The sequence below is a fragment of the Vicia villosa genome, linkage group LG6, assembly GCF_029867415.1.
Source record: "Vicia villosa cultivar HV-30 ecotype Madison, WI linkage group LG6, Vvil1.0, whole genome shotgun sequence".
Lineage (NCBI taxonomy): Eukaryota > Viridiplantae > Streptophyta > Magnoliopsida > Fabales > Fabaceae > Vicia > Vicia villosa.
Genome location: NC_081185.1, coordinates 147,729,487 through 147,801,575, shown reverse-complemented (window position 1 = coordinate 147,801,575; position 72,089 = coordinate 147,729,487). Strand labels below are relative to the sequence as shown.

The window sequence follows — 72,089 nt, the reverse complement described above, 5'->3', positions numbered from 1 at the left end:
AAGTAAAATCAATTCTGGAGACAAAATTAATTCTAATTTTGTTTAATCAAATATCTTAAAATCACTCCGAATCAATTCTACTCTTTTAAAATTGTTTTTAACCATTTCAAAAGGTAAATCAAACATGCACTAGGTTTTTATTTTAAAATATTATTTAATATAATTAATAAATACTACTATCACATGTCAATAAATAATTGGACAATGAATATTAATGAAATAAATTAAATAATATTTAAAATATTTTGTAAACGGTACAAATCAAACTCATGTTGTTGGTGAATATAAGGAAGCCTTTTACCATCTGAGCTACAACATAATTGTGATATTTTGTACATTTAATTTATATATAATCTAAAACTGAAATTAGATCTAAAGGGTTATATTAAGAACAACATAAACAAAAAAAAAAAAAGAACACTATGAATACGTGATAGATGAAGGGTATACCTGTGGCTAATTAAAAAATGCAATGAGGCCTTAAGCTTCTTTATATCAAAGCAATTTCTTTATGCACTTATATAAGGTGAAAAACACCCTTAATATTTCTAAAATACTCTTACGATATGCATATTTGAAGGCACCCTCATTAGATTTTCAGTGATTTCGGATATGCATATCCGAAATAATTCATATCAACTATTTCAGAGATGCATATCCGAAAACACCATTTTTCTATTTAAACGTTGAATTTAAAATGTCACGTGTTTTTTCGAATATGCATATGCGAAAAAATTCTTTATATACTTTTTTCCCTCCTTCACTATTTTATTCAGTTTCTTCCAAACAAAACAGTAACCCACTCCAAAACCTCATCCATTTTCAATCAATTTTTCGTCTCCAAACCAAGTTTCATGTGGTTCATCATATTAAGTAGAGCATAAAAAGCTACAATTTGAGGTAAAGTTTTCTCATTCCATCTCTCATTTTACTGCATTGGTACTGATTTGTGGAAGAAGAAACTGCGTCAGTTCGAAAATGCACTTCCGAAATCCACCAAACTTAGATGCTAAGTGTAAAGAGCCGATTAACGATGTTAAAATGATTGTCGTTGCGGTGGATGTTTGACCACAATTTACAAATGAAATGACTTTTACTTGTCATGAACATTTACTAGAGTGGGTCCGAAATGAAGCTAGTAAACTTGAATTTGGCGTTGTGATAGCAAAGTCCGACAATGGCACTAGTAGAAGGAAAGGACATATGTCCTAAAGACAATCGAAGTCTACTTTTAAGAAGCATCCGGGTACCCCTAGTCGGATAGGGTATAGTGGTCGGGTATCGTATGCGCCCGTCGGGTACCGTCTTTAGACAACATCCGGGTACCTTAGTCGGTTGATAGGTAGTAGCCGGATTGGCATAAGTAGGACGCGTACTAGGGCATATGAGGGGTCACTAACTCAGCCCGAGTATAACGCCTAACTGTTACATGCTGCTCGGCCATAATTGATTATTGAATAGATTATTCATGGTTCTACATTAAAGACGTGGTAAAACGTCAGTAACGTTGGAAGTCCAAAAGACACCTCTTTAATGAGCTTCTAAAGGCTAAATCAATGCTATAAAAGGGGCTCCCTCAAGAAGGTTAAGCAAGACACTTCTCTTGGAACAAAGTGCATTGCTCACTACTTTCAAATCCCCTAAGCCATTCATAATATTATCGTGTTCCACGACTTCCCTTACCTCTAAGGGCAAGCTCAACCTTAACTAAGTTTTAACACAAGAACAACATCTAATATGGTGTTATAGACATTGGCCTTGCCCTTAGGAATAGGTCTATAGTGAATTCTGTTGAGATTGTAATCCCTTGTGTCGAAGCAGCATGTTGCTCTACAATAACAAGGGTGTGTCAAAATAGTCTAATGTGTGTTGAGTTGTATTAGATGTCAAATGTTGAAGCAGGTTGCTTGACACAGAATTTCGACTTAGACCAAAATAGATATTTTGGGCTTTTGTAGTTTTGGACTTTAGCTTAGGGAGAAAGCAACATAAAAACTATAATTAGATGAAGTAACCCCTATTATTGTAACAGTTGAGAATTTGCAGTTGCAAAGTGAATAAAATTGCAGTTTGGAAGCAGAGCAAATATTCTTCTGCTTTTGTTCAAACCCTAAATTCTCTATCTTCAAATTTAATATTTTCTTTCTTCATTCTTTCCTTGTTATTTTGCAGCGATAATCATCTTGCAGCCAAGGTTGTTTGAATCAATCAAGTGAAGAGTGAAGAACAATGGATTTCGACCGGGTTTATTGAATCTTGTTCATCAAGATTGATTCGGAATTACTCAAAGTCTTGAGTTTAATTCCAATAAATTCCACCTCTCTCTAGGGACAAGGATGTAACATTCTCTAGAAAAATATTTTTGAATTATCAGTTCACGAAAATATAGCTTATACTTATCTTAGCGTTAGAGTCTATCGAGAGTATAAGAATGAAAATATTATTTTTTGTCAAAAAAGACACTTAGTGCGTGTTTGATTTAGTTTTGTAAAACTTATTTTTAGTTTTTAAAATATAAAGGTGGTAGGTGAATGGGTTCTTCCATCTATAAATACTCCAGTCTCTACATTCTTAATCAATGTGGAACCCCCCCACACTAGTTATACTTATAACTCTTTTTCAAGAAATATATCCTATCATTTAAAGTGGTTATAACATACGAAATATTAGGGGTGTACATAGGTTGGATCAAACCACAAAATTCCATAAAAGGGAGTTGGATCGGATAATTAGGTGGATATAGGTTTAAAAACTAAAAAACCCCATTAAAAAGTTTGGGTTCCGGGTAAAACCAGACCTAACCCAAAAAATCTACTAACCCACTAATCAAACATTTATTTCAACAATTTAAATGATTTTGATGAATAATCACTTAGTTGTTGCAATTTTATTCTCTTGAATATTTACTATTTTAGTGAACTATGATTTTATCTAATTTTAATTTTGGATATTTCACTCTTTGGTTATTTTGATGTTAATACGATTTTATATCATGCAAGTTTAGTTTGTTGCTAGTATTTTATGCAAACTTTTACTAGTTAATGTTATGATTTATTATTTTATGATGCTAAAAAATAATAAAAATAGGTTATCTAATTTTTTTGAAGATAAAAAATTTTGAATAATTTTTATGACAAAATAGGATACTCCTCATTTAGTGATTTAATATTAATAAAACAAAAATATATATATTTGGGCAACCCAATACCCAACTCAACTCGAAAATTAATGGGTTTATCCAAACCGGCTCATTGATGTAGTGGGTGGTTATTTTAGAAAATTTCATTGTACACCCATATATGGTAAAAACCCCTGCTGAAAACCCCAAAATACCCTTCGGAGATGCATCTCCGAAGGCATTTTCACATTTTCAATTATTTCGGAGAAGCATCTTCGAAATCACCCATTTTAGGTGTTTTTGGATATGCATCTCCGAAATCACTTATTTTCCCATTTAAACGTTGGATTTAAAATGTCACGTGTTTTTTCAGAAATGCATCTCGGAAAAAACCCTTCATATACCATTTTTCCTCCTTCACTATTTCATTCATTTTCCTCCAAACAAACCTCAAACCCTCTCCAAAACCTCAATCATTTTCAATCCATTTTTCTTCTCTAAATCAAATTTCAAGTGGTTCATCATACCAAAGAGAGTATAGAAAGCTACTATTTGAGGTAAAGTTTATGATAAATCGAAGCTTTGTTGATTTGTTTTCTGTATCAGACAATATTTTGGATGTGCATCTCCGAAATGTTTTTTTTTAAAAAGGGATTATTTCGGATGTGCATATCCGAACTCACCTTATTTAAAAAAAACAAAGGGTGTCTTTGGATGTGCATCTTCGAATGCACATTTTTTTTCTAAAAAAAAAGATTTTTTCAGATGTGCATATCCGAAATCAATTTTTTTTCTTCCAGAAAAGGTGCATTCGAAAATGCACATCCGAAATATAAGGACATTTATGAAATTTCACCACGGACTCTTAAGTAAGCATAGAGGTCTGTAAAAAAATTGTCTTATTTTATCTCACAAAAACCAGAATGTTCTATATAAATTGAATATTAGGTTTGGTCAAACCTAACCCAAACCGACCCATATATACCCTACTAAATATATATTGTCTTAATCTAACTCTTTCTTTTTTTAACTAAACAGGACCATAACATATAAAATAAATTAAAGAATTTGGGTTTTCCAAATGATAAAAATAGGAATTTGGGTTCTAGACTGGGCCAAGCTTCGGCCCAATTTACTTTCGGCCCACTTAACCTTGGGGGTCCAAACCACTCCATGTCCCATAAAGAGCAATTAAGTGCTCGTCTACACCGTGACCGGCACAAGCGCTCCCCGCGAGCTATCTGGTTCCCGGCGCACACGCTCCCCACGAGCACCGTCGCCGCCGAGGACCCTACTCCTCCTAGGATTCCTTCACACCCAACCCCCCTAATCATGCGGAGTCCACGTAGTCCCTGAAAGACCGCGTCTCCCTGAAACTTCGGAGTGGTTGACCAGGACGGAGAGCACTCACGCATCTCCGATATTTCCGCCTATGAAACCTGGCAGTCTCCTAGTTGGGCCTGGAAATCCAGCCCAGTAGCGAGATCATGGCCCAACGCTGGGGGCTATAAATACCCTCTTTCACTAGAGGGTCAGGTACTCAATCTCTTCTAACCTTTAGTTCGTACTTGCACTCCTTTGCTCGTCTTCTTACTTTGGCATCGGAGTACCTTGCAGGTACACCCCCCTTCACTTCTCAAAGATCCAACTCCGAGCAGGCCTTGATGATCCTCATGATCAGGTACGATCAGGTATATATTGGGTAATTCATTTATAAGCATATATATTGAGTTAAAAACTTGCAAAATAGTTTAAAACCTTATGAATCTAAAAAACAGGTCGATATATATGTTCAAACTTAACTGCAAGACATGCACAATACTACCATGATAGGTGTTCTAACATTAATTAGTTGTTAGCTACCATGGCAGGTGTTCTAATATTACTTAGTTGTGTAAGAAAATGCAGCACCCAAAAACTCAATGGATTGCATGATCTTCAAAATAAAATAAATCTAAAACACCATATGAGGCTGCTCTTTAAACTGCAATTTTTTTAACTAAGCAGGACCATAGCATACAAAATAAATTAAAGAATTTGGGTTTTCCAAATGATAAAAATAGGAATTTGGGTTCTGGACTGGGCCAAGATTCGGCCCAATCTACTTTCGGCCCACTTAACCTTGGGGGCCCAAACCACTCCATGTCCCATAAAGAGCAATCAAGTGATCATCTACACCGTGACCGGCACAAGCGCTCCCTGCGAGCTATCTGTTGCCCGGCGCACGCGCTCCCCGCGAGCACCGTCGCTGCCAAGGACCCTACTCCTCGTAGGGTTCCTTCGCACCCAACCCCCCGAATCATGCGGAGTCCATGTAGTCCCTATAAAAGACCGCGTCTCCCTGAAACTTCGGAGTGGTTGACTAGGACGGAGAGCACTCACGTATCTCCGATATTTCTGCCTAGGAAACGTGGCAGTCTCCTAGTTGGGCCTGGAAATCCAGCCCAGTAGCGAGATCATGGCCCAACGCTGGGGGCTATAAATACCCTCTTTCACTAGAGGGTCAGGTATTTAATCTCTTCTAACCTTTAGCTCGTACTTGCACTCCTTTGCTCGTCTTCTTACTTTGGCATCGGAGTACCTTGCAGGTACACCCCCCTTCACTTCTCAAAGATCCAACTCCGAGCAGGCCTTGACGATCCTTCTGATCAGGTACAATCAGGTATATATTGGGTAATTCATTTATAAGCATATATATTGAGTTAAAAACTTGCAAAATAGTTTAAAACCTTAGGAATCTAAAAAACAGGTCGATATATATGTTCAAACTTAACTGCAAGACATGCACAATACTACCATGATAGGTGTTCTAACATTAATTAGTTGTTAGCTACCATGGCAGGTGTTCTAATATTACTTAGTTGTGTAAGAAAATGCAGCACCCAAAAACTCAATGGATTGCATGATCTGCAAAATAAAATAAATCTAAAACACCATTTGAGGCTGCTCTTTAAACTACAAATTATTTTTTTTAACTAAACAGGACCATAGCATACAAACTAAATTAAAGAATTTGGGTTTTCCAAATGATAAAAATAGGAATTTGGGTTCTGGACTGGGCCAAGATTGAGCCCAATCTAATTTCGGCCCACTTAACCTTGGGGGCCCAAACCACTCCATGTCCCATAAAGAGCAATCAAGTGCTCGTCTACACCGTGACCGGCACAAGCGCTCCCTGCGAGCTATCTGTTGCCCGGCGCACACGCTCCCCGCGAGCACCGTCGCTGCCAAGGACCCTACTCCTCGTAGGGTTCCTTCACAACTAACCCCCCGAATCATGCGGAGTCCACGTAGTCCCTATAAAAGACCGCGTCTCCCTGAAACTTCGGAATGGTTGACCAGGACGGAGAGCACTCACGCATCTCCGATATTTCTGCCTAGGAAACGTGGCAGTCTCCTAGTTGGGCCTGGAAATCCAGCCCAGTAGCGAGATCATGGCCCAACGCTGGGGGCTATAAATACCCTCTTTCACTAGAGGGTCAGGTATTTAATCTCTTCTAACCTTTAGCTCGTACTTGCACTCCTTTGCTCGTCTTCTTACTTTGGCATCGGAGTACCTTGCAGGTACACCCCCCTTCACTTCTCAAAGATCCAACTCCGAGTAGGCCTTGACGATCCTTCTGATCAGGTACAATCAGGTATATATTGGGTAATTCATTTATAAGCATATATATTGAGTTAAAAACTTGCAAAATAGTTTAAAACCTTAGGAATCTAAAAAACAGGTCGATATATATGTTCAAACTTAACTGCAAGACATGCACAATACTACCATGACAGGTGTTCTAACATTAATTAGTTGTTAGCTACCATGGCAGGTGTTCTAATATTACTTAGTTGTGTAAGAAAATGCAGCACCAAAAAACTCAATGGATTGCATGATCTGCAAAATAAAATAAATCTAAAACACCATTTGAGGCTGCTCTTTAAACTGCAAATTATTTTTTTTAACTAAACAGGACCATAGCATACAAACTAAATTAAAGAATTTGGGTTTTCCAAATGATAAAAATAGGAATTTGGGTTCTGGACTGGGCCAAGATTCGGGCCAATCTACTTTCGGCCCACTTAACCTTGGGGGCCCAAACCACTCCATGTCCCATAAAGAGCAATCAAGTGCTCGTCTACACCGTGACCGGCACAACCGCTCCCCGCGAGCTATCTGGTGCCCGGCGCACGCGCTCCCCGCGAGCACCGTCGCCGCCAATGACCCTACTCCTCGTAGGGTTCCTTCACACCTAACCCCCCGAGTCATGAGGAGTCCACGTAGTCCCTAAAAGACCGCGTCTCCCTGAAACTTCGGAGTGGTTGACCAGGACGGAGAGCACTCACGCATCTCCAATATTTCCACCTAGGAAACCTGGCAGTCTCCTAGTTGGGCCTGGAAATCCAGCCCAATATCATGGCCCAGCGCTGGGGGCTATAAATACCGTCTTTCACTAGAGGGTCAAGTATTCAATCTCTTCTAACCTTTAGCTCGTACTTGCACTCCTTTTCTCGTCTTCTTACTTTGGCATCGGAGTACCTTGCAGGTACACCCCCCTTCACTTCTCAAAGATCCAACTCCGAGCAGGCCTTGACGATCCTTCTGATCAGGTACGATCAGGTATATATTGGGTAATTCATTTATAAGCATATACATTGAGTTAAAAACTTGCAAAATAGTTTAAAACCTTAGGAATCTAAAAAACAGGTCGATATATATGTTCAAACTTAACTGCAAGACATGCACAATACTACCATGATATGTGTTTTAACATTAATTAGTTGTTAGCTACCATGGCAGGTGTTCTAATATTACTTAGTTGTGTAAGAAAATGTAGCACCCAAAAACTCAATGGATTGCATGATCTGCAAAATAAAACAAATATAAAACACCATTTGAGGTTGCTCTTTAAACTGCAAATTATTTTTTTTAACTAAACAGGACCATAGCATACAAAATAAATTAAAGAATTTGGATTTTCCAAATGATAAAAATAGGAAATAGATAGTATGAATGTAAACTGATTACATATAAGAAGCACTTGTAGAAAAAGTTCATGCTTTTAATGTTCTGCCAACAACTTTAATAGATACCAATTGCAAAAATTACAACAACAAAAAAAAACAACAACTCTTTTCAATTCTGAATCAAAAGCACATAAGTTTATTAAAAATATAATAAAAATCTCTTTAAAACCATATCAAACATGACTTCGACTTCCATTTTACCCTTCATATTTTTGAAAAGATTTGTTCTTTATTTGATTCTTTCTTCTGAAATCAAAATCCCTAAAAAAACATCACAAATAAGAAGAAGAACGAAACAAAAATATAGAGAAAACAATGTATCAGTTATTACCGATGCATCCATTACGACCATTTCCATATGCTCGTTACCCTTACTGTTAACAACGATCCAAGCATCAAGAACTCGAACAGTCAATCTCCATGTCTCCTTTGTCTCGTTAATCTCCTTAATACAATCAATCTGTCGACTCGTCTTAGATTCTGCATCAGAACATGAAAACGTAAATAAAACCGATTAAAAAAAACATGCAGGGTTTGTTAAGAACTTTGAATATATACCGATGATAGAAACGGGAAGACTGAGTTTAGGGTTGAAGAAGAAGATGAATTTGAAGAATGCATTATTCAGATCTTATAGGACTCGTATAGGACTGAAAAAGCAAAGAAAATAGGACTGAAAAGGCAAAGGAAATTGAATGAGGAGGAATGTGAAAGGTTTGCGAAATTGAATCAGATTTCTTTCACATGGCTCAATGTTGGCATTAGCATTGGAAAATGTCACGATGTATTTTTTTTATAATCAATAATGATTAATTTGTGCAATAATGATGGTAATCAGTGCAGTAGTGATATGAATGGTTTAAAAAAGATTTAAATAGATTATTTGCAGGATTATTGATTTAATTAATTTTGTAGTAATGATGAAATAGTGGAAATGACGATTAGGGGTACAAAATAATTAAAATTAGATGGGATAATTATGATACTAAAGTAATTATAGTAGTATATTACTTTCTTATATTGTAATTAGAAAACCTTCACAAAAAGGTTATAAAATAAATTATAGATCCTATTTAAACATTTTATTAAACTCACCATTATAGTTAAATTTTAACAAATTGAATTAAAATTATATGGCACTCACATCATAATAATTAATTCTTGAATGGAGTTGACGGTTGAAATTGATCTCAGTATATATTATTTTAAGGGGACAATTTTTTTTTGTCTATTTTAAAAAATTAGATAGTATATTTCAATTAATTATATAATATTATTTAATTTTAACATGTTTAATTATTTATTAAATAATAAAATTATTTATTATTTTCAGAATATTTTACATTAGAAATAATCAAATGAAACTCAATATTTTAAATTGGGTAGATAGCACTTCACTCTAGTATCTATCATTTTAGAAAATAAAATGTTGGGTGTGATATAGTCCTAGCCAGGTCAGCCTGGTTTGGTCTGCAAAATTTCTTTATGGAGGAAGTTGGCTTGCACGTGCTGCTGGCTTGCACGTGCTGCTTTATTGATCAAACTAATATTTGTACACAGAAACATGAAGTTATTGATCAAAATATTGATTATTAACGGGACATGAAGTTTTTGATCAAAATAATTTTTTATTAATTATACATTTAATTATTATTTTTTCACGGGTAACCATACATTTTTCTATTAAAAATATATATCTCAAAAAAATGCGCGTCCCATATCAGAACACGTGCAAACACATGGGTTTGGTGCATTTATTACTAGTAGGGGTGGACAGAAATCAACCACCAGACAGAATCCGTCCGGTCCGATGGAAGATTCTGGAAGCGGATCGGATTTAGTCGGTTTACGGGTAAGGTCAGAACAGAGAAAAGGGTTGAGGCGGGCTTACACGGTCGGTTTTGGAGATTGGTTATGTGCCCGTCGGAAACCGAATCCGACTGAAGATACATTAGTAATGGCTAGGCCCAACGTATTCCTAACTCAGTATAATCAAGTCCAGCCCAATCTGAAATTCTATATCTTGGTGCTTCAATTTTGCAAACCCTAATCCATTCCTCAGCCCAATCTAGAATTCTATATATTGGTACTTCAGATGTTGCAAACCCTAAGCAATTCCTCCCAGCGGCGGCCGATTCTTCTCCTGTTAGGTAACGTCCATTCTTTATCTCTTCTCAGTCTTGAATCTTCAATTTCAACTTCATTTTTTCAGTTTTTCCTATCTTTCTTTTAACAATTTATTCAGAGTCATGTGTTTGGAAGTAAAACGAAACTGAAACTACACAAATTTCTTTGATTTGCTTACAGTTCGACGGTGTTGTTCTATGAGGCTCTGTCTCCCACCACCATCTCCGTCACCGCCGTTACAATCATCTCAAATTAGATAATGATTAAGGTTGATTTTTGTTGATTTATAACAACATTTATGGTTTGTGATTAAGGGTAGAGTTTTTTAAAAATGATTTAAGGTTGTTGATCATGTTTGTTTACATATTTAGGTTCAAATCTTAAAAGCTAACTATTTTGAATCAAGATAATTTTTGTACTTTAAGATAATTATTTTGAACCTGGAGTTACATTTGTGAATGTTTTTGAAGAAAGCCTAAGGTCTTATGTGTATATACTTGTTTTGTTTCAAGTTTTGGTGAAAATGGTGCTACCATATTCTTCTCAATATTTGCAATATTATATTTGTATTGTGTCAAAATTTTAGGTTCTTTTATTAATATTTATGTATGAATGTGTACTAACTATATATACTGATATTGATTGCTGTTATTCTGATTGTTGAAGCATAGATTCCATTAATGTTGGTCTGTTGCTCAAAAGCTTTCATTGTTGTAGGTCTATTTGGGGCAGCAATTGTTGAGGTAAAGAAACTGTAACTGTCTAAATAGAGATTTCATTGTTGCTTAACATTCATTATGAAAATAGATTTTTATCTTGTGATTATGGTTTCTGTCTAAATAGGGATATGTTGTAAATCAATTGCGAGAATAGATTTTGGCCCTTAAACCGGTGTTCCATAATCGTCTTGCTCCGACCAAACGATGTTTGAATTTCATTATGTTGATTTTGGATCATTTGTTCACGGTGTCCCATCCCCGACACAAATCTCTCTTGCTATCACCCCAACCATTTCTAGAAGCGGAAGCCTATACTTGTTGGTCTTGTACGTCGAATCCATTACAAGAACAGTTGGAAATGTGTTGAACAACTTGATACTTTCGGGATGAGTCCAAAATATGTCACGCACCGTAACTTTGTCCTCACACGTTCGAAAGCTTGAAACGTATTGGTTATCACCAAAAGTTTCAAAAGTTGTTGCATTTCTGACCTCGTGCCCATTTTCAAGACTTTAAGATTGTGCCGTTCATTGAAACACTATCCGATTTTTTCGCTTCAAATCGGCAAGTATGTTTCTCGGCGCCACTTTGATTGTCAATAAGTCCGAAATAACATTCTTCTCTTCGCGCGACAACCGACACGCAATTGGATGCCCGTGTAGCTTGGTTTCCAAGGCAGATTATGAACTCCAGAAATGACGCTAAAACGCCACAAATCATCAATCCTACGAGTCACGCGCAACTTAAATGGACACCCACACTTTCTCGATCCCGTGTCTTCCTATTTTAACATCCGGTTTGTTGGTACATACTTCCCACCCCTCTCGGAATTCAACACGATAAAAACTTTTCGTCTACTACTTTCATTGTCGGACCTTAATATAACAATGTCAAATCCAAGTCTACTAGATTCACTTCGAACCTAATCAAGCAATTGTTCACGACAAGCGAAGCTCATATCATTTGTAAATTGTTGTCGAACATCCACCGCAACGATCATGGTTTTAACATCGATAACTGACTCTTTATCAACGTTGACCTCTTCCGGAACTTCTAAGTCATCGGTGACAATGTTGTCCGGATGCACCATACCTAACATATGCAAAAATATACTAAAGCTGTTAAAATTGTTTTTTATTTCTGCCAGACCTTATTTCGGAAGTACATTTCCGTAATTTGTTAGGTGATTTATTAAATGTACTTCCAAACTGACGCAGTTTTCAGTCTCCTAAATCAGCAACAATGTAGTGGAATAGGAGATAAAATGAATGATGTTTACCTCAAATTGTAGCTTTCTATGCTCCCTTTAGTATGATCAACCGTTTGAAACTTGATTTTGAGACGAAAAATTGATTGAAAATGATGGAGGTTTTGGAGAGGGTTTGTGATGAAAATGATGAAATAGTGAAGGAGGGAAAATTGTATATGAATAGATTTTTTCGGAGACGCATCTCCGAAAAAATACCTGACAGTTAAAATCCAACGTTTATTTTGAATTTTTATTACTTTCAGAGATGCATCTCCGAAAACACCACAAAATGCGTGTTTTCGGAGATGCATCTCCGAATTCTGGGAAAATTTAAAAAAAAATACTTCGCTGATGCATATCTCCGTAGCAGGAGTATTTTTGGGTTTTCAGCAGGGGTTCTCCCCATAGAGGAGGGGTCTACAAAGAAATTTCCAAAGTTAATTAACCTGGAAAAAAAATTTGTTCACTTTATTTTTGGGCTTAAGAATTAAATTGACCAAGTAATTTGTTAACCGAAAAAAATCGACGTTACAAACCGAACCGCTTTAAACCGAACTCGAAAATACCCAATAGACAAACGGTCGGAATTTGGGCTTTACTATCTCACCCGTGGATTGGTTCGGTTCAGTGTGTTGGGCCCAAAACCGAACCAAACCAAACCATTGCCCACCCCTAATTACTAGTTTCGGTTAACACAAACCATACTATATCATACGATGGGAGAGGATCCTCTCCATTTCTTAAAGAAATGACAAACACCATTACTAAAATTTTGAGATATAATACATTTATATTATTGAAAAGTGTGACATATATTTTATATATTTTAATTTTTATATATGATAAAATTATTAGTAATTGCACTCTCCATTTCTTTGAAGAAATTGAGAAGATCTCAACTCAAATCCCATACATACCTTAGATCCACTTGTTACCAACAAACAGGTCCGCGCCATATTTCTTTTGATGATGATGACTGACCGACATAAATCTTCACTTAAAGTGGTTGTTTGCCACGCGTCGTTAAATATAGGTTCTTAATCATTCATACTATGTCGGTACACTATGTCGGTACAAAACAGGTATAAAAAGATCTTCACCAACTGCCACGTGTCCAATAATCTAACAAGCGTACACAAAATATAGTGTATCTAAATCTATATAATGGATAAAATGGATCATGCTCTTTAACATCAACAACATATCCTAAAGAAAAAGAAAATCACGATATAAAAATCAGAGTTAGTTCATAGTTGAAGAAGGTAAAAATTCTAAAAATGGAGAAGACCAAAGAAACAGCCGCTAACATTGGTGCTTCAGCCAAATCTGGTTTGGAGAAGACCAAAGCTAACGTCCAAGAGAAGACTGAGAAGTTGACGGCACATAATCCCATGGAAAAGAAGTTGGCAACACAGAAGAAAAATGAAAGGGTTGCCCAGGCTGAGCTAGATAAGCAGGCGGCGCGTAATCACAACGCTGCGGCAACGGCGGGGAACACCTTGGGGCAGGGTCGACACCACACCACTGGAACTGGCGGAAATCCAAATGCCACTGGGCATGGAACTGGCGCTACTCATCACCATTGAGTAATAATGTGTCATCGTGATAAATAAAAGAAGGTTGTTAAGTTGTATGTTTGTTTTCTTTGACTCATCGTTGATTCATTTCTTTTTCTTTTTTCCTTTCCTAATTGATCTTGTGAAAGTTCAATGAACTTTCTGTCTTTCAGTTGTATTTCACTTTGAATAAATAAATATAAAATTGGACAACAATTTTCTGTTAAATAATATTAAAATAATATAATTAAAACCCACACCAATATAATTTATTATATTGTCAGTTTTGTGATAAATATAATTAATATTTAATATGACTATAGAACAGAAAAGGATTTAGGTTTTTCATTGCATTATTATATTTTTTAGATAAATTTGAACTTAACATTAAAAATAATTTTAAATATTTGATTTTTAATAATACAAATGAAATAATATATTAATTTAATAATTAATATATTAAATTATAAATTTATTTGACTTTATTGTAATGTTGAAAATGTAATAATTCGGTTCAACTTATTCGGTTCAATTTGTTAAAGTTATCTCAGTTCAGCTATAAATTCATAAATAATTAGATAAAGTTATCTCAGCTATAAATATAAATTATTTAAAGTTATCTCAGTCGATAAAGTTATCTCAGCTATAAATATAAATTATTTAAAGTTATCTCAGTTCAGCAAATAATTCGATTCAAACTCGTTAAAGTTATCTCAGTTCAGCTATAAATTATTCATAAATAATTCGATTCGATTCAATTCGTTGAATAATTCGTTAAAGTTATCTCACCTCGTATATTTTACAAACTTAAAGTGTATATTTTTAGAAGGTACTTTTTAAATTAAAAAAAATTAGAAGATATATTTGATTTTTTATTTAAAGGTATGTTGAAGATATTTTTTAAACAAGAAAATATATGATTTTTAAACTATTAATTTAGAAGGTACTTTTTAAATAAAAAAAAGTTAGAAGATATATTTGATTTTTTATTTAAAGATATTTTTTAAACAAGAAAATATATAATTTTTAAACTATTAATTTAGAAGGTACATTTTAAATTTAAAAAAATTAGAAGATATATTGATTTTTTATTTAAAGATATTTTAAAAATATATGATTTTTAAACTATTACCTTAAAAAACATAATTGATATGACATTGTTTTTATTCACTTGAGAATATAAATGATATCATCAAGAAAATATATTGTTAAAGTTTGGAGTAAAATTTTAAACTTACTTCTAAAGATAGTATAATTCATCTCATATTAGAGTTGAATTACTTATATTTTAAATTCAGCTTATTTAATTAACGAACTTAGTTTTTTGTTCATATTTAGTTCATTTGGTTCATGAATCTAGTTTAACAATTTAATTATTGAATCGAGTTTAAAATTATTTTTGAGTTGGTTCGATTCATTGACAACTCTAATATTATGTCTTTTTATGATTTTGGATTTTAGTCCTCATATATATCATTTTGTCATCAAATGGTCCACAATTCTAACTAACAGATAAAATTCAGTCAATCAACCCTTCAATTATGAAGAAAAATAAATTTTAAATTCTACTCTAAAATAAAGACATGTGCTCATTCTTGCATTTCTTTTCCAATTTGTTTCGTAACAAAATAGAATTACTCTAAAGAAAAATATTATGAAAGTATGATGATTTTTAAAACACATGTTTGACTATTTTACAAGATCAATTTAAAGGAGGGAAAATTCTGTTGTTTTATATCGTATTTTCCCTTCACCTACTGTAGTAAAATGTTATGCCCCCCACACTCATCCCTCTTGTTAAATGTAACAACCGTGGGGAAAAATCCACGCGCCAAAATACAAAAATGATTTTGCTAGGAATCAAATCTATGACCCAACCATTTTTCATCTCGGTTGGCATACCCATAAGTAGGGAAAATTAACGTGATATCCAATTTTTACCACAAAATTAGCTTGAGAGGGAAAGTGGTGCGCTTTCTATGACATCTTTCGTTACCACATACAACCAACCTTGGTGAAACCCCTTTCTCCAACAACCGAGGTGATATATGTTTTTTGTAATAGTAAAGAAAATATTGACTCCCTTAAGTTGATCGAATAAGTCATTAATCTGAGAAAGGGAATACTTGTTCTTAATATTGACCTTGTTGAATTGGCGGTAGTCTATGCATAGCTTCATCCCACAGTCTTTCTTCTTCCCTAACAACATCGGTGCACCTAGAAGACACATTGGGTCTATAAAATGCTTCTCAAACAACTCTTATAATTGGATCTTTAGTTCCTTCAATTCTATCAGAGACATCTGTTATGATATAACAAACATTGGCCTAGCCCTTGGGATTAAGTCTATAATGAACTCCGCCTCTCTCTTGAGGAAATGGTGTGATATCCTCTAGGAAAACGACTTTCAATTCTCAAACCACAAAAGAGAGTTTATACTTTTCCTTGCGTCAAAGTCTGTCTCTGGCATTAGAATAAAAACATTTTTTGACAAAGAGACGGTGAATATCATATAAATTTGGCTTAATTGCAATTTTGGTCCCTTTATTATCATTTTTTTTGAGTTTTTGTCCCCCTATTTTAAAATCCGGAATTTTAGTCCCTATATTTTAGTTTTTTGAGGATTTTGGTCCCCCTGCAAATTCGAAGACAATTTTAAATGAAATGACGCTCATATTGATGATGTCTCAGTGCTAGTTCGAAAGTGAAATGTTAAGAAAAATTAATTTTATTTAAGATTTATGTTGAACATGTCCTTAATGTGAGTTCCATTTCATAAAAAATTGCCTTCGGATTTGCAAGGGGACCAAAATCCTCAAAAAACTAAAATATAAGGACTAAAATTCAGGATTTTAAAATAGGGGGACCTAAACTCAAAAAAAATGATAATAGGAGGACCTAAATTTTTAGTCCGCATAAATCATCCATCCCGCTTTGTAAAATATATCATATTATTTAAAGTGATTCTAACATACTAATTATATATAGTCTACTTTTAAGATTTTATTAAATTCACCATTATATTTTAATTTTAATAAAATTACTCAAATAATAATACTAATAATAATTTTTTGATGAATAAAATACTGTTGAAGAGTTCGGAAAAATCAGAAACACTAACAGGCGTCTAATGTTCTAGAACCGCAAGATAGGAAGATGTCACATTTTCACTCAAAACCTTAAATTTAAAGTATTAGAAAAATAAATCAGTTCTCTTATAAATCCAACCTTCCATTATTCATAAACGATGTAGGACTTACTCACTCACATATACACTCAACATTCTCTCACACAAGTGTGAGTTCCACATTTTATAACAGGATCCAACACTCCCACCAAATCAGAACACATACGGACACACAATGCTATATGACCATAAGAGAGAGAGAGAGAGAGAGAGAGAGAGAGAGAGAGAGAGAGAGAGAGAGAGAGAGAGAGAGAGAGAGAGAGAGAGAGAGAGAGAGAGAGAGAGAGAGAGAGAGAGAGAGAGAGAGAGAGAGAGGCGTCACATCTCCACCCAAAATTTTAAGGCATTAAGTAAATGAATCATCTCTCTTATAAATCCAACATTTAACCCATTCATAGGCGATGTGAGACTTAACCACACATGTACCCAATATTCTCTCTCACATAGTCCTCACATCTTATAACTATATTCAATTCCGAATCCAGTATCCGCTCCCTAACCAAAGTCGAGCTATATTTTGATACCATTTATTGGAGAATCTAGGGAAGTCGGAAACACCAACAGGATACACCAACAGACACCCAATACTCTAGAAATACAAGAGAAAAAAAACAACACATCTCTACCTAAAATCTTATGGCACTAAATTAATGAATCATATTTCATTTAAATTCAATATTCTTCTCATTCATAAATGACTCGAAAGATATTCTTAATAGAGAGTTGGAATTTTAATTCAAAGAAAGACCGAATCCTAAAAAAGAAGGATTATGAAAACGATTTTTATTTTGATTCAGAACATTTATTGAGAAATTTTTTCACGGTTGAAAACCATCTTTACTAAATTTTGAATTGGATAATAAAAATTCGCCTTATTTCAATCAACACCAACCATAACATAACAACATTTACTTGGTACAAGTAAACCGAACCGCGGCATTTTTTTTTTTTGATGATGATGACTGACCGACCGACACAAATTTTTACCCAGAGTAGTGGTTTGCCACACGTCCTTACTACTATAATTCTTAGTCGTCCACACAGTCGTTTTGCCAACATGTGTAAAAAGGCCTTCACCAACTCACCACGTGTTCTATAATCTAACACGTGTACACAAAACAAAGTGATACCTAAATCTATATAATGGATAGAATGCACCATGCTCTTCAACATCAACATATCCTAAAGAAAAAGAAAATCACGTTATAAAAATCAGAGTTCATAGTTGAAGAAGGTAAATTCTAAAAATGGAGAAGACCAAAGAAACAGCAGCTAACATTGGTGCTTCAGCCAAATCTGGTATGGAGAAGACCAAAGCTAACGTCCAAGAGAAGACTGAGAAGCTGACGACACGTGATCCCTTGGAAAAGGAGTTGGCAACACAGAAGAAAGAAGGAAGGGTTGCCCAGGCTGAGCTGGATAAGCAGGCGGCGCGTGAACAGAACGCTGCGGCAACCACCGGGAACGTCACTGGAACTGGTGGTACTTACCGTTAAGTAGTATTGTATATCGCAATAAATAAAAGAAGGTTGTTAAGTGAGTTGTATGTTTTCTTTTGAGTCGTTGTCTTTAGCTCATTTCTTTTTCTTTTTCTTAATGATGTTGTCAAAGTCCCTACTTGTAGAATGGACGGAGAAATTGAAATAAATAATTAAATCAAAAACTCTTTTCGAAAGGGTTTTCGGGATTAATTGTTTAAAATTCAAATATTTTATTTTTTAATATAAATAAAAAGGTAAAATATTAATTAAATAATTAATATTTCAAATTAATAAAATTTAATATTTAAAAACAATTATTTTAAATATTAACATATAAATAAAAATAATATAACTAAATAATTAGTTTTTAACAATTAAAATTTTATATTTTTCTTGATGTGAATTAACTCACTTAATAAAGCATACTTTAATATTTAAGAAAAATTGGATTGTAACCGAAGCTGCCCTAAGCTTGCAGTTTTTTTTTATAAGCAAGAGCGAGTACTAGGGGTACTCGAACCCGCTTATAAAAAAAGAGAAATTAAGCTCGAAAATAAAATTTACCCGCTTACAAAAGAAGAGAAATTAAGCTCGAAAATAAAATTTTCTACCAATTGAAATTTATCTTAGGTTTTCCATCGGATTTTTACACAAAAAATCATAAAAGTTACATTTGAATAAAGAAAATATTACTTGAAGAATTCACAATTCATAGAGGCTGTTATTAGATGTTAATCCAGCTTAAACACTCAAGAATTAATCAAGAGAGGTCATTGAGGTTATCTAGTCAAGTATATCAATGGTTAAAGGGGAATAGAAAGGAGTTACTTAAAAGGTAAATCTCTATCGATGTCAATGGGGAAAGGGGATAGAAATGAGTTACTTAAAGGTAAATCTCTATCGATGTCAATGGGGAAAGGGGATAGAAAGGAGTTTAAAAGTAAGTCTCTATCGAAGACCGCTGAGGTCGGAACAAGTGGAGAAAACAAGGAAGCAAGCAAAGACAAACGCCGTTACATCACCGCCATAATTGGAGGAGTACTCCAGGAAAACCTCCTCTCCAAAGGCATCATGAAGAGGAAGATCACAGACAGAAATGATGGTCGTCCACCACAAGGAAAGAAGAAGTACTTTGGTAAAAATTCATCAACTGTTCTATGTTAGGATTCCGAGACTCATAGAAAGATCGAAGGTATTTCCAACGAGATCTTTTCCCTCTTGTAATCATTGCTACGGTTGGGAAATTCGACTCATCTCGATCCTCATTAACGACGTTGGTTCCTATGACATGACCAAAGTGGGTTGTTACCATTCGAAAGCTCTAATCGCCAACCGTTGAACGGAACCAATACCCTTATCTAGTGATATGTGGAACTGATGGTTTTCGTAAGTGATAGGAAGGACATTTGGGTGGTAAATTCTCAATTTTTTGTTGTTCCTTGAAAGAGTGCTTACAACTGCATCTTGGAACGATCCTCTACTGGTTTAACCAGTGCCACGACTAGAACACCGACGATTGTATCCAACTGAAAGATGCCACTGAGAGACTAATCAAGGGGGGTCATTTAGTTGAGTATGTCAAGGGGGAAATTGGGATAGAGATGATTCACTTAAAGGTAAGTCTCCATTGAAGACCATTGAGATCAAAACAAGTTGAGAGAACAAGGAAGCAAGCAAATGCAAACTTCACTAATCACCGCCATAATCGGAGGGGAACCCTAGGAAAACCTCCCGTCAAAAGGAATCACAAAGAGGAAGATCGTAGAAATAATGACCGTCTACCACAAGGAAGGAAGCACTTTGGTAAAAAGTTCACGACCAGTGTTGGGATTCCAGGACTTGGAAAATATCAGAAGTATTCCCAGCAAGATCTTTTCCCTCATAATCATTGATATTGGTGGAAAATTCGACTTGTCTCAGATCCTCATTGACGATGCTGGTTCCTTTGACATCTTGTACTTGGAGTTGTTCGAGAAGATGGAACTGGACCGAAGCAGGTTGTTGTCGTTCAACGGCTTTTATCGCCATCCGTTGAACAAAACCAATACTCGTATATCTAGGGATATGTGGAACTGGTTTTTTTAGGTTAATGGAAGGAAATTTGGGCAGTAAATTCTCAATTTTTTTTGTTCCTTGAAAGAGTACTTACAACTGCATCTTGGGACGATCATCTGCAGCTTCCATCAGAGCCACGACTACAACACCGACGATTGTATCCAACTTAAAGATGCCGCTGAGGGAATAATTAAGAGGAGTCATCTAGTTGAGTATGTCAAAGGGGGGGCCATAATAGAGAGGATTCACTTAAAGGTAAGTCTTCATCGAAGACCGTTGAAGCTGAAATAAGTGAAGAAAGCAAGGAAGCAAGCAAAGGAAAATGTAATACATCACCACCATAATTGGAGGAGCACCCTAGAAAAACCTCCCTTCCAAAGGCATCACAAAGAGGAAGATTGCAGACATGATGGTCGTCCACCACAAAGAAGGAAGTACTTTGATAAAATGTCCACGTCTGACCTATGTTGGGATTCCGGGACTTGGAGAAGAACATAGGTATTTCCAACAAGATCTTTTCCCTTGTAACTATTGCTACGGTTAGGAAATTCAACTTGTCTCAGATCCTCATTGGCGAAGTTGGTTCATATGACATCATATACTTGGAGTTATTCGAGAAGATGGGGCTGGACTGAAGCGGGTTGTCATTCGAAGGTTGTGATTTAATTTCCAACTGTTGAACGAAATCAATACAAGTATCTAGAGATATATGGAACTGATGGTTTCCGTAGGTGACGGGAAGGACATCCGGGCAGTAAATTCTCAATTTTTTGTTGTTCCTTGAAAGGGTTCTTACAACTGCATCTTGGGATGATCTTTTACAACTGCAATGGACGTTATTGTGCCATCGGTGCACCTCAAGCTTAAATATCACAACCTACAGAGAAAATCTGCAACCATCAATGCTGATATAGAGGAAGCAAATAAAATATACCAAGCTCTCTAGAAAAATTAGGGAGAAGGCATAGCCATGTACATCAAAGTCGTTTCTCTCTCCAGGAAACTTAATAGGAAGGGTATCCATCCTCTACAAAGTGGCTAAATTGGCCAAAGAGAATGAAAGAATAAGCGGTGATCGACTCGCCTTGTTATGTTTCCTATTCTTTAATCATATCAAATGTTATGCATGTATCATTTACCTCCTAATGTACACATATATCTGGAAATAATAATTAAATTGATGCTTAGTGAAACATTCTCTTCTTTATGGTTGTGCATAACAACAAGAAATGTGGCGTACGACTAAGGATATTGATGTGGGTGCGCTGATAAAGATAGGGGTGTTTCCAGAGACACTTTGAACTTTCTACTAAATTAATCAATTTCCCACCTAAAGTCAAGGGTGCTTCTATAGATGTTTTGGACGTTCTATTAAAGCAATCAATTCCCCACTTAAAGTGAAGGGTATTGTCGTAGACGCTTTGCACGTTCGACTAAAGCAATTAATTTCCCACTTAAAGTGAGGGGTGTTTTCAGAGAAGCTTTGCACGTCTGACTAAATAAATTATTCCCCACCTAAAGTCAGAGGTGTTGTCGGAGACCTTTTTTATGTTCATCCATATCAATCATTTCCCAATATGCAATCATGACCCACCTCATCTAGCAGCTAGCAACTTCAGATGTCGTGGATGATTTCCCACACATTTACCTCTGATCGGGTGTTTATCTGATAGGGGAGGGGAACTGACCTTTGTCGAAAACAACCCCAGTGACTTTCAATTAACTTTAAGGGAATGCCTCATAAGTTCACAAATATTCGGAGCTATGCACTCCAGGTCCTATAAAACACCTCAAATAGGTAAAAAAGACATTTTATTTTATAACGAATTATTTTTACATACCCTTTCATTACAAGGTACTATAAAATCAATACATAAAAAAGGAAAACAAAAGGCCTTCACAGGTTTACTTTAGTAGAGAAATGGTTCTCTCATCTTTGACTGCTTGATCCGGTCGGATTTGCTCTCTAGAAAGTTTCGAAGGGAGGTGGAAGTACTCTACTTGCTACAAAGAATTTTTAAATGACTTTGAAATTGCCTCAAGGGTAACACTCGTACAAGGAGACAACTGATGGGTCAGCAAAATGTTTTAAAGATGCAAGGACTCTAATTCTTATTGATAAGATGAGCCACCTAGTCGGAGAGAGGACAATCAAGATTCAGGGGAAGAAAAGTATTCTACATCCCACCGAGAGAGATAAAAGATTTCTCTATTTCATGCAGGTATCAGTCCTATTGAAGAATAGTTTGAAAATGTTTTATCAGAGTTTCAAAAATGAAAACTTTTTTGCGTAGCGGAAATGATTTTGGAAAATGAACAAACTACCAAAGTATTGAATAATTGATCAATTACACAAATAGTATTATCTTATAATCACTAATACGAATAAGATTCTACAATCACAGTTTTCAATTTAGTTCTACAATAAGACAAACTCGAATTACCAATTCTAAAAAAACCTATACATTTATAATAGATTTCTACCAATGTAAATCCTATCAGCATACAATTTCTAGAAAGCAATTAAAATAACCTAATCATGAAACCTTCTACAAAAATTAAAATGAAAGAGAGCGAAAGTACAACGAGATTTATACTACTTCGCTGCTATCGTCCTCACTTCGCATCTCATCTAGTCTCCAATGATTGTCGATTAAAATTTCTCTGGTCTTCCAATAATATTTGTAACAAAATTACAAGAGTTCATACAATCACAATATCCAAAATTTACGCTAAAAATGAATTTCTTATTTCTGGATCTTTGACTTGTACACACTCTATGAACAGAACTTCATGCAAAATTTATACTTGAATTCGCTTCTTGAATGTTCCAGCCCAACAACCTTCTCCTAAGTCTCCTTCTACGGTAATTTCCACTCAATACCACCAGTATCTTAAGTGTTGGCATGACCTAAGATTAAGAAGAACTACTATGATATCTGTAGGATTTCACACAACTCTATCAAGGTCAACCTAGAGACAAGAATGTCATTCATTTTTGTTGGAATTGTCATAATAAGTCATAACAACACACACAATTACAAACTTTGAAATCTTACACAAATTTTCAAAGAAAACTTAAATTCAAAAATAGATCTCTTGAACAATCAAGAACATTGCAATACCAGAGACTGCACAAAAATTGTCGAACGACTCATTGAAAAATTCAAGGACATCGCCGGTTCTCAACCTCTTGACCTTTCTTCCAGTTTGATTTTTGACCAGAGTCTTCCAAATTTTGAAATTCTCAAAAGTTTCATCCTTAGTCTTTTGTATGAATATTCATAACTTTCTGGAATAATCATCAACTATGGATAGAAAATACCTAGCTCTTGAATGTGATGGACACCTTGCAGGCCCCCAAAGATCAACATGGATGTAATCAAGGGATCCATGTATTCTTTGTTTTCCTTTATTGAACTTCACTCTACAAGATTTTCCTAGTACACAGGGTTCACAAAATTCCAGCTTTTCGACTTTATCTCCACCAAGTAGATTTTGTTTCCTCAATTTGACTAGACCTCTTTCGCTGACATGGGCCAATCTCATGTACCAAATTTTTATCTTCGACAAAGGTTTCGTGGATGCAATATCTACAGAGCCACTTGCAACTTCAGCCTCAAGGGTATACAAGCCTTGTTTCTTCACGCCTCTCAAGATTTTCTTCGACCTCTTCATGACTCTTAGGATAATTTTCTCTCCTTGGAAAACATATCCTTTCTTGTCGAATTCACCAAGAGAAATCAAATTTCTCTTCAAATCATGAACATACCTGACTTCAGTCAACAACCTTATTGACTCTTGATGGAGTTTGAATCTCACATATCCAACACCTGCAATCTTGCATGCTTTTTTATTTCCCAACAATACAGATTCACCATCTTGATCACATAGTTCCTCGAACAAGTCTTTGTTTGGAGTCATGTGTTAAGTGCAACCTGAATCCATAATCCACTCTTTACTTGAGTCGCTGCTTAAACTTTATCACCAAGGCTGAATAAGATGGCGTTGTGAGCATTCTCTACCATTGTCGTTTTCTTCTTCTCCGTTAACGCAACGCCTATGGTTGCGTCTCCCTTCAACTCTTCTAACCAACCCTGCTGAACCAGTAGGGCTTTCATCTTCAAGTGCCATTGACCGAAATCATTCACTTCGGAGAACTTTTCAATCTTATTCTTTATTGATGGCATTCTCCTCCATGTTCACCCCACCAATTTATTATGAAATCAATGCCAAGAACAAAGTATAATAGGTTTATTTTCTTGACAAGAAACCCACAAGGGTAAGAAATAGGGAAGCAAGAAGAACCCAAGGAAATTGGTTATAAACTGTTATTCTTTACTTTATCTTTGAAACAAGATTCCAAGTGTTACAAAATAACAAATAACCTCTCTCACTCTAATTAAGATTTGCAGTGTGCAACAATGAGAGACTAGTATGCTATTTATAAGAAAACTAACACACTAAACTAATGAGCTTTTACACACAGACCAATTACACAAGCTAACTTAGGGAATAAACTAACTTAAACAATTAGGCATAACAAACATACTCAATTTAACATGCTAACAAACCTAGCAATATCGACTAATGCATGTTAGAACTATTTCGACTACAACACACATTATGTCGACAATAACATGCAAACAACCTTTGACCTCATGCTTAATCTCTGTCAGACCAGAAGATATCCTTCGACCATATTAGAGTTTGATCCAATATCTCACACTATTAATTTGCAATTCTAGTATTATTCAGTTATATTTGTTTTTAATACTTTTGTATATTTAGGAATATATGAATTGATCTAGGTTTTAAATTATTACTCATCCTAACTTTTGAAACTTGACTTAATTTAATTGTTCAAAATTAATAATTACTTTAGGAATAAAAAATTGTGATATAGAAATTAATGCGTGTTAACACATGTTTTTATTTAGAATTCACCTAAAGAATTAGGATTTGTTATTAAAAGAGAGGGATATACACCAAGAAATTGGGTATACCTATTTTGCTAATTTATCATAATACTAAAAGAATACTTTAAGAGAATAAACATAATTATCAAACAGTGACAAAGAAAGGATTCGAGAAAGGCCTAATTATTTTTAATCTCGATTAACTTTCATCTTTTTATTTTATTTTTATGTTGAAAACTAAATTTGTATGAACCCCCCCCCCCCCCCCCGGGCAAGTATTGTCATTCTGCAATCAAACAATCTGTGCGGAGACAAATTTATTATAAATATCATTACTTGATGGAGATTTAGTACAATTGTTAAATTATTCATTAGTGGAGAATATGGAATTTGAATGGTCTAGAAGGGCGGTTGAATAGGTCATTTCCCTAAAAAAATATTCTTCAAAACACTTTCTTGGAAAATCATAGTTTTACAAAGTGATGCTTAAATAACAAATGGAAGGAAAGATAACAAAGGTTTATAAAAGATATATTTCAATGTCTATCATAGTTGAATGAGATAATAAAAAATAATCACAACATAGATAGATGAAGCTACTTAGACAAGAAAAACAATAATTTAATATGATTCATTTTTCATAGAAGGCTCAAATTGGATTTTGATTAATTGACGGTTCAATCTAAAATGAAAAGTTTGTACATTTATAATCGTAAGACATAATATCCAAAGGATTAGATCTATCACAAAGAAGTAGAATATACACAAGATTTATAATGGTTCGATGTGCTCATCCTTAGTTTTGCGCCTAATCCACTCTTCAATGGTAAAACATCCAAAATTATTGAATTTTGTACGATAAATCAAATTAATGCAGGTTTTTTGATGCAACATATAATCAACAGAACGATGAACACTTTTAGCCAATGCACACTTAAATCATCACACTTCTAAATCTTGGTTTCCTTTCTGTTAAGGTAGAACGTTGAAACTGCTAAATTCACAAGATCACGTTGATCTTACACCAAGAGCTTCCTAGACACAATTTCTTGCTCCAAATATTTGTTATGTAGCGACCTTTACTCAGTACTATCAAGTATCTCTTGTATGAGCTATTGTTCTGATGAAGACTCTTGACACTCCTGAATTTGTTTGGGAGATGCCTTCAAGGAAGGTGGTCAGCTTGAGAAAAAAGAATGACTTGAATCAAAATAAAAAAGTGTGCACAATATCAATTTGATTTGAATTATAATTTGGCACCGATGATTTGAGTCAGGCAAAAGAGTGATTTGATTCATGGTTGATTTTTCAAAAAGTGTATAATCATGATTCGAGTAAAAAATGTGATTCGAGTCAATGAGTGTTGTGATTTGTGTCACACATATCATTGATTTGAATCTACTCGCTAGTGACAAAATTCGTATTTCAACTTGATGTTTGATTCAAATCAATCTTAAACAAAAGCTTTGTTTTAAGTTTTCTAACTTGTGATTCAACTTAATCAAGCTAAAAATACATTGGCAGAGATTAAAATCTTATTTATGATTCAACTTAATCAAGCTAAAAATACATTGGCAGAGATTAAAATCTTATTTATTGAATGTGATAGTAACTCAAGGTAAATTTCTAATTGAATAAAGGAATTATACGCAAATTGAAATTACAATAAATCAAGTTACAAATATCAAAAATTATACACAATTCAAATTAAAAATGATACCAAATGAGCAATTTAAATATGTTATGGGTTTAAGGTTACATCTCCACCCATTTGAGTTTGAGGAGAGATATTGCAATATGTTATGATTTTCTAATTATTGTAATTGATATTAATTATTGTAATTGATATGTAATTATGTTAGAGACAATTAACCTTTAAGGATCAATTAGTCTCTATGTTAATTATTGTATTTGTATTTTTGTCTCCGACCATATAATATAAATATGAACACATACTTATGAATATACAGATATTTTTCAGACCTTCTTGAGTTTCTATGAAAGAGTTTCTATGAAATCCACTATCGCCATGCCTTTTCATTATTTATGTAAGTATCTCGATGTTGATTAAGGATGACAAAAACAGAGGATGCATCCACGGAATCAAGATTTGTTGGAATGTTAATATTATTTGTCACTTTTTTTTTGTTGCGTATGATTGTTTTCTTTTGTTTTTAGGAAAACATTTTTGTAGTTTTTTGATAAATATCCGGATCTGGATCCTCTCCAGTTAGTTATCTCCTGCTCTCTCTCCTGCCCCTATCACAACCATTCATCAACATTTTATCTCTCTTTTCAAAACTGCAATTTTTTGTTTGTTTCTTTTGGGTGAATATTCAACCATTGAATTAGCACAGCAGAAAAGGCTGGACAAAAAGAGCAGCAGGGATCCATTTCCTAAGAGCATACACATCGGTGGTAGCATTGTGTGTTTAAGCCACCATGTGTCAGAAAATATTATTATTTAAAATAAATTGGACCAAATTTCTAAACCACCGTTGCCAAAGAAAACTACCGTAGCTTAAAATAATTGTGAGACAAGTGGGACCCAATTTAAAATTTTAAGTGAGTGGTATGGATGTTTGGAAAATTTAGTGAAGTGGTAAAAGTATAAAAAAATATAATAAATTAAGTAGGATCCACTTATACCACTAACTTGGGTAGCAGGGATGTGGATGCTCTAAATATCCTAACCTTGTATAAAGTTGCTAGAGATCAGACAATTAATCTGCAAAAATAAAAAATTTACGTAAGAATGGTATTCAATTAAGAACTTCATCGTAGACATTTTGGGAGTCCAATATCCGTGGAGTATTAGTGAGTAGGGGTAGAAAAAAATTTCAAAACTTAAGTCTAGACCCATGGCTATGATTGGCCGGCCTATTAGTTTCCATAAAAATCTATTTTAAAATAAACTAACAAATTAAAAGATTAATTAAACTAAATATTTATTTGCATTGACTTATTCAAATTTATCTATTAATATATATTTTGTGATACTATGTGTTTGAGAGAACTTATGAAAACAACTTATGACATTGTTCATAAGGTTTTTTCAGCTTATTTTTATAAGTTCTTCCAGACAACTAAACTTTATTTGTATTTTAATTTAAAATACAAACACCATATAATAATAATAATAAATCGACCTATGCTTAGAAGATTCTTTTTTCAACCTACAGTCTAACCTTTTTAATTAAATAAATTTATAAAAAAAATTAGTCTCTTTTATTTAAAAAAAATAGTTTGACATAGGTCCGTAAAGACTAGGCATCTCTAATAGTAAGTTATGAAGAATCATAAATAAAAGCATTTATAATAAACACTCATTCAAGAATTGTCGTAATTTTACTGATCGTTAGTTGGTTCAATGGTGATTGGCGCTGATTCTCCTAAGTAGTGATGAAGATATGTCCGGATTAACCTGCACTAATTTTTTTCCAATGTATTTTAATGATCTATGTCCGGAGTTTAGTGCTTAACAGATGAATATCTTAGATTTAAATTTAAAGGATTTTTTATCGGACTATCACATGCATTAATCTTAATAGGAGAAAGTTTAGCTACACATTGTCATAGTCAGGCCCGACCCAAAGCAAGTGCAGCCAGAGCTGTTGCACAGGGCCACATTTATTAAAGGGCCTCATTTTTGTTAAATTTGTAGATGTTTTGATTGGCTGCATTTTGTGGTAAAACATTCATGTGTATTTTGTTGTCTTGACTAAGGTCATGATATGTGGTGTATAGTGTTAAAGGTTATGCAAGTTCTGGTTGTGTAAGCTAATACATGCTGTGTTAGTTGGATGTCATGCCCGACGTCATGACATCAGTATTTGACAGCAGTAGCTGCTACATTTTCTATTCTATTTCTATTATGTTTCCTTATTTATCTCAGTCTTTATTTTGGGAAACTAAAGATTGTGCTGATTGTACATCAGTAATAGAACAAATCATGGGCTGTCTTTTTGGCACCCTGATATGTGAGAAGCAGAGAATTGAAGTGAAGAATACTGTTTGCTGTGATTTATGCAGAACAGGTACAACATCAAGATGTTCTATGGAATGTCACAACATGGTCTGTGACATCAGTATTTGACAGCAGTTACTGTTATATTTAGCTGTCACGCGCCTGCTGAGCTAGAATATAAAGATTCAGTAAGTACTCAAAAGATGCAGAATATTCTTTGGAATATTATGCAATCCTATGTGGCATAGGTTTAGAGATCAAGAGAATCAAGATTAGAATATTGGAGAATTATGCAGTTTCCAATTATGAAGATAAATTAGGAAACTTATGATTGAAGACCTTGTTTTTAGCAGAAAGTTTTCTATGATTTGTAACAGTAAATAATGCTGTGATTGTAAGCCCAAGTCCAGTTGGGAATAGGTTATAAATAGGAAACTTTGTAACCTAGTTTATTGAGCTAGCCGAGTATTGACAAGATGTAGTTTTTAGGGTTAGCCGTGTAAGTGAACCACCCAGGTTGTGGGATGGTCACTGATTTGTGCCTCGAAGCCTGTAGGTAAGAGGTTTATTATATTCACTCAGAAGCTGTGAAGCAATGAGTGAAGATTGTGTTCTTGGAACTACTCCATTATGTATATTTAAATTGTTGGTGATTAAGCCGTCGATGCAGTGGCTAAGTTGTTGACTGCTAGACATCATTGCTATGATTGGGAGTGGAATGGAGATATTCCATATCTAGGGAGAACCTAGGTAGAGGGGTCATTGGGTAGTGATTAAGTGAGGAGTTGTAAACTGGGAGTTTAGCTCTGAATTGATACTGCTAATAGTGGACTTCATCCCTGGCTTGGTATGCCCCCAGAGTAGGTTGATTGAACCGAACTGGGTGAACAATTCTGTTGTGTTGTTTATGTTTCTGCATTGTTTATTTGTAAGTTCAGTTTGGATGTCATAACATCGTGCATGACATCAGTGGGTGATTTAATGACTGTGCTAACACAGAATCTCTGCTAAGCAGATTTGTTAATGTTAACTGAACTAATATGGGATCCCAACACTTCCAGACTTCTGAATGTTAGATGTAATAAATAATTGAGGGATCTGTATGTACTGCCTCAGCCAAGCTGATGACAGACCAGATGTCACAACATCGTATATGACATCTGGGGTCTGTCTTACCAGAATTTCAATTGGTATCAAAGCAGGCATCCTGTCTGTTTCTGGATGAGATCCATGGGAGATACTCTCTGGTTGTTGGAGGTAGTTGATTGTTTGAACATTCATGTTCATATTGAATGGTCCCTAGAAGTGGAGGATGGACCTATGTGTGGAAGACTGGACCAAACTGACCATAACAGGTGTATTCTCTTGGCAAGGGAAGATGGTGTTACTGATATCCAAATGATTCATGCGGGAGTGAAGAATTTGGGGTGTTTTATTCAGCATATAGCAGGGTACAGAGAAGAAGATTGTCAAAACCTTCATGCGGGAGTGAAGTTAATGATAAGGTATTCTTTGTGCTTATCTGTTTCTTTCTGGTCAGAATATTGGTTAGGTCTTGTTGTGTTGCTTGAAGAAGAAGAAAGCATATTGTTGGATTGTTCAGCTGTAATTCTTGGATGTCATGCTTACAACTGGTTCTGGGAGTAAGCATTGTGTAATCTCTGTTGATATATGGCTATTTTCTGCTGCATAGCATCTGATGCATAATCCTATCTTTGAAAGAAGATCTCTAGGGTTATATGGTTTTCAACAGAATTTGTAGCAGATTGTTTTCAACTTTAGTACAAGTGTCAAAGATACTTGAGATTTTTTCTCAAGTCCACTCATAAAGGCATGGTTATTGAGGTTGAAGAGGTTCAAATGATCAGTGTTCCTCATATTCATCTGCAAAGTGTTTGATGATCTTCAAGATTGTCAAGAATTGTGTGTTCCAAGAAGAAGGAACTGATGGCATACTGGTATGCAACTACCAGTTGAAGAACAGATGTTCTGGTGCTAAACTTATGTAGTGTGAGTACATTTGTTTGGAACCTACTCCTGATCTGGAAGAGGAGACATCTGCCTTTTGTGTTGATTGGTCAGAATACAATCAACTGAACCTTCCATCCCAAATGTCAGTTTTTTTTCAGGCATAATCTTATAGGAGTTGGAAGTAGAGCTCAGTGCAAGTGAAAGGATTCATTCAGGTTTTCTTTTCAAGACCTCTATGAAAATTCAAGATGAGCTTATATCTGGTATGTTCTTTTGATCAAAGGAACCAGATGTGTGAATTGTTTTCTTAATCATAGAACAGTTAGTGGTGAAAACTGAATACTGTGTATCGTGCATAGTGAAGTATGGTTTTGAATATTGTGTGATGATTCAAGGGAGTCAGATTACTGTGTGGAATCTGAGGTATTTTCAGGAGTTATGTCATAAGTGAATCTGTTTCAGAAACCTTGTTGAGATATGGCATATATTATCCCTTAATCATGAATGATGTGTAGCTGACTGATGCAAAGGTTATTGTTTTAGGCCTGAGGTTTATTGAGGATAAATTTTAGTTGTTTTCCGCTGCATGGTATCTCTGTTAACCATGGTTTATATAAGTATAGTATCCTCAACTGGTGTATGAAGTATGTATAGGTATAACTCATGGAGTTAGTTGCCTCTAGTAGGGATGTTGTATAATGAGACTTTTATGTACAATGCATGGATAAGCGGTGTGGAGTTTCCATGATTGTTTGTTTGAGGGGGAGATTTGGTTAACCTCCCCACGTCTGATTCAGCCTTGTGTTTAGTTGGCTATTGAACGGTGTCACATGGGTTCTGGTTGTTGTGTGACACATTTGTAAGGAAAGATTCATCTCTCTCTTTCCTAAGGGTGAATCTAACTGGGAAAGGATTTGAGATCAATTGTTATTTGTGTAAAGTACAAGTATTTAATTGATTATCCTTGGAAGTTCAAGATAACTGATGTTCTTAAAGATGTTGGAACATCTCTTCTTCAAGACCATGTACAGGAAGGATAGTGCAATTGTTTTAAGATCTATCTCTTCGGTGGCAGCAGAAGCATATGATCACTGAAAAAGGTTTCCTGGCAAGAAACATGTTCAGCTTTGGAGTGCACAAGAAGAAGAAGACATCATAATCTTGATGGTGGTTACTTGGATCAGTTTATTTCTGATCTAGGTAAGGAAGTGCATTGGCTAATGCACACTGTGAAGTCAAGAACAAGTGGCAATATTCTTGACATCATGGAAATAGCTTTGCTCAAGGAAGTGGCATCCTTGGTACAGCTAGAGGATTAGTCTCTAACTAGTCCTTCTGATGACTCATGCATCAGAGTGTCTGATGTTGTTGGAAAAGAAGCAGGGATTCATAAAAGTGTGAGCTTGGATGACATAACTGCATAACTGCAGGATGGAGGTTGCGTACTCAAACTTGGTTTCACAATCAGGTCTATGAGAGCATTGAACTCTGGTTCTGTAAAGGGAGGAAGTTCTTTCAAGTGGCAGAAGAAGGAGCTGAGTTCAACAGCTAGATGTTAAAACACAATGTGTTGACATTTGGTTCAACATCAAAATCTTAGTTGATGAAGTGGAACATCAACTTATGATAAGAAGATCTAAAGAGTTGAAGATTGGATACTTCAAAAAGATCGCTCTCATTGCAACTCTTTGGAATTGCTGGGTAGAGAAGATGTTACATGTTCTTGTCTTAGAATATCCAAGTTTTTTTTGTAGCTTGAAGTTCATGTTTCACTTGAAGGGTCAGAATATCCTTGAGAGAAGTCTGATAAACGTGGAGAAGTCAAAAAGTGGCATTTGACATTTTCATATGAGGATTCATGAAGGAGGTAATCAAACAGTGGCATTTGGTTCATCTCAGAAGTGGGTTCGAAGGATCAAGATAATCAACATATGGCAGCTGATTATTCTTGAGGATAGTCTTAGACAAATTACTTTTGGGCAGAAGAGTAATAAGTTGAAGACAAAAAGGAGGTGTTTTCTATTCACCTCTTGGAGCTTGTGGTAGAAGTTATGAGCTATCTATGAAAGAGTGCATCTTGTAATATAGATCTTCCATTGTGGGTGACTTATTGTATTCTAATCAAGCTGGTGGCGAAGTGGTATCTAAAGATTATCAGATGGTGTTTTTTGTGTGTGTCGTGGTCATGTCATGCAGAGTAAGTTTTAAGGGGGAGATGTCCGTTGCTTTGGCAACATTTATGGCCAAACAGGGGGAGAAGAGAGTGTCACCCCATATCATATTGAACAAGTTGGTTCTGTTCATGTTATGTGATAGTGTAGCTTGTGGAACTTGTTCAGTACGTCTGATGTTTTGTTTCTCTAATGTGGTGACAGAATGTTTTAGCCAAAAATTTGCCAAAGGGGGAGATTGTAGATGTTTTGATTGGCTGCATTTTGTGGTAAAACATTCATGTGTATTTTGTTGTCTTGACTAAGGTCATGATATGTGGTGTATAGTGTTAAAGGTTATGCAAGTTCTGGTTGTGTAAGCTAATACATGCTGTGTTAGTTGGATGTCATGCCCGACGTCATGACATCAGTATTTGACAGCAGTAGCTGCTACATTTTCTATTCTATTTCTATTATGTTTCCTTATTTATCTCAGTCTTTATTTTGGGAAACTAAAGATTGTGCTGATTGTACATCAGTAATAGAACAAATCATGGGCTGTCTTTTTGGCACCCTGATATGTGAGAAGCAGAGAATTGAAGTGAAGAATACTGTTTGCTGTGATTTATGCAGAACAGGTACAACATCAAGATGTTCTATGGAATGTCACGACATGCTCTGTGACATCAGTATTTGACAGCAGTTACTGTTATATTTAGCTGTCACGCGCCTGCTGAGCTAGAATATAAAGATTCAGTAAGTACTCAAAAGATGCAGAATATTCTTTGGAATATTATGCAATCCTATGTGGCATAGGTTTAGAGATCAAGAGAATCAAGATTAGAATATTGGAGAATTATGCAGTTTCCAATTATGAAGATAAATTAGGAAACTTATGATTGAAGACCTTGTTTTTAGCAGAAAGTTTTCTGTGATTTGTAACAGTAAATAATGCTGTGATTGTAAGCCCAAGTCCAGTTGGGAATAGGTTATAAATAGGAAACTTTGTAACCTAGTTTATTGAGCTAGCCGAGTATTGACAAGATGTAGTTTTTAGGGTTAGCCGTGTAAGTGAACCACCCAGGTTGTGGGATGGTCACTGGTTTGTGCCTCGAAGCCTGTAGGTAAGAGGTTTATTATATTCACTCAGAAGCTGTGAAGCAATGAGTGAAGATTGTGTTCTTGGAACTACTCCATTATGTATATTTAAATTGTTGGTGATTAAGCCGTCGATGCAGTGGCTGAGTTGTTGACTGCTAGACATCATTGCTATGATTGGGAGTGGAATGGAGATATTCCATATCTAGGGAGAACCTAGGTAGAGGGGTCATTGGGTAGTGATTAAGTGAGGAGTTGTAAACTGGGAGTTTAGCTCTGAATTGATACTGCTAATAGTGGACTTCATCCCTGGCTTGGTATGCCCCCAGAGTAGGTTGATTGAACCGAACTGGGTGAACAATTCTGTTGTGTTGTTTATGTTTCTGCATTGTTTATTTGTAAGTTCAGTTTGGATGTCATAACATCGTGCATGACATCAGTGGGTGATTTAATGACTGTGCTAACACAGAATCTCTGCTAAGCAGATTTGTTAATGTTAACTGAACTAATATGGGATCCCAACACTTCCAGACTTCTGAATGTTAGATGTAATAAATAATTGAGGGATCTGTATGTACTGCCTCAGCCAAGCTGATGACAGACCAGATGTCACAACATCGTATATGACATCTGGGGTCTGTCTTACCAGAATTTCAAAATTAAAAAATTGGCTTGTAATATTTTCTTTAGGAATTAAAACAAAATGTATGTTAATTTAGTATTATTACATCCTGTCCACATGAAATCCATAAGTCAATTTTAAACTACCTTGTGAGTTACTTATTTCATGATTTAATCTTTCTCAAAACGTTTATTAATTTTTGACGTGGGATTATAATATCTCATTATTTATTATTTGACAATAATTATATATTTTAATAGCAAATTTTCTATAAATGTGTTTGCTATTGTTTGATTTAGTCATCAATCAAATTTTTTTAAATATCAATGTTATTGAAACTTATAAGTTTAAATATATACATATACATAGAAAAAAAATTAAATGTGCCAAAAACAAAATCTATTATTTTATTTAAAAATTTTAAACTTATTTATTAGTATACCATCTCCTAATAAAAATTTATGTGTATTCTAAAGAAATATTTTATATTTTATATTAAAAATTATATATTAGTATATTTTTTTGACAAAATTATATATTAGTTCATTAGAGTGTTAAAATTTGTGATATACATTGTCTTCAACTAAATTTATAATTGTATGAATGATTCTAAAAAATTAAGAAATTTTATCGATGGAAAAGATTAAAAAAATTATTGTTGTATTTGTCGAAATATTTCTAAACAATTATTTGATTTTTTTTAGTTCTTATGCTACGATTTAAATAATTATTTAAAAAAAATTTATACTTTATTTTATAATGAGCGTATTATTAAAATAGAACAGGGCCTCTAAATAGTTCGGGCCGGCCCTGGTCATAGTAGCGTTACAAAAGAAATAAATGAAATGAAACAGCGTCAAGAGCAATCTCCCGAACTTCTAACGATATCCACTTTGATCTACTTCGATACTCATTCTTTGTGAAACTTAGTACTATTGTCTCTCAATATAGTTTTGATATGGGAAAATAACAATAGCCATCCAACTCAAAGGAGTATTCGGTTAACAAAATGGGCTTCCTTTGACGTTAAGAAAGGTCTGCACCACCTTTTAACCGAAGAATTTTTTCGTTCAGTTGATATTCTTTTCTATCAATTTGTTAATTGATAAGAGTTTTGCTTAGTAGATTTGTCATGTTTCACTTGATTTGTCTTTGCCTCAAATTCGCTAATCAAATATGATTTTGCTTAGTGAACTGCGTGAAAGTTTTTCTCTCTCTTAGCTTTCATTGAGTCTTTCATACCCAATACCCCAAACCAAATGAAATTTAGTATCAATTTATATCAATTAGGACAATCTTAATTTGTACATAAATTGAAAAGTTTATGAATATTTTATGTTCAAATAAATTAAATAAATGCTTAAAATGCAATTGATTTTCAAGTAAATTATACATATATTACCAAGTACTTGGGATTATCCCTCATGATTGGTAGATGTAGAAAAGGCATTTTCAAGTTCATCGTAGAGTTGAAAAGAAAATTATTCTTAGAGGAGGGTAAATGTCTCTCAAGAGTAGGGAGAGAAGTACTCATCATATCAGTGTTACAATACATTCCATACTACGTCTTGAATACATTTTTTATTTCGACTTTTCTCTCTAACAAGAAAAATTATAAATCAAGCTAGAGGCGTATATTGGCTCTCTTAGGAGAAGCTCTTCTTGCAGAAAAATGGTGGTGGCATGGATTTTAAGAGCATTAGGTGCTTTAAATTATGCAATGTTGGAGATGCATGCTTTAATGACAAATTCAGGTAACATTATCACTCAACTACTAAAAGCCATATATTTTCTTACAAGTGATTTTTTATTTATTTCAACATTAATCACAACTCAAATCAATGGGTGTAGGATGGGAAATGATGCTCGAAAAATTGTATACTTGTTGTGTCAAGTATTTAAGTTGGACTTTCTCACCGTCCATTTTAACTCACGTTTTCTTCACACTTGCTTTCACAAGTTCCCTTCCTAGGGGATAAAACTATTCAAAACAAAATATAACACTAAAGTGAACAGTTCAGTCTGTTCTAATTTAAATCTTAATTTAAAACCCATGCACTTGATTGAATATTTTACTTCCACTACCAATTTCAAACAATCACAGACCTCATTTTGTTAGACAAATCCACAAATAAAGAAAAACTCAAAACTTCCTAAAAATCAACAGACAAAAAAGATGACAGAAGGAAAACAAAATTTATGGCATGGCCAAATTGAGAAAGAAATGAATTAGACAGGAATTCTGATCTGTATGCAGGGCACGAAAAAATAAAACTCTACTACTAAAAAAATAGAATCAGCAATCTGAGGAGGGAGAGCATGGATTCATAATAGAGGGAAAATGAAATTGTAAAGCTAATGTAGCTATTTAAAGGAAACAAAAACAACAAAATTCTTAACATCAGAAGTTCTGTCAGTATCCTAAGTAGAGCAGTGCACAACAATAATAATCATAAAAAGAATCCTGACTCACAAGATAATGCATTGCCTCTTTAAGGTAGAATTCTTATTTCCGCATTTCAGTCGCTCCATGTGCAAAATGACACCTTTCTCCAAAAGTACAAGATCCTTTTGTAAAATTCTCACACAATTTTGTCTTAAAGTTGCTTCCATGATTTCCATGATGATGGCCAGGGGCACCAGGAGGACCTTGGGTTGTTTTAGGTGGTGCAGACATTTTCAGGGTCATCAGTAAATCCTTCACCATGTTACTTGCATCCTTAATTTGTTCAAAAGTTCCCTCAAGTTCAATGTTCTTAAGATTTTGATCAGATTCATGCTCTCGAATCGAAAGCTTAGCTCCAGTTTGGCGACAGATCTGTTTTGAGTTCACACCACCCTTACCAATGATTGCTCCAGCCATGGAAGCTTCCACACTGATCTTGGCAGTGGCAGTGGCACCAAAGCTGGTAGTTGGACCAGGAGGAGGATCCATCCGGTGACCACCCATACGACCTACATTGGGGGGTCCCGCGTGACGGTGATCATCAAATGATAGAGCTACAGGCTTTCCAAGTTCCCATTCACCATGAGCGAAATGACATTTGTCGCCGAATTTGCAACCTTCAGCAGTGTTAAACCTGTTGCATATGCGACTTTTAACAGCAGATGGTGCAGATCCATTGTGTGCATGAGCATGTGGTGGGGCTGCAACATTTCTTGGTGCAGGAGGTGCTGCGGGTGTTAGATTCATCATATGGGCAACAGCATTAAAACCACCAGGAACATAGTGCAAGAAATGGCATGTCTCACCAAATGGGCAACCAGAAGTGCTGCAAGAACAAGAATAATTCAATTAATTACGATGAATCAATACTAACAATCACCCATATATGCCTATTCTTATCCCTTTGAATAACAGTATCAAAATAAACTCAGATCCATGGATTACTTGACATAATTTATGAAATGCTAAGCTCATAAAGTTCCAAAATATCGTTGGTCCTCAAAGATTAAATAAATGAAAAAGCTAAGACTTGACACTAAGCTCCTTAAAGGAAAACATACAACATAAACACTTGGTCAAACAGTATAAGGAGACATGTGTAATATGGGACAAGTTTAACAGGCCAACTTTAAAAGGATCAAACAGGAACACCTATACAACACTTCAACAAAAACAGGAACACCTAACAGTAAACATGCCAAATTCTTGAACACATGAGTACCCTAGGATTGTCCAAAATTTGATAGGGAACAAATTATAGGAAGCCCCTTAGAGGATAAACTGGCATTTATAGTAAACAACAGAAATTTTTCCTAAAATATCCATATGAAAGTTTCCAATAAACAAAAGAGGGTGGCTTTTCGTCATTTGTTTCTTGATGGAAGATTCATACAATTAGAAATTGGGATTGAATCAATTGTATCTTGTTCAAGGTTTAAGGGTGACCCAAAAAATGTCTTTATGTTCTTCAACTAACATGTATAATACAAAATTAATCAATTAAATGTACCTTTTGACACCATACCTGACCCAACCAATCAAAATTCAATTCAAGTTACTTGTCAGTCAAAGTTCAATTCCAGTTACTTAGTCGATACATTACCCATCAAAAGGTTGGTTCATAAACAAGCAATAAAATCCTGAAAGCTTGATGTTTAAGTGATTAAAGTGGTAAGCAATTAACTAGGCTGAAAGGTAAAACATGAGTGGAAAATGGTCAATTAATCATCAATGATAGCGGTCTCTATCCCAACTATCGCCCTGTAAATTGTTGTCTTTTAAGTAGTAGTCCGTTAATAAACCACTATTTAGTTTACGTGTTTAGACATCAGTGTGTACCTGTATATAAGACTTTCATATACTCAGTTAATTAGCAAAATTGCATAGTTTAGTTTTAAGAAAATTAAGCATTTCACTCTTATAATAATTATAATATAATGCTATTAAAAGTAGAAAATGCTGCATTTGAAATTATATTTTAGTTAGACAGGGGTAGATTATAACCTGAAAAACTTGGTACATGGCTTCGATTTGCTTCCTACACCAGTTGATAAGGACTGCATTTCTGTTGCAAAACATTATTACTTATTCTCAGTTATCATTCCCTCCTTTATTAATCTCTTACGCTATACCGAAAAAACTATTAACAATTTTTAAAATATTTTTATAGTGACACAATTTTTCATTTTTCGAAGAAACGGTGGCAATTACATTGATTTATAATTTATTAGGTTTTTCATTGCCCCCAACTACTGAAAATTTTGACCAATCTGAAACAATTTAAGTTGTATGTACACTCGAGTGAGAGTTTATTGTCTCCCCAATAATTTGAAGATTTTAGTGAAACTTTTTCCGGATGAAAAACATCAAATTACAGAGAGGACGTAACAACACTAAGCATAAAACAGAATAAGCTAAAATAAGCTTGAAAGTAAGTGTATAAGGCGAAGCATGCAAATTAAGAGTATAAAACATGCAAAACGAAAGAGGGAAGAAGAAGAAAGAACAAACCTTGTCTGGATTTCTTGTATCCGCCATTGGTGTTAAAGCCATGTTCGGGTCTTCCTCTTTTGCGGGTATCCATAGATCGAGATTCGGAATGAAGAAGAAGCTCAGACAGAAGACTCCGAAAGAGGAGATCTTGTGAAGAATGAGGGAACGAAGGCGCGTTAAGAAGAATGGAGTAAAACCCTAACCCTAGCGAAACTGGAGAGAAGAAGAGGGTTTTGGAGAAAGGAGAAAAAAGTGAAGGCGGTGGCTGAGATAAAGGGAGCGAAAAAAGAACGAGAATGAATAATAATAATAATGATTTATTTATTTTGCAGTGTTACAGCGGTGTCGCTTTTAAATGTGGAGATTTTAAAATTAGGGTTATAAATTTTAAGTTGGATTTCCGCCTAGGTCCTTTCCTTTCACGTGACGTGCTTTGATGCCCCATTATCTCACGTGCCCCCTTTCCCTTGTCACATGGCATCTATCTATATCTATATCAGACTTAATTTTTTTCATTCATTTAATTTAATTAATAATTTTATGCTATTCTAATTTTAGATATGATTCAGTTTTTTAAATATAATACTATTTAGTTTTTAAATTAAATGTTATCCAATTTTAATTTTAAGTATGTTGAGGTGTTGTATAAGTTTCATTCTGATTATAACTTCATTTTTTTTAGATGTGGTGTTCCACTCCAAAACCATGGGCTTCATCTTTTTAGATTTGAGATAGCTTGGATCAATCATTTAAAATACTTTAATATAGTTTTGACTGTTTGGGAGAAATTTCATATGACAATGTAACTTGTCTTTAAAATGTGTAGCACGATTATATCATTTTTAATAAGGAGTTTTTTTTTGGCAATATCAGCAAAAGAAAGCACAACATTGAGAAGAGATTCAGATGTATCAAACGCTCTTGGGAGAGAATAGATTCGACATGACTAGTTTATCTCTAATAGAAGCTTCAACAAGAGTATGATGAGATTTTGGCGCAAGAGAAGATCCATTAGTATAAAAAGGCTTGAGATGATTGGATTAAATTGGGAGATCGTAACACTAAATTTTTTCATGTCAAGACAATATTCAGGCGAAAGAGAAATAAAGTCCATGGTCTTCATCTTGTTAATGGTGTTTGGTGCAATGATGATCATATTCTCGTGGAAGAAGTACTAACATCCTTTCAAGGCCCATGACCCTAATGGATTCCATTCCATGATATTTTCTTTTAACATTTTATATCAGATGTTTTTGTTATAGGTAGCTTTCACTCCTCTCTTTCTAAGATTCTTGTCGCATTAATTCCTAAAATGGGTTGCCCCAAAATATTAAGGAATTCAGGTTCATTAGCTTGTACAACACTATTTACAAGCTTATTACAAATATTATGGTTAACCTAATGCGTCCTTATCTAAATTAGACATATGGACTCTTCCAGAATACTCCCTTCATTCTTTTTTATAAGTAAATTTAATTTTTTAAATTTATTTAATAAATGATGTATTTCGCCTATATATAGACTTGATATATCATTTAATCAATGTATCTAAAAAGTTAAAATTTCCTTATAATAAGGAATAGAGGGAGTAGTTTTTTATGCATAAATTTAAAATGAAAAAAGTTGATATAGTATCCAAAATAGATCTTGAAAAGGCCATGATCATGTTAATTAGGATTTTTTTTAAATTTTGTTTGAAGCGAAACGATTTTTCTCCCAAAGTTAATAATGTATTGTGTATCCAAAAATATCCACATAAGTCTTGTTGTTTTTTGGTATTTGAAAATATTGCCACAAAGAAAATTATTAGGAAGAGTTGCATACTAGGTCGTTTTCTTTAAGACGTTTCGTCGTACTGTCATTAATTATGCAACGCAGTTCGAGATTCGACGACGTCTCTAGGATAAAACAGCCCGTTCAGATAATACGACAATCACTAGCACTATGATGTATCGTTCGAATTTCACCTTCAGATGGTATAACAATCAGTCGTAGTATGTGAAATAAATTCCAGTCGAAAATCAGAAAAGAAATATTTAGATGAAGCAGAGTAGAGAGAGAACAAAAAATTTGATTGTGAATTCTGGAGTCGTTTGCAAATGAATGGAAGGACACACTTTATAGGCAACAGATCCAAACGAGTAAAAAAGTCGTGGGCGAAAAAACCGTGGGAGAGTGGAACCGGCCTGGTCAAAAGTAGCTGTTTTTCACTTGGTCAACAAGTCAGACCTATGACACGGAGGCGGCGCGCGTCTTGATGGCATATGGGTGTGTCCTCACTCCTTTACAAAATTGTAGGGGTCCTTGAGCCCAACAACAATTGTCCAAGTTAGAATATATATATATATATACACTACTAATATTATACTAGTTCTTACTTGTGCTCATTTATTGCCCTTTTAATATCAATATATCATTTCAACTCTCACTCTAAGTTAACATCATTCCAAGAGTTCTAACAAGTCTCCAATTGATATTCTTTTAACTCGGAGCACCAGAAATCAACCATAAATTCCTAAATTTTCATATTTGATGTGTTTAAATTGAAAATCAGAACCAACTTGCTATTGAATCGCAGCACACACGATATCAAAATGAAAGCACCATCATCAATATTGAAATGAGTTTGTAATCTAGGCATATGATGGGCAAAACAAAATTTGTAAACCATAAACTCGTGCAGAATGTCTATATTCTGTACATCATAAATTTGTACATTATAATAAAACCATAAATTTGAGTCTTCAAACTACTGCACTGCAGGTACTGATCCACTCTAAGTTTGTGTTTGAATATTCCTATGCGGCATCAACTCCTCCCCAACAACAGAGCGAACCATCAACTGAGAATTCAAAATAGTAGAAGAATAGATGATGTTACATGACAAAAAACTAGATTGAAGTTTCTCAAGTTCGTTTAGCAAAAGTTTACTGGGGTACATAATCAAAACATAACAGATATTAGTTGACAAAGGAGCTCCCTTTCTCTTGAATGTTTTGCTTCTAATTGAAAACCATGTATGTAAAAGAAATTTAGAGGGAGATTGTACACTGAAGTTCAATAAAATTTTAAAAGACCCAACTGTTTTTGCAGCTTTCTTCATAACATATGTTAACTCCGATAAACCCATCAAAATGATATGTATGAAGGTCTAAAAACTATAAAGCATAGACAACTTCAAAAACATGGGCAGTCTCAAAAAGTCACTTGATTGAAAAGGTATAACACAACTCCACTTTTAGGATTCAAATAGAAGAGCCATGAAGTATAAAAAAGTTATAACTTGTAACTACACACAAAAATACACAAAAAGTTAAAAGATAATTTAAAAGAAGTTCTTTGCAATACCTTCCAATCAATATAGTCAAGTCGGAACACAAAGTGGCTCAAAGCAACATCCTTAGAAATTACTGATTTTGCGGCGGGAGCATTCCTTGGCGCTGAAAAAGTACAAGTCCTCGAAGAAAAGATCAAGTTAAAATCAAGAGTAACGTATGATGAATTTTAAGAGAAGATTGGAATAAACATTTTTAAAGTGGCTCACAAACTAGATGTCGTCCAGCCTTGTCCACTTTGATTTCAGCTCGCCCATCTTTGACTAAAAAAGAGAGAGCAAATAAGTTCTCTACCGTTTGCGCAAAAGAGTTCTTATTCAAAACCAAATTTTCAAGCTTGACAGATCTATTCTTCCTTAAGATGTTAAACATAGTTAACATAGTTTTATCAGTTTCATTTCTCTCTTTTCTTGAACCTTCATCAAGCTGCAAGAGGATTTAATGCAAAAAAAGGAAAAATGATTAGTATATCATAATTGTAAGTTATAACAGATGCTGCATTTACACATTCTGAACACTAGTGAAGAGAAAATTCTCTGTTGTATTAATTCCATTCTCGACTTAGGCCCAAATCTTCGTGAGTCGTGACTATCTTACAACAAATAAATGGGCGACGGACTGCTAGAGATTAGCGGAAAATTGAAAAGAATCAAGGATGCATCATTAATTACTCTCAATAACTCAACATTCAATGAATACCTATTATATTTTCTGTATTATACTTTTTTCCTAGCAAAAACTACATATTCAGAGAAGAAGTTTTACCTCTTCTGGCCGTGCCAATTCGGTAGGCTTCAAACGCTTTTTTCTATTAACCGTCTTCTGTTTTAATTTTGTATCCATTGGGCCGATCCTGAAGAAGCAAAATTGGAAAAAACAATATTCCAGGAGATATTTAAGCATATTCGGAAAAACAACCTGCAAGATAAAGATTTTTATGGACATTACATTGTATAACACCCATATCCCCCTCCAAAAACACTTGAAACTGCAACTCCAATGTCCTTCCAAGCTATTGAGTTGCAATCTTTTCTACTAGCACTTGTTCCACCTCGTTTTCCAAATTTTTCAATAAGGCTGGTGACAAAGTCTGAAGGAGTGAGTCCATCTCTAGAATGACCTTTTGCAGATACTACCAAGGATTTGGTTATGTCCAAAAGAGCATGTGCGTCAGCTACTTGTTCTCTTGTTGTTGTGACTGAAAAAAGACAGAACAGTAAACCAATATATGTATGTGCGCCTCTGTATATCCTTAAGTGTTGGAAAAATATACCATATAGAGAGACAAAAGAAAGCTGCATTTGCATAAAATTAATATTTAAATATAATAAACAAAGAAAATCAGGGAAAACTTAGGGTTCATGTAATACTGTAGTATGAATCACATTGGAATCCAATAATTTTGTTTACCTTTTTGGGACAGAGTGATAATTATTTTTTTGTAAAATCATTTGATATTATTCTAGAATATTTATTTGATTACCTTATAAAATTTAAAGTAAAAGTTTCAAAATGTTCATACAGAATTTTGATGATGAAATTCATTTAATTGATGAAAAGATAATGCACCACTTTGCCTAGACATGAATCATCTCCTTCAATATCTTATGGTTTCTAAGGATAATTTAGTTTCTTATCCGCTTTAGTTTCAATGACACATTTTATATTTATCAATTAGTAGAGCAATTCAAAATTTTCAAAATATTTCTTTTGCATCTAGACGAATGTAATTACTACTAAAAACTCATACACAATTTTGAGTATTAGAGTTTGAAATCTGGTGATAACGTCTAACCTGATAAAATCGGCTTCTGCCAATTGAATTATGATTTGCAAACTATTTCTAAATACTTCTAATGCAATGAGTTTACTTATCAATATTTCTTAGTGGATAAAATATTGGCTATTTCTATCTATGAAAGACATTCAAGATGACATAATAATAGAATAAAATACTATAATTGAATGTAATCATACACTGCGAACACTCACGAACAGATCTTTGATTCTATAATTCAAATACAAATTCAAATTCTCGAAACTTTTTATTCTCATCATATGGCACAAGGATATAAGTAAATTAAGAGCTGCAAAATAAACAATAAACAATTAAAATCGGCGAAATTAATACCTGACTGGTGTAAGTTCTCAATTTCATTGAAAATCGAACCAAATACTTCAGAGTCAGTCTTCGCAATATTCTCCATTTCATCTGCGAAAAATCCACAATGTAAACAAGCAAATAAGTTTTGAACTATAAACGACAACAATAACACAAATTTTGCAGTCGTTTTCTCATTTCCACCTTTTCTAATATGAAGGATCCATAGGCAATCAATGAGGTCAAATATCAAACACGCAGAATGCAATAACAGAATCAGTGTTAAATAAGATTAAATTACCACCGTGAATCATGTTCTTGACGGCGAGGTACTTCGAGCGGAGAGCTCTGCGGCCGTTACTAGTTTGATAATCATCGTCATTGCTGTTATCACTGATATCCAATTCGCGTTTCATGCTGATGATGTGATCAATGTGTGATCGAGATATCGAGTTTTCGAACGAGTGTTAAATCGATTTCGAAAGCATTAAGACGGTTATGATCGGAAAATGGAATGTAACGGTAATGAGTGAAAAAAGAAGAGAGTGGAAAATGAACTGAGAGAGGGTAGTATATGTAGCGGCAAGGAGTTGAAGAGTCTTATGAGATACGTTTGGGTTTGAGAGGGAGGCGTGCATTCCAAGTTTTGAAATGATGTATATATAGTGTGGGCTTTTTTCTTTTTTGGACACTCATAGTGGGCTTTTGTGTGAACAATTTCCTTTCATGCTTTCATTTCTTGTCATATGATATTTATTAACATTTATTATTATGGTATCTTATTTAATTTAAAGCAATTTATTTCCTTATAAAATAGAAAGAATAGAGTATGTTTGTCAAAAAAGAAAAGAAATGATAGAACATGTATTAAGTTTGTTACCACTTGTATTGAGCATACTGTCTTTTGATAGATTGTATTGAAATTAACACTCAATACTTTAAATTTTTTTATATAATTATAATACTATTAATCACTAATTTATCTTTACACTTTTTTAACATTATCGTTAAAAGTCAAATATTTACACAAAAAATAATTGATTTATACCAAGTTTGTTAGTATTGTCCTTATATAACTTCTTTATACTTTTTTAACATTATCGTTAAAAGTCAAATGTTTACACAAAAGATAATTGATTTATACCAAGTTTGTTAGGATTGTCCTTAAATAACTTCTTAACAGGTGTTCTTTTCTAAGAACATAAGGATCAATAAGGCTATTGAAATCAATACTGTACAAGAGATAGGAACTATCTCGAATTTAGGCCATAACCTAGGAATTGCTCTATTGCACCATCGAGCTTCGAAGGAAACTTATTTGTTTATCCTTGATTACATAAGGAAAAACTGTTAGGTTGAAAGTCTTACCGTTTATCTTTTGCTCGTAAGGTTATTTTGGCATGATAATTTCTCTATCTCTCAATTCTAGGATATGAAATTGATTCTAGGATAACCGTGTGTAATTAAGTTGCTTTCTTATTTGTCATTTTTTTATTATTATATTGAGTCCCTTGCAAAAAACTTACTCATCTTTTAAAATAATGTTTACACACATAAAACAGTCCTTTGACCAAAGTCAATGAATTTGACTCGAATCAAAAGAATGTATATTTGAATCAAATAAATTTGTTCAATATGATTAGGATAAAGCAATGTCCTGATTTGAATAATAGGAAAAACATTTTCTCAAAAATTGAATTTGGGAAGCATGATTCAAATCATGAAGGTTATACTAAATTTTTTGTTTTGTTTTGGAAAACATGATTCAAACCATGTATGTGTGTGATTCAAATCATGAACTGTTTTTGCCAAATTAATTCAATTCATAAAACATGATTTGAATCATGTATATGTATGATTTGAGTCATGTCTATGTGTGATTTGAATCATAGTTCAAAATTTTAGCCTTTTTGTTTACTTGATTTGATTTATTTTCTCACTTGATTTGAATCAATATTATAATTTTGAATCGAATCATAAGGCTATTTTTCACATTCTCTATCATATACAAAAGTATTTTATCTTCATTATTTTCACAATAACACTAATGTAGAGATTTTTTTAAAAAAATTCATTTCTTCCTTAAACACCACAACTTCATCTTGTGTGTGTGAGTTGTGAGAAATTCATTAGAATATTAATAATTGATTGATTGTTTCTAGAAGAAAATCTATTATGAGATTTTGGTAGTGTATTTCTTGAGAAGAAAAAGAAGGTTCTTCTTCCAATGCATTTGGGTTTCTTGGATTCATTTTTCTTGAAGTATTATATGCTAAGTGATTTCGAGTATGCAGTTCGACCATCATGGTTCCATATCTTTCAGAGTGCGTCATCCGGTAGTCTGACTTCTGTCACACGATATGTCACCACCCTTCTGTCTCCGCTCCTCTCGGGTTGACCCGTAGGCAAATATATGACATCTTTGTTGACTATGAACAACACGTGGTTTCGGAAAAGGCTCGAGCGACCCGAGTAGAGAGAGACTAGAGTTGCACCGATGAGTACATCACGTGGTTTTTCACAGTATCACACCCCTACATGGTCCCCACTGCATCGGGATCACCGCCTAGACCAGCTCATCGGGAAATATTACAGGAGCAACAGTCTCAGTGGAATCACACTCAGGTTGTGTTTCCTCATTGTCGTTAGATAATTGAGATAGGGCGGGCATGCATTGAGGGAGGTTTCTTCCTTGAGGGGACTAGTGTCAGGCGTATAATGGATGACATTATGAAGGTGCATATGGGGCACTGGTGTACCGCATACATCGCGCCGGAACGAGTGAGATAATAGACGGTAGAGGCAAAGGAGTCGGAAGAGGATGTGGTAGACGCAGAGGAGGCGCTATAGGCAGATGAGAGGGTGCAGATGTTGTTTGACACACACAGTAGTGGCCATGCTGATTATTTTGATGTTTGTATTTTGATTACATTGATGCACTTTTTTGATTATGTATATGACATTTGACTATTTGGATGATGTATATAATGTATTATTTTGATGTACTGTATAACATTGAGTAGACATATCACTATTTTGATGTACTATATTTTGATGTATTATTCTGTAGCACAAAAAAATTGTAGTTTTAGAGTGAAACATAGTTGGTTTAAAATATAGCATAAGGTTTCGTAGGTACATCTACGGAACATTATGTTTTTAAAATGTTTCGAAGGTATGTCTACGGAAGCTTCTCTAAACTGAATTAATTTGCATTTTCCCAATGTTTACCATTTTACACTACTTCTGTAGATGTAGCTCCAGAAAAGAGAAAATTCTAAATAAAAAAATGGTACTTCCTAATTTGTATCCTCGAAAGCAGGACGTGTTAGTGTAATTGCGTCACATATCTAAGAGTATCAAGAGGTGGATTAAGATATTGCCTTAAAGAATTGAGGCTCAAACCCTTTTAAAGGTAAATGTGGATGCATTTGTTCACAAAACTCAAAATTTATTAATAAAGGAAAAAGTACTAGTGGTTTTATGGCAACATTGGTGCAGATAGTAAGTAGTATTCTTCAAGTGGAAACATTGGACTCTCCTCCACATCATGAGGTTGGCGCTTAATCAAATTATTCAATGTGATTGGTGTTTCTCATTTTATTTTATCTATTAACATTATTTTTCAATATTTTTTCACAGACTAAAAATTACATTTATTTTTTTTAAGGATTAAATTAAATATCACCATTTTTTTAAAGACTAAAATGGTTCTCACTACTAATAGTCATCCTCTTCTATTTTATTATTTCTAGAGACTACAAATTACATTTTTTTTAAGGACTAAATTAAATCATTCCCTTTATTAATGATTAAAATGTTTTTCACTTCTAATACTCTTCCTCTTTTTTTTTTTTGGTAATAAGAAGGGTCAAAGCCCAAAGAAACAAAATTACATATCTAGAAAAATGCTCATCATGACTATCGTTCTCCACTAGGTGAATCAACCAAGGAGGTAACTCACTATAAAAGATAGTATCTCCCTGCAATTTTTTACCCTCACGAGCAAGTAAATTAGCACAATTATTAGTCTCCTTATAATTATGGTGAATATCCACGGTATCAAATCTATTCATCATATTGATGATTTGGGATATCAAACTCCCGCAAGCATATTCTTCTTACTCCCTCTAAGGATACACTCCAGTGCCTTGCATGAATCCGTCTCAATTTCTACCCTCCTAAAATCAAGCTCTTCAACCAATTTAAGGCCAATGTAAATGCTCCACATTTCTTCCATTAAAGGGCTACAAACACCTATGCATTTAAAAAAACCTCCAAGCCAAAGCCCCTGATCATCCCTAACAATACTGCCACAACCCGACATGTGATAACACGAAAATGTGTCGTATATTTAGCTTAATTTACATGCATTATTATTCTATTTTATTTCGGTTTTATTATTTTATTTTGTATTATGCCGGTATTTCTATTTGTTTTCAGGAATTTATTTAATCGGAGCTCGCAAAAGAAATAGCCGGAAAAAGGACTTAAAATGGAAGAGAAATTGCTTAAAAGGATATTTAAATAAGGAGGTGCAAATAGAAGAAGGAAAGAGGCCCAAAGCAATGCTGAAGCAAGAAGCCCATATGCGCAAGAGTGAGTTGCACGTGACGTGGGGCACCCTGAGTTCCACGCCGGCCGGCGCACCCCCCTCTCTGCCGTTCGGCACCCCCTTAATATTGGTGTGTGACGTTAGTCACACACCCAGGCCCAGAAGACGCAGCTTTCCAACTCTCCTCCATTTTCTCCTCCGAAAGAACAGCAATAGCTACGGAACGTGATCAAACCCAAGAATCTGCAACTCTATAAATACCCCTCAAGAATCATTGAGAGGGTTACGCAATTTTTACCCTACTGCCGTCAAGTATTTCTTCTGCAATTTCCAGATTCTGTTCTTATTTCCTACCCGCTCCCGGCAATAGATTTCCACACCGGAAACTCTATTGCGATTTAGTTTTCTTTATCAGCCTCAGATTTAGTTTTAGTTTTAGCGTCGAATTTAATTTTCAGAACTCAATTTCAGTACCGGATTCAAGAACCAGTGCTGCTCTGTTTCAAATTCAGTTTGCTATATTAATTCAGGTTTATTTATTTGCATTTAATTATCATTGTCAGTTTATGTTAGTTTATAGAATTATGCCTGGATCATTATTTACATGCTATATCTATCCTGTTCCGTTTATTAAAACAATGTCCGGCTAAATACCTTTTATTGGTATGTAAGGTCACATAACCGAGGGAGTCGAGTAACACTGTCGATGTAGTTTATTAATTGAATTTATTTGTCTGGCTGATATTTCTATACGCTTAATTAAACTGTTTTGTAACGAGAGTTAAAAACAATAGAAGTTAGGATCAATAAAAACGAGAGTTTGAGATTTTAACTGGACCTTAGAAATTAGGCGTTAAACTTAAATACAGCGAGAGCGCTTTAAGGGTAATTAGTTTTCATTGGTTTTCAAAAATCACTTTGAACTTTAATTGATACAGCGAGAGCGCTCGCTTAGGTTTAATAGTGAAATCATAATCAATAAACACGAGAGTGTGAGAGGAGGGTTTTTAAACTAATAATTTCTATAGAAAAGTGATTTTAAATTACGATCCGCATCGATGGCTTACTAGATCCCCGAAGTCCGACCATTGTATACCGATATTATTATCCTAGATTTAATTTAAAAATATTTCTTTTTAATTCCCGTCTGATCAATAATCAATCAAATATTAGCCTTAGATTTACGTAGTAGCGATTAACTACATTAGGTCGATTCTTAGTCCCTGTGGGTTCGATATCTTTTAAAACTACGCGATAGACTGTGCACTTGCAGTCATAATCACAGACATACCCCATGGTCGCGATCAAGTTTTTGGCGCCGTTGTCGGGGACTAATTTAGTCGATAATCGTATTTAACTGCTACGTTGTAGAGACTAAGGCAAACTTAATTATTCTAATTCCCTTTGTGCATGCCAAGTACTCGCTCTCGAAGCGAAGACTTAGCGCTGCCAATTCCTGAACCGGAGCGTTCTATCACTGTATCACGTCGATTACAACGTACTTGCACTCTTGTTCCTACTACTACATATGAACCAGTTGAAGAATCAAACATGGGAGAACAGCCGCGTCCTCTCAAATCTTACGCTATTCCTTCACAAGCTGAACCTCACAATAGCATTGCTCCTCCTGCTATTGAGGCGAATAATTTCGAGCTAAAACCATCGTTGTTGTCAGCTGTACAACATAACCAATTTTCTGGAAATGCGACGGAGGATCCTAATCTTCATTTGTCAGTGTTCCTGCAATACGCAGACACTGTAAAAACAAATGGTGCCAGTTTAGAAGCTATCCGACTGCGCCTTTTTCCTTTTTCATCGAGGGATAGAGCTAGAGCTTGGCTTCAGTCTTTACCCGCCAATTCTGTCACGACCTGGAATGAACTTAAGAAAGTCTTCCTGGCAAGTTATTTTCCACCTAGTAAGACCGCCATGCTAAGAGCCCAGATCAATGGGTTTAGACAAAAAGACAACGAGTCTTTATTCGAAGCGCGAGAGAGATGCAAAGACATGCTTAGACTTTGTCCACACCATGGTTTTGAACAATGGTTAATTATCCATACCTTCTACAATGGTCTACTCTACAATACGAGACTTACGATTGACGCTGCCGCAGGTGGCGCACTGATGGATAAAGAATATGCCGATGCCTACGCACTTATCGAAAGCATGGCTCAAAACCATTATCAATGGGGAAGCGAGAGAGCTCGGTCAGAGAAAACTTCTGGAGAGAAATCTTCAACGAAGAGTGGGATGTACGAGATAAGTAGCCTCGACCGCGTTAACGCCAAAGTCGATGCCCTAACTCAGAAGATTGAAAACCTCACTATAGAACCTGTAGCCGCCGTGGCTGTTGTTTCCCCAAATTGCGAAATATGCGGGATGTCTGGACATGCTGCCCCCGAGTGCCAACTTTTGGCAGGAGTTTCCCCTGAACCAGTAAACTATGCTCAAGGAAACCCCTACTCAAACACGTATAACCCAGGATGGAAGAATCACCCTAATTTCTCGTACAAGAACAATAATGCTTTGTACGCACCTGGTCAAGCACCCAGTGTACCACCTGGATATCAAAAGGCACCATTCGCTGCTCCTAACGTCCCTGGGAAGTCTAACTTAGAAATAATGATGGAAAATTTCATAGCCACTCAAACTCAGACTAATAAGGATTTCATAAACCAGAACATGCACACTAATGAGCAAATCAAACAGTTAGCGACTAAACTAGACACGTTGGCCACTCACAACAAGATGCTCGAGACACAAATCTCTCAAGTGGCACAATAACAAGCACCTACTACCGCACCTGCTGGGACATTTCCAAGACAGCCACAACCAAACCCAAAGGGACATGCTCATGCTATTATTCTGTGAAGTGGTAGAGAGATGGATGAACCGACTGACCCTAGGCTTAAAAACCCTGCTATGTTCCAAAGCCCTAGGAAGACAACTGAGGAGGAAAGTAGACCCAAAGATAAACCGAGTGATCCGAAAGAGAGAGAGGACAAAGAAGGCGAGGCGGATGAGAAAGAAGCGCCATACATACCTCCATCACCTTATAAACCACCTATCCCGTACCCTCAAAGGCTCGAGAAATCTAAAAACATAGGGCAATTTAAGAAATATGTCGAACTTCTTAAACAGTTAAACATCACAATTCCGTTTACAGAAGCCATTACCCAAATGCCCTCATATGCTAAGTTCCTAAAAGAAATCCTATCGAATAAGAAGACATTAGAAGACAACGAGACCATAACACTCACTGCTGAATGTAGTGCAATAATTCAAAATAAAATGCCACCTAAGCTGAAAGACCCAGGAAGTTTCTCCATACCTTGCAATATAGGAAAATTTGTCATAGACAAAGCTTTATGCGACTTAGGAGCTAGTATTAGCCTAATGTCTTTGTCCATTTGCGAGAAACTAAACATGGGAGATCTAAGACCAACCAAGATGTCAGTACAACTTGCAGACCGATCTGTCAAGTATCCTGTAAGAGTTCTTGAAAATGTACCCGTCCGCATTGGACAATTCTACATCCCTACGGATTTCATAATTATGGACATGAAGGAAGACGTCAATACTCCTATAATCTTAGGAAGACCTTTTCTAGCTACCGCAGGAGCCATTATAGACGTAAAGAAAGGCAAGTTGACATTCGAAGTAAGTGAGGAGAATGCCGAGTTTATTCTAACACAATTCCTTCAAGCCCCAACTATAGAAGAGACATGTTATCTGGTGGATGTTATTGATGAATGTATAAGAGAGATAGGACTATCAGAATAATCTTACTCTGAAGTTATAAATATTCCGATGCCCCTGATTTTCGAAGATGACAATTGGCGTCCGGAATATCGAGACGATAGTTTAAGCGAATGCTTAGCTTTAACGCCCAACCCTATGCCTTGCCCAAAGAAACCAGCCTTGGACCTTAAACCATTGCCCAAGACTCTTAGATATGAATATCTAGACGATGAGCTTAAAAGACCAGTAATAGTCAACGTAGAGTTAGGAGCCACAGAGACCGATAAGCTATTACAAGTTTTAAGAAAGTATCCATCTGCGTTAGGATATAACATTGCTGATCTGAAAGGAATAAGTCCTTCCATATGTATGCATTGCATCATGTTGGAAGAAGATTTCAAAACCTCTAGGGAGCATCAAAGAAGGATTAACCCTATCCTGAGCACAATAGTTAAAGATGAAGTTACCAAACTTTTGAATGCTGGAATTATATATCCAATCTCCGATAGTCAGTGGGTAAGTCCGGTCCATTGTGTACCAAAGAAGGGAGGCATAATAGTTACCATAAACAAGTCAGGCGAATCTATAGCCGAAAGAAAGGTGACTGGAGCAAGGATGTGTATTGACTATCGTAAGTTAAACAAAGCCACGAGGAAGGAACATTTCCCTCTTCCCTTTATTGACCAAATGCTCGAACGTTTAGCAAAACATTCCTATTACTTCTACTTGGATGGTTACTCAAGATTCTTTCAAATCCCAATTCACCCCGATGACCAAGAGAAAACAACCTTCACGTGTCCTTATGGAACATTCGCTTATAGACGAATGCCTTTCGGATTATGCAACGCCCCTACAACATTTCAGAGATGCATGATGTCGATTTTCGCTGATTACATAGACAACATCATGGAAGTCTTTATGGACGACCTATCTATGTGCGGGGAAGATTTCGAAGGATGTCTCTCAAATATAGAAAAAGTATTGGACAGATGTGTACAAGTTAACCTCGTCCTAAACTGGGAAAAGTGTCACTTTATGGTTAAATGTAGTATCCGAAAGAGGAATTGAAGTCGATAAAGCAAAGATCGAAGTAATAGAAAATCTCCAACCCCCAAAAACAGTTAGAGAGATACGGAGCTTCTTAGGACACGCAGGTTTCTATCGAAGATTCATAAAGGACTTTTCTAAGATCTCTAAACCTCTGACTAGCCTCTTAATGAAATACGTTGAGTTTAACTTCTACGATAAATGTCTAGAAGCTTTTGAAGTACTAAAGACAGCCCTGATATCCGCACCCATAATGCAACCACCCGACTGGAATTTACCATTTGAAATTATGTGTGATGCAAGCGACTATGCTGTAGGAGCTGTCTTAGGCCAAAGGAAAGATAAGAAACTCCACGCAATATACTACGCAAGTAGGACCTTAGACCCTGCGCAAATGAATTACGCCACAACCGAAAAGGAACTCCTGGTCGTGGTCTTCGCGTTAGATAAGTTTCGTTCCTATCTGATAGGAGCAAAGATAATAGTTTACACCGACCATGCAGCCATTAGGTATCTACTAGCTAAACAAGATGCAAAACCTAGACTATTAAGGTGGATCATACTACTACAAGAATTTGATTTGGAAATCAAAGATAAAAAGGGAACCGAAAACGTTGTAGCCGACCATTTATCTAGGATGGAAGGTATTAAGACAGAAGAAACACCAATCAACGATGATTTCCCTAATGAACGCTTAATAGCACATTTGGAATCCGAAGGCGACGCATTGGAACAACCTAAAGCGCAAACCGTTAAGACATTAAGCACCGGGACTACACTGCCATGGTATGCCGATTTCGTCAACTACCTAGCGGAGAGAGTGCTTCCGCCTGACATGACTTATCAACAAAAGAAGAAGTTCTTCCATGACCTTAAACAGTACTATTGGGATGAACCCTTTCTATTCAAGAGAGACGCTGATGGGATATTCCGCCGATGTGTTCCAGAAGAAGAAATAGAAAGCATAATACGTCATTGCCATGATGCCCCCTATGGTGGGCATGCAAGCACATCAAAGACATGCGCTAAGATTCTGCAGGCATGTCTCTTTTGGCCCAACATGTGGAACGATGTCCACATCGCTGTTAGAAACTGCGACCAATGTCAGCGCACTGGAAACATATCTAGACGAGATGAAATACCTCAAAAGGGAATTTTAGAAGTAGAAATCTTTGATGTGTGGGGAATCAATTTTATGGGACCTTTCCCATCTTTCTTCGGAAATAACTACATACATGCCGCAGTCGATTACGTATCTAAATGGATAGAAGCTGTAGCCTCACCCACAAACGATGCACAAGTAGTTATTAGGCAATTCAAAAATATAATCTTTCCAAGATTTGGTGTACCAAGATTAGTCATTAGCGACGGAGAATCCCACTTCATATCTAGAATTTTCGAAAAACTCTTAGTGAAATATGGAGTCCGACACTGTGTAGAAACACCTTACCATCCACAAACTAGTGGACAAGTCGAAGTATCGAATAGACAAATCAAGCAAATACTTGAAAGGACTGTTGCCACATCTAGGAAGGATTGGTCAACTAAGTTACACGAAGCACTGTGGGCGTATAGAACTGCCTACAAGACACCAATAGGAACCACGCCCTTCAAATTAGTATACGATAAATCTTGTCATCTATCGGTAGAACTAGAGCATAAAGCCTACTGGGTAATAAAAACCTTAAACCTAAGTTACACCGCCGCAGGCGAAGGAAGGCTATTGGATATCAACGAGTTGGAAGAAATTATATTTGATGCTTACGAGAATGCTAAGATTTACAAAGAAAGAACAAAGAAGTGGCACGATAAACGCATCTCAAGGAAGGAATTCAGTGAAGGAGATGTGGTGCTACTGTTTAATTCTCGACTTAAGCTATTCCCAGGAAAACTTCGTTTAAGATGGTCTGGTGCATTTGAAGTTACCAAAGTATATCCGAGTGGCGCTATCGAAATTAAAGGAAAATCGAGCGATAGCTTCGTTGTAAACGGGAAGCGATTGAAACATTACCATATTGTTGAAAACAAAGACTACACTGATAGTCTTAAGCTCGTAGAGTTAATCGTCGAGTCGTAGAACTAACCGTCGGTTCGTCGAGCTTGCAACGTTAAACAAAACGCTTTCGTGGGAGACAACCCGCCTTTTAACTTTAATTTTCTGTTAAGTTATTTTAATTTTAAAAATGTTTTATTAAAATTTTCTTTTCTTTCTGCACTCCATCTTCAAAATACTAACTCTTTGTTTTAAATCATACTAACTTAAAACTTTTCTTTCTGATTTTATAAAAAATTCCAGGGTACTAACCACTTTTCTGACTTTAGAGATGGATTTCACTGATGACATGGTAGTTACTTTTGGGAGTGAGGATCAGCAGAGACGATATGAGATTCTGGCACAGCGTGAGATGGGTCTCACCGCTTTCTCGCAAGATGCGACTCTGACAGTTCTAGGTATCCGGGAAAGTGTGCATTTTATGCTTCATCAGATTGGATGGGAGGATCTCCTTACCACCCGTACACCCACTTTCCGCAACCTGACCTTAGAGTTTCTTAGTTCCCTCCGATATGAGCCTAGACTTGGATTAGGTTTTAACAGAGGAAGAGTTTCATTCAGATTGTTTGGATTCACCTACCGCTTCACCACCCGTAAGTTGGCCGAGTTACTAGGATATCCCACAGGCATGGACGCCTTGATGGAAGTCGATGATGAGTACTTCCCTGATAACATTGTTGACTACTTTTGGAGTACAATATTTGGTAGAAACCATAATGATCTACGACTCTCTTCAGAAATCCACAATCCCGCCATTAGGTATTCCCAGATGATTCTAGCTTTCACACTTCTTGGAAAACCTTTGGGCGATACTTCGGTGACTAAGGATGAGCTAGGCATTATGATGTGTGTTTTCCAAGCCAGACCGGTTATGAGAGTCTCCTTTATATTTGCTAGGATGGCCACTCTGGCCCAAGATACCATCGGTCCTATCCTTGCAGGGGGTCTTGTTACTAAGATCGCCCGTGCTTTATCTTTGAGAGGCCCGCTTGCTAGATTGATTCCTTATGGAGGATTCAAATCCATGGACATGGAGTTTTGCTTCAACAAGAGCCTGATTAGCAGCTACGAGTCTCCACCTTATCAGCTTCTCGTGAACTATGAGCCGGTTAATCACTTTGCTCTACCTTGCATTAGGTTCACAAGTGTTCACAACAAATAAAATTGGATTTATGACTTGGAAGGACAAGGTGAGAATGACTTCGAGGAAGAAGAAAGTGATCCGAGGACACCGACTGGCTACTATGACATTGATACTACACCTGATGAGGATGTGCCTATGGTTGACCACACTGTTGCTATAGAGACCCTTCGGAACGACGTTGCTGTACTTCGTACCGATTTAGGGAGACTCCGAGGAGATTTCCACGGATTTATGGATTTGGTCACGACAAATCTCGACAGTTTTCATCAATACTTTCAGTCCATCCCGCCTCCAAAAAGTGGCTAATTGAAGACCGCTAATTTTTATTTCTAACTCTTACATTTAGACAATGAGGACATCGTCTAGTTTAAGTGTGGGGGAAGGGAATGCTTAGTTAGGATTTACCGCTTTAGAAGTTTTAAATTTTTAGTTTTTCAAATTTCAGCATTTTAATTAGTTAGTATTTCTATTTTTAGAACAAAATTTTAATTTTCGGTTTTTGATTCTAATAAAATTCAGCATTTTCTTTATTCTATTTTTATATTTTTTCTGCTATATGTTCCCTCTGCTAAAGTTATACTGTGTGTGCATTGTTAGAAATTAGTGTTTCTAAAAATATATCTGCTAAAGATTGCTCTATTAGAAATAAATTGCACTGCTATTAGCTTTATCTGTTAGGCACAACATGCATTTTCTGTCTGCTACCTATACTACTGCACTGCTTTGAATTCAACTGGTATAGGATAGAGCTATTATCTGCTACTGAGAACTTTATATGCACCCAATTAAATACTTTGACTACTAGTCAAAGATATTTTTACCAAAATAATGTTGGTCCACTAAGAATGCATGCATTCTGGTCAAAAGCTTTTGGAATCTCTGCGCAACACACAGACATGCAAACAAACGCACATGCATGTACAAGCATGCCTGCCGTCTTCCAGAATGGGCCCCACGCCGGTCGGCGTGACCTCCCTCCTTCCGTTCGGCGCCTTCTTTAAATGCATAGGAGGTGCATTTGTTCGTTCCAAGCTAGAAGCAACCAGTTTCTCTGCTATTTCAAACTTCTCAGTGCTGAATTAATTCCCATTTTTCAACTTCAATTCAAACCTCACCTTAATTCCATTCAACACTCATTCAATCTACTCATTCATTCTCTGCTATATATATTGTACCACTGCCACAAACAGAACCATAAACCACAAGTATTTTTCTGCTATTTCTTCTACAATTTCTTTCACACTTCCAGCAGAAAATTTATTATGACTAACCTCAACAACCAAAACGAAGAAGAGTTCCCCGGTGTTATTTTCCGAATTGGAGAAGCGGGAGAAATTCAACAAAATCGATACCGACGTTTCGCTCAGAGAGGGGTGGAAGCATCAAGGTTCGCCCATATGGATAGCTTGCGAAGTTTGGGGCTGTACGAAACCGGTGTGCAAATATTACTCCAACAAACAGGTTTATCATTCGTGAGCACACTCGACTACCCCACATACAAGGCGTTAACCTTGGAATTCCTAAGTTCTTAAATTTACAACACACCCACCGACGCTTCTCACAATCTTATCAGAACCGCTACCTTCCGACTATTCAACCGAGAATACACCATGAATCAAGCAAGCATTATTGCTCTTTTTCGGTTCCCACGTGTTGAAGGAGCCAAATATAGAATTCCGCCCGAGCTTGAATGTCAAGGAGCCTCAAATGAAACATGGCGTCGAATATCCGGTAGTGATAATGTCGCTCCCGACATGTGCTTCTCTTCGCAAATTCATAACCCGGTTATGCATTACTTCCACCGCATTTTAGCAAATACCATCTTTGGAAGAACCAACATCAACAAAGTCAATAGTAAGGAGTTATACTTCTTTTATTGTGCCTTCTTCAATCGTAGGATCAATGCCAGCACTTTCCTTATGTCTCACATTCAAGCTCTCGTATCAAGAGAAGGAAACACACCATTCTGTGTAGGATGGGTTGTCACTGGTATAGCTCGAGCCCTCGACCTGAATGATAGGCTCGAAAATTTACCTTCTTTACCGCCCGTTTTTATGGATATCAATAACTGCAGAGCTGGTCGCCTTATCAAATCAAGACCAGACGGAAGGTATAACCTCATGGTGCGAAACAGGGAAATTCGTAGTGTTATACTGCCAAATATCGAGATCACTAGGATAGACCGTAGAGACAACTGGATTTATGATCTCGACGCACCTGCTCCTGGTGAGAACGTGGAAGATAATCAAAATAATGCAGATAATGGATGACATTATGAAGGTGGCATATGGGGCACTGGTGTACCGCATACTGGATGGCATTATGAAGGTGGCATATGGGGCACTGGTGTACCGCATACATCGCGGCGGAACGGGTGAGATAATAGACGGTAGAGGCAAAGGAGTCGGAAGAGGATGTGGTAGACGCAGAGGAGGCGCTATAGGCAGATGAGAGGATGCAGATGTTGTCTGGCACACACAGTAGTGACCATGCTGATTATTTTGATATTTGTATTTTGATTACATTGATGCATTATTTTTGATTATGTATATGACATTTGACTATTTGGATGATGTATATAGTGTATTATTTTGATGTACTATATAACATTGAGTAGACATATCACTATTTTGATGTACTATATTTTGATGTATTATTCTGTAGCACAAAAAAATTGTAGTTTTAGAGTGAAACATAGTTGGTTTAAAATATAGCATAAGGTTCCGTAGGTACATCTACTGAACATTATGTTTTTAAAATGTTTCGAAGGTATATCTACGGAAGCTTCTCTAAACTGAATTAATTTGCATTTTCTCAATGTTTACCATTTTATACTACTTCATGTAGCTCCAAAAAAGAGCAAATTCTAAATAAAAAATGGTACTTCCTAATTTGTATCCTCGGAAGCAGGACGTGTTAGTGTAATTGCGTCACATATCTAAGAGTATCAAGAGGTGGATTAAGATATTGCCTTAAAGAATTGAGGCTCAAACCCTTTTTAAGGTAAATGTGGATGCATTTGTTCACAAAACTCAAAATTTATTAATAGAGGGAAAAGTACTAGTGGTTTTATGGCAACATTGGTGCAGATAGTAAGTAGTATCCTTCAAGTGGAAACATTGGACTCTCCTCCACATCATGAGGTTGGCGCTTAATCATTTTATTCAATGTGATTGGTGTTTCTCATTTTATTTTATCTATTAACATTATTTTTCAATATTTTTTCACGGACTAAAAATTACATTTATTTTTTTTAAGTATTAAATTAAATATCACCCTTTTTTTAAAGACTAAAATGGTTCTCACTACTAATAGTCATCCTCTTCTATTTTATTATTTCTAGAGACTACAAATTACATTTTTTTTAAGGACTAAATTAAATCATTCCCTTTATTAATGATTAAAATGATTTTCACTACTAATACTCTTCCTCTTCTTTTTTTTGTTGGTAATAAGAAGGGTCGAAGCCCAAAGAAACAAAACTACATATCTAGAAAAATGCTCATCACGACTATCGTTCTCCACTAGGTGAATCAACCAAGGAGGTAACTCACTATAAAAGATAGTATCTCCCTGCAACTTTTTACCCTCACGAGCAAGTAAATTAGCACAATTATTAGTCTCCTTATAATTATGGTGAATATCCACGATATCAAATCTATTCATCATATTGATGATTTGGGATATCAAACTCCCGCAAGCATATTCTTCTTACTCCCTCTAAGGATACACTCCACTGCCTTGCATGAATCCGTCTCAATTTCTACCCTCCTAAAATCAAGCTCTTCAACCAATTTAAGGCCAATGTAAATGCTCCACATTTCTTCCATTAAAGGGCTACAAACACCTATGCATTTAAAAAAACCTCCAAGCCAAAGCCCCTGATCATCCCTAACAATACTGCCACAACCCGACATGTGATAACACGAAAATGTGTCGTATATTTAGCTTAATTTACATTCATTATTATTCTATTTTATTTCGGTTTTATTATTTTATTTTGTATTATACCGGTATTTCTATTTGTTTTCAGGAATTTATTTAATCGGAGCTCGCAAAAGAAATAGTCGGAAAAAAGACTTAAAATGGAAGAGAAATTGCTTAAAAGGATATTTAAATAAGGAGGTGCAAATAGAAGAAGGAAAGAGGCCCAAAGCAATGCTGAAGCAAGAAGCCCATATGCGCAAGAGTGAGTTGCACGTGACGTGGGGCACCCTGAGTTCCACGCCGGCCGGCGCACCCCCCTCTCCGCCGTTCGGCACCCCCTTAATATTGGTGTGTGACGTTAGTCACACACCCAGGCCCAGAAGACGCAACTTTCCAACTCTCCTCCATTTTCTCCTCCGAAAGAACAGCAACAGCTACGGAACGTGATCAAACCCAAGAATCTGCAACTCTATAAATACCCCTTAAGAATCATTGAGAGGGTTACGCAATTTTTACCCTACTGCCGTCAAGTATTTCTTCTGCAATTTCCAGATTCTGTTCTTATTTCCTACCCGCTCCCGGCAATAGATTTCCACACCGGAAACTCTATTGCGATTTAGTTTTCTTTATCAGCCTCAGATTTAGTTTTAGTTTTAGCGTCGAATTTAATTTTCAGAACTCAATTTCAGTACCGGATTCAAGAACCAGTGCTGCTCTGTTTCAAATTCAGTTTGCTATATTAATTCAGGTTTATTTATTTGCATTTAATTATCATTGTCAGTTTATGTTAGTTTATAGAATTATGCCTGGATCATTATTTACATGCTATATCTATCCTGTTCCGTTTATTAAAACAATGTCCGGCTAAATACCTTTTATTGGTATGTAAGGTCACATAACCGAGGGAGTCGAGTAACACTGTCGATGTAGTTTATTAATTGAATTTATTTGTCTGGCTAATATTTCTATACGCTTAATTAAACTGTTTTGTAACGAGAGTTAAAAACAATAGAAGTTAGGATCAATAAAAACGAGAGTTTGAGATTTTAACTGGACCTTAGAAATTAGGCATTAACCTTAAATACAGCGAGAGCACTTTAAGGGTAATTAGTTTTCATTGGTTTTCAAAAATCACTTTGAACTTTAATTGATACAGCGAGAGCGCTCGCTTAGGTTTAATAGTGAAATCATAATCAATACACACGAGAGTGTGAGAAGAGGGTTTTTAAACTAATAATTTCTATAGAAAAGTGATTTTAAATTACGATCCGCATCGATGGCTTACTAGATCCCCGAAGTCCGACCATTGCATACCGATATTATTATCCTAGATTTAATTTAATAATATTTCTTTTTAATTCCCGTCTGATCAATAATCAATCAAATATTAGTCTTAGATTTACGTAGTAGCGATTAACTACATTAGGTCGATTCTTAGTCCCTGTGGGTTCGATATCTTTTAAAACTACGCGATAGACTGTGCACTTGCAGTCATAATCACAGACATACCCCATTGTCGCGATCAACATGCCACTTCTGTCATGGACACCATCTACATTAAGTTTCGCAAAGGAATGCCTAGGGAAGATCCACTTCACGAGTTTCACTTCCATGCTAATCTCCATAATCTTATTATTAACCACCATAGCTTTCTTGTAATGGTGAACTCTGTCCTCTATGAGCTCTCTCGCATTGGCAAGCCGCGAATAGCTATTATCATGCACCTCCTTATTTCTCCAAAGCCACAAAGAATGGCAGCTAATGGCCCACACATTACACCAGTCTGCATCAACACGAAGGTTGCTATGGATGTTGAAATCTAGCCAATCTTGTCAACCTGTATGAAAAAAACTTGATATCATGAGGAACTATATTCTCCCACAATCTTTTCACAACTCTGCAATCTCTTAAGGCATGCAAGGAAGTCTCCAAAATGGCACCACACAGAGGGCAACCATCTCCACCAAAACCTGAGATACTAATTCAGTTATTGGTAAGCAAACAGTTATGATTAAGAATCCAAACAAAACTCCTAACTATTTCCGGGACCAATTCAAACTCCAAATTTTAATCCAAGTTTGGCTAGCATCAAAATCTCCAAATTGGTTTAGCTCCTTATACATTTGACTAATAGTAAAATTGCCCTCTTCATCTGTGGCAATGCCAAACTGATCATTACCATTCTCATTCATGGGAGGTAAAACGGCTGCAACCTTCATCTTCACACTGTTGGCAGCCATTGCATCAGATTCCAGTCCCACCCGCCCTTAGCATCTACCAAGTTGCTGACTTTAAAATTATTCATCTCGACAGGAATGTTCACATAAGAATCAGCTAAAATCAATCCTCTCTCTATCCAGCTCTGACTCCATGGCCTGAGGGAATTGCCATCTCCAATCTTCCATAATCTAAATTCCACCAAATTTAAAGAAGTTTTGGCAATGTATTTCCACAAATTAGAATCCATTATTTTACAAGAGACTAAAATATATTTAGGGTCTATTTGTTTCAACTTTTAAAAAATGAATTTTTTCTTTGTAAATTTTTTGTATATAAAATCATGTAATTCTATAAAAATTATTTTAAAAAAAAATCAAAACAAACGGACCCTTAATCATATTTGACTTCATTTTGGAAACTCATTAATCTCTTTTTCCTCGATCCACAATGGATTAATCTCTTTTTAAAAAAGTCAAAACACACCGGCCTTAATCATATTTAACTTCATTTTGGAAACTCATTAATCTCTTTTTCCTCGATCCACAAAAATGCTTGAGGCAGTGGCAATATTAAAAGACAGTTAAGACACAATGGATTAAAGATCCAAAAGATTACTAACATACAACAGCTGATCCAAAAGAATACAAATGTATACAGAAAGCTTAAAGGAAAATCGGTTAAAGCAATTGCACTTAACAGAATTATTCTAAAAAACTAAAGATGATTTCTTTCCCTAAGTTTCAGTACATTCATTCTTCCTCAGTTAATTTCCCATGCAAGTACAGACTTCATGCACCTGTAAAATAAATAAGACACATGCATTATTATGTGATTACTATCATATTATCAGCCCATCCATACAACTTAGATAACAGTATGCTCACTTTTTTTCACTCTTGAAGTTTTTGATTTACTTTTACTTTTGGGCTTTGCTGGTCTCATTTGAGTTTGAGTACAAACTGTAATCTTCTTTACAGACTTATTCACCTTTTCTGTTCAGAAAAGAAGAAAAGTATACTTAATATCACTTTATAATGCTTAAACTACCTTTACCCTTAACATAGTTCTATTCACTTACAATTGATTAAGATTAAGCTCTCAAATAAAGAGGAGTAAAAATGTTGCATTGAATGAATATTATTCATGGAGTTGATAAATTCCCAAACCTGCATTATCATCGTCGCTGTCTTGTCCATTTTGTTCGACAGTACTTGGTACCTGATCAAACCCTTCCCAATCTATATCCTCCGGTAAGATCTGTTGGCATTCATTTTGGAACAAATATAAAAAGATATTCATCAAAATCTACTTGATCATTGTTCATTACATAAACTCAGGACTAGAGCCTAGCAATAGTAGTTTATCATCGTGAGATGCAAATGGACTTAAAACTGCAATATTCACTAGTCAAATTTGTTTGCTGCTGCTTCATTGAATGTAACAAAAATGGAAATACCTTTTTCATATCAACCCAACAGGAAAACTCTTTCGGTGTATTAGCAGCATAGATCACTTTATACATGCCCTGCAAAGAATAAAATTCAGATTTTGACCAAATTTTAAAAAAGTTACACATGATTTTAATTTAAGGTATAGACATTAAAAAACACAGTCCATCTAAATTGACAAAAAAATAATAATTAATGTTAAAACATATGAATCTGATTAAGGATCTTAACAGCTATATAAAATTACATTGGCAGGGTCATATTCAATTATGTCACCATCAATAAAAGGGCCGCCAGGGGACCATCTAGTAGAAACTTGCTTCCCAATCAGTGGATCTACGGATGATGTTTTTGCAGGTTCCATAGAAGGATTCTGCATGGGAACCAAAATCGGTAGCAGTGAAAAAAACAAATATCAAAATCAACAACTACATACAATTGACGCCACATTTGATCATAAGTTCATAAATCTCTACAATATGCAACCGCGACCGCAACTGTATTTATTAGATTTGTATGCATGATCACATTCACAGGACAGTGTTGATTACCTGTTGGGAAGACATCAAATTCCGGCGGCAGACGGCAGCGCAATAGATTAGAAGCGGCTCGGGGAACAGTTATGGAGTGTACCAGCGAGAGTACAATGAATGCTAAAGCACAAACAGATGGTGTGAGTGAATATTTATATAAGAAAAATGCTATTTAGTACCAGAGGATGGAATATGTAACCAACTGTAACACCAGTGCCTAATGATTCCTAATAAATAGAACTTCACTTGTTGACCCACCATTAATATCATGACAAATATTAAACATATAAACCTATTCAAATATAAACCAATTTTAAGTACAGTGAAATAAAGGAACAGAAATCAAATATTTTTTTTTTTCATTTTTTATTTATATTAAAAGAATTATTTTAAAGTTTAAAATTTATTTCAACAAGATTATATATTTTAAATTGTGTGCTATACATTAAAATATATTTTTATTTGAAATTTCTTTTAAAACTTCACTAAAAAATTAACTAAAATATATAAAACTCTAAAATTTAATTTAAAATAAAAACTGACATAAAACTTATAACTTAAAATTAAACAATCCCTAATAAGAAGCATTGGAATATTGAACAATTATATTAAATTAAAATATTATAAGGATGAAAATTTACTAATGTCTTAAAACATATTAGAAAAAATTCTAATGTTTTAAAATATCAGAATGGTAAAATTAAAACTATAATATTAAAATATGAGGTGGGTTGACCCATCGGGTCACATGACTTATTAGAAATTAAATTGTTTTCATGTTTAGTAGTCCATTAAGTAATCAGATTAAATCCGTCTCATTTTTAATAGTCCATTAAGTAATTAGACTGACTCGTTTCAATTTATTTATATGGTTACCGGACTAAAATAGACTCAGTTGGGCCGACCAATTTGACATTTCTATGTGACCATCTAACTCTTCTTCTTTCTCTACCTTAAGCTATGTTTATGTTTGAGAGTTTGAAGTGGAAGAAAGGAAAAAACTAAACCAAAAAAAAAAAAGAGAATTGAGTTTGCAATTGGTGTATAATTTCTTGTTAAAAAAAAAAAAAGAAGGAGTTTTTTCAAACAATTTAGAGTTGTGCTATAACTTTTGGACCAAAGTTCAACATCAAGTTCATATTACTGACAATGAGATGCTTAGATCTCTTGAGTTCTGGAAAAAATGCCCAAAGTAAAGAATTTAGGCTCAAGCCCTTTTAAGGTTAATGTGGATGCTTTTCATCACAAAACTCAAAATTCTAATTAGTAGAGGAAATCGTACTAGTGGTCTTATGGCAACATTGGTGCAGATAGTAGTATTCTTCTAGCGTAAACTTGGGTTCTCCTCCACATCATGAGGTTGGAGCTTAATACTGAATCATATTTTACTTCATTTTGGATTGTTTTCCATTGCAAGACTCATTAATTTCTCCTTCCTCAGTCCATAAAAATGTATGTGGCCGTGGCAATTTCAAATGAGAGTTTAAGACACGGTGAATTAAAGATCCAAGAGATTACCAACATGTGACAGCTGATTCAAGAGATTACAAATGTATACAGAAAGAAAGCTTGAAGGAAAACTAATTAAAGCAATTGCACTTAACAGAACAACATAGAAAAAAAAAACATAACTTGTCTATGTAAACTATATTCACAATTGTAATTCCTTAGAACTAAAGATGGTTTCTTCCCGTGCAAGAACAGACTTCATGCATCTGCAAAATAAGTATGGCACATGCATTAGTATATATTTACAATCATACTACTACTATAGTTGATTTGTTTGAGAGACACACAAACAATAAAATGTTAACAACTGAAATTATCAGTCCATACAACTTAGATAACAGTATACTCACTTTTTTTCACTCTTGAATTTTTTGCTTTACTTTTACTTTTGGGCTTTGCTGGTCTCGTTTGAGTTTGAGTACACATTGTAATCTTTTTTACAGACTTCTTCACCTTTTCTGTTCAGAAAAGAAAAAAAACTATACTTAATATCACTTTATAATGCTTAAACTACCTTTACCCTTAACATAGTTCTATTGATATATAATTGATCAAAATTAAGCTGTCAACTAAAATTAAGAACACAATCAATATTCTAATTTCCTTCTATAGTTTGACCAGAAATAAAGAGGCATAAAAATGTCGCATTGAATGAATGATTTTCATAGAGTTAGTAATTTTTTCTTTCTATTAATAACATTAGTTAAATTTTTTTTGTTAACATGATACTGAAAGAGGTAAAAGTAAAAAAAGGAAATACTAGTAGTTGTAATATACCATTGTTTCCATCAAATGTATCCGAAAGGCTTGAATTTCCATTATCATGTGCCTGCTGATCTTTTTCTTCTGCACATTCAATCAAATATATACAAGTATGAATAATATTAAGTTATACTAGCAATGAGCTTTAAAACTTATTCTCCTGATTCCCAAACCTGCATTATCATTGTCGCTGTCTTGTCCATTTTCTTCGACAGTACTTGGTACCTGATCAAACCCTTCCCAGTCTATATCCTCCGGTAAGATCTGTTGGCATTCATTACAGTATAATATAAATATAAAAAGGATACTCATCATTTTTAAACTACTGTACTACAAAATCTACTTGATCTTTATTCATTATATAAACTCAGGACTAGCGCCTAACAATAGTAGTTTATCGTCATGAAACGCAAAGGGACTTAAAACTACATTTTACTCGATGGACTGGAATATTCACCAGTCATATTTGTTTGTTGCTGCTTCATTCAATGTAACAAAATATGGAAATACCTTTTTCAGATCAACCCATTTGGAAAACTCTATTGGTGTATTAGCAGCATAGATCACTTTATACATGCCCTGCAATGAAAATTCAGATTTTGACCAAATTTTAAAAACGTCAAAAATGATTTCAATTAAGGGTATCACATAAAAAACACAGTCCATCTAAATAGACACTTAAATTAATGTTGCATATTTGTCAGTCTCTGTAACCATTATAAAACCCCAGAAAAATGATTTTACATGTGAAAATGCTAAACATATCAATCTGATTAAGAATCTTAACAGCTATTAACTACTTGTAGATAAAATTACCTTGACAGGGTCATATTCAGTTATGTCACCATCAATAAAAGGGCCGTCAGCTGACCATTTAGTAGAAACTTTCTTCCCAATCAGTGGATCTAAAGATGCTGCTTTCGCAGGTTCCACAGAAGGATCCTGCACAGATTTCACTGAAGACAAACTGGATAATGGTTGATCCTGAAAGCAAAAAAAAAATCAAATCATCAGTACATGTTTCTCCTTTGCATTTCTCCAATATAAAGAATTGAATTGTAGTCATGCTACTACAGGCTTTTAGCTTAAGGATTCTAAATCATCTGTTAGCAATTACATACAATATCAAGAATCGCGACACATTACAACCACGAATGCAACGCTATTTAATATATTGTATACAATACATGATCATATTCACAAGACAATGTTGATTACCTGTTCGGAAGCTGAAACTGTCGGAAAGGGTGATTTGATGCTCCTTTCAGGTGAAAATTTGTCAAAAGATTTCCACTCCCTGTTAACATTTTTCATCAAGTTAACATCAGAACACAAATACTGTAAGAACCAAATTAGACCTTTTTCTATTACAATATTTACAAACTATTACAATATACCTAATGAGATGGATCATTTCATCATCTTTAATCTCAGCAAGAACCTCGTTGTGATCATCGTTTGAAATCTTGAGTTCATTCATGAGACTAATTATCAAATTTTGCTTATCCTGATAAATATCATAATAAACAAAAGTTATTAACACATATGAAAAAGTTATTATATACTATATATACATATACCTGATCGAGATCGTCGGTTTTGTATATGAAAGCACGCAAGACGGTAGCGTATGCCTGCACCTCAGCTCGATGAATGTAATTGTCAATCTCATGTACAACATCGGAGTCTGTGATGCTGCTTTCATCGAGCTCAGAATCTGAAATCAATATCGATAAAGATGAAGAACATGAGTGAGGAAAGAAAAGATTGAAAGAAAAGAAAAGAAAACGTAGTTTCATTGTTGTTTGAAATCAAGAAAGAATGATCGGAAGCACACGCGCCGCCATGCATGAATGATCAGAAGCAGTAACAGAAATGATCGAATTACCGATGTCAGGAGGAAAGTGAAGATCCAAGAGTGAAAACCCACGCGCCGCCATGCCGGAATGATAGGGTCTGAAGTGGTGATTGAGTGTTGCAAAAGAAGAATGAGGAGTGAAGGGTTTTTGATTTTGAAGAGAATGGGTTTTAGGAAGACGCGCGTAACACTTAAATAGTAGTAGTTGTATAATGAACCAACGGTTACCACAATAACTAATTTTTCGCGGTGAAATACACACTTTCTCTTCTTGTGGGAAAAAAAAAGGCGCAAAAATCAATAGAAAAATAATCGCTTACTCCATTTGGCATTGTTTGTGGCTAATAAAAAAGGTAATACTTAAGATAATTTAAATAGATTTAAATATTTTTAAGAATATAATGATTATAATTAGTTTATCATCATATAAACAATATTTAGATTATGTGAACCTAAATTAAATTCATCTATGTTTTTTATAGTTTCGGACAGTCCCAATGGCTAATCATGGTCCAATCCACTTATGTAGTCAAAACGGTCCAATAGCCTTGCCAAACCTTCATCTGTACCACCAGTATGACATCTGTTTCGCTCCCCTCTCGGGGACAAATGACTTTGCATGCTGGGTACCTCTACCGCCCAGAAATTCGCTTATACTCGCTGATACCTCTACCCATGGTTTTAAATTGCGGTTGCGACTGCGGATGCGGTTGCGGTTGCGGATGTTGCGATTGCGGTCATTGCGCTTGTTGCGATGCGCATTGCGGCCGTTGCGGCGTGAATTTTTAAAAGGAAGTGTTTGAAATATTATATTGAAAAACACTTAATGATATGTTTTTTTATTATATAAGAAGTAAATTGAGTTTTAAACTTCTAATATATTGATTTTTGATGAAAATATTTAAAAAAACATGATTAAAATTGTCCGATGGGGTTCCTAATACATCCGGAAGCGAGACTTTAAAATCACACCGCAATTGCGGTCCGATGCGGTTGCGGAGGCAACCGCATCCGCAATATTGCGGGTGTAATTGCGGTTGCGGACCGCAATTTAAAACCATGCCTCTACCACTCAGAAGTTCGCCTCTGCCCGCCCAACGACTAGTTACGGGCAACCTCATAGGATTCCTAAACATACTTATAGAATCTTGGCAGTAACGTGTTTTGGGCCGAGATTCACGATCCAGTCCAAAACATGGACAAATGGCCAAGCGCCGGGGGCAATATAAAACCCTCTGATTTGAGAGGGTTAGGTAACACATTTTCAAACCCTAGAAACATTCAAACGTATATGTGATCTTACTTGGTCGTCAGAGTACCTTGCTGGTACACCCCCTCTTCCTCATCACCTACATTGTGCTCGAAGTTGCTGACCCACCTTCTAGTTCTGATCAACATTGCTCACGACTCTAAGCACCAGGAGAGTGCGAAGTCCTTGAAATCCGAAGACCCATCGACGTCCCGTCGGGAAGGAGAAAAGAAAAAAGAAGACAGGTCCCACGAATCCTGAGACTAGAAGGGGCCAGTTGGTCTTTTTCACGATTACACTCCACTGGTCGCCTCCTGAGAAAATATCCCGTCTGAATGCGCCAACGTAGAGTTCTGGCAAGTTGGGGTTATTTTCCTCGACAAACACCAACCAAGCCTGACACTGATAAAGCCAAATGTTGTCGATTCCACAAGAG

General features: G+C 35.3%; 6 protein-coding genes and 1 non-coding gene across 7 annotated transcripts; 3 read left to right on the top strand and 4 right to left on the bottom strand.

The window, feature by feature from the left end:
• The first annotated feature begins 13,408 nt into the window (after positions 1–13,408).
• LOC131612691 (18 kDa seed maturation protein-like) lies at positions 13,409–13,940 on the top strand. The gene has a single exon (XM_058884454.1). It carries the CDS (start codon positions 13,504–13,506, stop codon positions 13,810–13,812), a length of 309 nt encoding a protein of 102 aa, XP_058740437.1. The 5' UTR covers positions 13,409–13,503; the 3' UTR covers positions 13,813–13,940.
• A 23,597-nt stretch (positions 13,941–37,537) lies between these two features.
• On the bottom strand, positions 37,538–40,486 carry LOC131610407 (zinc finger CCCH domain-containing protein 14-like). The gene is made up of 3 exons (XM_058882354.1): positions 40,190–40,486; positions 39,683–39,743; positions 37,538–38,504 (listed from the first exon to the last, which is right to left on the bottom strand). Exons 1-3 carry the CDS (start codon positions 40,260–40,262, stop codon positions 37,739–37,741), a joined length of 900 nt encoding a protein of 299 aa, XP_058738337.1. The 5' UTR covers positions 40,263–40,486; the 3' UTR covers positions 37,538–37,738.
• A 2,293-nt stretch (positions 40,487–42,779) lies between these two features.
• Positions 42,780–46,185, bottom strand: LOC131612690 (non-structural maintenance of chromosomes element 4 homolog A-like). Its single transcript, XM_058884453.1, has 7 exons — positions 45,909–46,185; positions 45,638–45,718; positions 44,455–44,704; positions 44,272–44,359; positions 43,716–43,932; positions 43,520–43,611; positions 42,780–43,013 (listed from the first exon to the last, which is right to left on the bottom strand). Exons 1-7 carry the CDS (start codon positions 46,021–46,023, stop codon positions 42,948–42,950), a joined length of 909 nt encoding a protein of 302 aa, XP_058740436.1. The 5' UTR covers positions 46,024–46,185; the 3' UTR covers positions 42,780–42,947.
• Positions 46,186–51,572: 5,387 nt separating this feature from the next.
• Positions 51,573–52,946, top strand: LOC131614954 (uncharacterized). Its single transcript, XM_058886484.1, has one exon. It carries the CDS (start codon positions 51,573–51,575, stop codon positions 52,944–52,946), a length of 1,374 nt encoding a protein of 457 aa, XP_058742467.1.
• On the bottom strand, positions 52,092–52,198 carry LOC131615395 (small nucleolar RNA R71). The gene has a single exon (XR_009287812.1). It is a non-coding gene; the product is annotated as a small nucleolar RNA R71 (small nucleolar RNA).
• Positions 52,947–53,045: 99 nt separating the features above from the next.
• LOC131614953 (uncharacterized) lies at positions 53,046–53,945 on the top strand. The gene has a single exon (XM_058886483.1). It carries the CDS (start codon positions 53,046–53,048, stop codon positions 53,943–53,945), a length of 900 nt encoding a protein of 299 aa, XP_058742466.1.
• Positions 53,946–64,984: 11,039 nt separating this feature from the next.
• Positions 64,985–66,361, bottom strand: LOC131612689 (protein EMSY-LIKE 3-like). The gene is made up of 6 exons (XM_058884452.1): positions 66,294–66,361; positions 65,990–66,115; positions 65,751–65,819; positions 65,461–65,551; positions 65,179–65,286; positions 64,985–65,090 (listed from the first exon to the last, which is right to left on the bottom strand). Exons 1-6 carry the CDS (start codon positions 66,306–66,308, stop codon positions 65,083–65,085), a joined length of 417 nt encoding a protein of 138 aa, XP_058740435.1. The 5' UTR covers positions 66,309–66,361; the 3' UTR covers positions 64,985–65,082.
• Between the last annotated feature and the right edge of the window lie 5,728 nt (positions 66,362–72,089).

Bases quoted from the DNA above. Each gene is read 5' to 3' on its own strand.
- LOC131612691 (XM_058884454.1), top strand. From the start codon at position 13,504: ATGGAGAAGACCAAAGAAACAGCCGCTAACATTGGTGCTTCAGCCAAA.
- LOC131610407 (XM_058882354.1), bottom strand. From the start codon at position 40,262: ATGGATACCCGCAAAAGAGGAAGACCCGAACATGGCTTTAACACCAAT. The intron at 39,744-40,189 runs GTTTGTTCTTTC...GTTTTGCAACAG, and splicing joins ATACAAGAAATCCAGACAAG to AAATGCAGTCCTTATCAACT. The intron at 38,505-39,682 runs GTTATAATCTAC...TTGTTCTTGCAG, and splicing joins CCATGTACCAAGTTTTTCAG to CACTTCTGGTTGCCCATTTG.
- LOC131612690 (XM_058884453.1), bottom strand. From the start codon at position 46,023: ATGAAACGCGAATTGGATATCAGTGATAACAGCAATGACGATGATTAT. The intron at 45,719-45,908 runs GTAATTTAATCT...GATTTTTCGCAG, and splicing joins CAAGAACATGATTCACGGTG to ATGAAATGGAGAATATTGCG. The intron at 43,933-44,271 runs GTAAAACTTCTT...ATCCTCTTGCAG, and splicing joins AATTGGCACGGCCAGAAGAG to CTTGATGAAGGTTCAAGAAA.
- LOC131614954 (XM_058886484.1), top strand. From the start codon at position 51,573: ATGCCAAGTACTCGCTCTCGAAGCGAAGACTTAGCGCTGCCAATTCCT.
- LOC131614953 (XM_058886483.1), top strand. From the start codon at position 53,046: ATGGATGAACCGACTGACCCTAGGCTTAAAAACCCTGCTATGTTCCAA.
- LOC131612689 (XM_058884452.1), bottom strand. The intron at 65,552-65,750 runs GTATTTCCATTT...GAATGCCAACAG, and splicing joins GTTGGGTTGATATGAAAAAG to ATCTTACCGGAGGATATAGA. The intron at 65,287-65,460 runs GTTTGGGAATTT...TTTTCTGAACAG, and splicing joins CAGCGACGATGATAATGCAG to AAAAGGTGAATAAGTCTGTA.